Raw genomic sequence first — 72,089 nt, forward strand, 5'->3', positions numbered from 1 at the left:
GTTTTAAGTCAATTTTCTTCCTTAATGAATTCCCTAGGGAACAAATCTGCTACAGTATAGGGCACCAGTCCTATAAGACAATCACATAAGCATGACTTGAAAGGTATTGCTTTACAAGGTGTAAAAGGACTTTCCAAAGACTTTCCAAATTAAAACAAGACTTGTCAAAAGCTGCTGTTACTACTAGCAGAGCTCTATCCCTATTAAAGCAAAGATCTTTACGTGGATCCAGGTTGTTGGCAGACTGTTTTGAATAGAATATACAGAAACAAATGAGCTTGATCACAAACCATGCATGATGGTTTTACTCAATAAATTAACAAATAATCCTCAAATATATTTAACGCTACCCACTTCATATGACAATGTGGTGGCAATATAAACAAATTAAAAAAAATGACAAAAATAAATACACATTATTTTTGTCCAAAAAAAAACTTTGCCATCAGGGCATAACTATCGTATATCTAATTATATCAGTAAAGGCAGCATAGGGTAAATCACTCCTCTTGGCTTATAACAAATAATGGGACATTGGTATCTTTACAGCCTTCCCTCTATGGACTTTTGTCACAAACTTAAGGACAAAGAAGCTAAAATTTGACTCAGCTTGCACCACCGGGAGAACTAGTAAAGTACCGTGTATATATATATTCAAGTTTATCTCTCATATACACACATATTTGTTCCCTACAGTAATTACTTTGTATTATAAATTATAATCTTGCTCTCTTTTATATAGCATTAAATCTGACAGAGTAACAAGGATGCTTCAGTTTAAAACCATTTCTTCTTTTTGTCTGAGTGACGTGCTTCATACTGTACATTTAGTCGAATTTCGGGTATAAAACTTTAAGAGGGATTTTTAGAGTCCTGAGGCCCAGGTTTTTCTTGGCTTGTTTTCTTGAACAGCAGTCATGTAGCACGAGGATTCCAGATTACTCATGACAGGTTTAGGGTCATAACTTAAGAAGATCAGACTGAATATTTGATTTACAAAAAAAACAAAAACAGTTCTGTTCCCCCAGCGTCGACCAAACCAGGTGCTTGGAGATAAATGGAGCTGCCTTGTGTAGGTAGACATCCTTCACTACCATTTATTCATCCAAGAATGAAAATGCAATAAAGTGCTTTGTCTGGGAGAGTCAAATTAGTACCTTGTATAAAGTTCCAAACAATGTCCTCATCAAAAACTCAAAACTAAACCAAGTCTATTCAGCTCTCCCAGAAGGAAGGGGGTTATCGAGAGAATTGCACAGACCTCTCTTGTCATTCTGCTGTTTGAATAAAGTGCCATCACCTTTGGAAGTAAAGGAAAGCAGCAACGGAAGAGCTGAATCAAGGGAAGCCGTTAGTGATACTGGGCAAACGTGTGCCGCAAGAGTTCCTCTGTCGAGGGTCTCGATTTGGCTTCTACGAAAATCCTTTTGAGGAAATCCCGACAATATTCTGAAACATGTGCCGGCAGCTGTGGGTTGGTGGGCTGGGTGGCAATTTTAAAGATTGCAGCCATGGCTTCAAATTCGGCCCATGGTGGCTTCTCAGTCAACATTTCAACAACGGTGCATCCCACACTCCTAGCACAGAAGAATAAGAGTTGAAGGAGCAATAATACAGGACAAACAATAATGTGTACTATAATACACAGGACAAATCATGTTATTTACACATATTCTGTGAGGCACATACAGCAGTATAAAACTGTCTACAACTGCTAATATCTCAGAAACCATTAGAAAATGACTGCAAATTGCAAAATTACACAAAGAAGCAGTCTGGGTAAATCTGTATAAATTGTTTTGGGTTTAGAACCCCTTTAATTTTTCATATCTATGAACCTACCAAATATCTGCTTTCCGACCGTAACCTTCTCCGCTGATGACTTCTGGGCTCATCCAGTAAGGGGTCCCAGTGACTGATTTCATCCCAGTGCCAGAGAGACAGATAGTCTGCAGCCGCTTACTGGCACCAAAGTCTCCCAGCTTTACATTGCCCGAAGAGTTGCGAAGGATATTGGCTCCTGTTAGAGAAACATGTTTCATATGTCAAAGACTGATTTACTTCCACTCCTTTAGACTGCAAGCTCTGTAAGGATGGATTTGATACTTAAAACCCTATTATTCTTCAGCACTTGTGAAATATGTAGGTACTTTCTAAATGCTTGTTAATAAGAACAACACAAAGCAACATACACATGAATATCCCTCCAGATTTCCTGGCCGCAGGACCAACCTTTAATATCCCTGTGTACAATCATGTTACTGTGCAAATAATGAACACCCTCCAGGATCTGCCTTGTATATTTCCGTGTCACAGATTCGGTAAGTGCTCCATAAGCTTTAAGCTGGTCCTTTATAGATCCCTATTCACAACAGAAAGCGAGAGATAACAATTTACTTTAACATCATAGAGCAGTTTTATTATGCAGCTGTGATCATAGACAAACAAGAACACCACTATGTCCGTGTGCTTCCCACCTCAAACTAATAGATAGAATGATAGAACATTTGCTATTCTTATATTAAAACTCTAGGGGGCACATGAAGGAATAGAATAAAAAAACTTTGAATTTTGAATGTTTTTTTTGGCTACTTCGACCTTCGACTACGACTTTGAATCGAACGATTCAAACTAAAAATCGTTTGAATATTCGACCATTCGATAGTCGAAGAACTGTCTCTTTAAAAAAAACTTTGACCCCCTACTTCTCCACCTAAAACCTACCGAGGTGCAATGTTAGCCTATGGGGAAGGTCCCATAGGCTTTCTAACAATCGTTCGATCGATCGATTAAAATCCTTCAAATCAAACGATTTTAAGGTTCGATCGAACTATTAGCGGTAAATCCTTCGACTTCGATATTTGAAGTCGAAGGATTTACATTCGGCAGTCGAATATTGAGAGTTAATTATGTAAATCTGTTCAATTTAATAGTCTGCATTTAACCTTGGCTTCAAGTCACCTAAATATAGTAAGCAAACAGTATGAATGACTGCAGGCAGTAGTGGGTTGTATACGTAAATATAGTAAGCAAACAGTATGAATGACTGCAGGCAGTAGTGGGTTGTATACGTATGCTGATCTTACCCCTGGCATGTATTCCATGAATATGGACAGCGTCTTCTCCTGTGAATCTCTCAGACAACCATAATACTGTACAATTCTTTCATGCAAAAGGTTTTTTAGCAGTTGAATTTCGCACTCCAGTGCATTCACCTCCTGAAATTCAGGCAAACATATTTTTTTTTCTAACTGCAGGCTTTAAACATTAAGCAATTCAGCTATAACAACACAGACCGAGCTGAAAAGAAGAACAGTTCTGTGCAGGATAACCACTGCTAGCAATTATATTAAGGCAATTATTAAACTGGCAAATAAAGTTTGAAGGAGAAGGAAAGTCTCTCATACCGGATACCCTATGCCAGTACTCGTTAGTAGAAAACTGCATTGGCCCAGGGTCATTTTCAGCGAGCACCATAGAGCAATCCTCTTGATTTGCTTCTTCTTTCTTCAATAAATCTGGGGCAATGCATGTACAATAGAGTGAAATAGCTGGACTTTTAGTTAAAATTTGGCTTTTCTACTGTACATGCACACCCTTGCGAAGAAAGGGCTGGCCAGGGACATCAAAGTGATTACAATAACTGGGGGTGCCTACCATTCAGCACCCTCCAGAGATTTACTTTCCTTTTCCGTTACAGAATAATTTATTAAATGCAGTATTCAAACAGGACATCAATCTGGAATGTTATGGCAAGACAAGTACAGATAATGTTCATGGACAGTGGGACATCACCAAAACATTCTAACAATTAACACCAACAGCATGATGATTACAGACATTTGTTCAACACACACATACAAATTATTATATTATATTATTATAGCCAAAATAAGATAACATCAGTATTTGTATGGCATGGGCTTCAGCTGCCACCATGGGTCAGTCTGGAAAGCCAATTTGCATCTTAGGCTGTGCGATGTGCTATGACAAAAAATATAGGGCAGATTTATGAACAAAAGTTCAAAACTGCACAGCAATGTTTCCCATAGCAATCAATTATAGCTGTGTTTTCACTTGCTAATTTGTTGTAGACTGTTCAAAGTTAATAGCTGATTGGTTGCTAATTGTCAACTGCACTGCAATTTAGCATTTATGTTAGACAATGATTCCTTATGCCTAGTGCATAGTTCCCCACACATAATTGTTTACAGGTGCTGTCCCTTTAAAGTTATTCTTTACCTTACTCGTTTCTGGACTGTCAGGGTCAAACTGCACTTGTTTAACAGCCAGTTCTCGACCAGTGTCTGCATCATAGCACAGGTAAACTCTGCCAAAAGCACCCTGGCCCAGCAGCTTTCCAAGCCTCCAGTTCGATGGTGCACGGGGAGCTATAGAAATGGATTTTAAAATACTATAAAGGCAAAAACAAGAATGGGACAACATTTTGGATGCGAACTATAGGTTACAGTTTTTCGTATCTCATACTGCAATCAGTTTGCTAAACAAGACAAATGACTTAATTAACATGCTCGGTAAGCCCAAGTAATTTAGGTTGGTACAAGCAATTGCTCTTGCTGTCAGTTCAAAACGGACTGCATAAGTGACTACAAAATAAGGGGAAAATGCTGTGGGACATCACAAATAAATGATTTAATATCTTAATTAAAGACATGAATATAAAAATACCAGTCATTACTTACATCTACTGGGTGGACTGATATCCATAACAGACAGGGTTGGATTGTCTATGTCGCTTCCCCTTCTCCTCAGACGGTTGTCATCATATTCTGGGGTGAAGACACTGCTCCCGCTGCTAGTGCTAAGCGAGTGGTCAGTAGGGCTGAAACTGACAGGCGACCGTAAGCTGTTACCCTGAGTTCTTCTGGCCCTTGGAAAGGTTTTACGCCCTACGGCAAATTGACCACAAACAGGCTGCCATTAGAAAATCATATGAAAAGAAGCGTTAATTCAATATAACATATTTTACCTATCCTGTCACTTACCATCATTATAATCCTGATGATGATAAGACACATGGTACCTTCGTGGGTAGGTCCCTCCTTTCCCAAATTTTTCAAACACTGGAATGTCATATTCTAAAGAAAGAATTCTGTTCAGATATGGAAAGGGAAAAATAGTGTCCATGTTCTACCACCCTACAGCAGAATCTATTTATTACAAATTAACTAAAACAAATGAACTCTGCTTCCTCTGAAATAGACTGTGTTCCATAGAAATCTGACTTTGCAGAATATTAAAAAATGGAGCAGGCAGACATACAGTACCTAAAAACTCCTGGTGATTGTCGGGATAGCTCTGAGCTCTAGGCATGCGGGACTTTGAGTAGCTGTCTCTGTAATGGCAAAGTGTGGAAAATAAATGGAAGCCAAACAGCACAGTAATACATTACAAGATTTAGTTGCTAGTTTTTTTGTTTTTTTTAATAAGGACATGCATTAATATTTGTTGGCAAACAACTGATCACCAGACAACTTAATAGCATATGATTCTATACACCTTAGATACCTATAATCTCTTAACATTGCATATCTTTAGATTTCTTTATAGCAACACACCTCCACTGCTATTACATACATAGTGTAGCTTTATGCCCATATTCAAGACACACAGAAGTCTGATGTTAACCATTTGCAATAATAAATGTAGCTTCATACAACTCTTCACTTAGTACAGGGAAATACATATGCTGGTATAGTTATATGCTGTCACTCTTTAAAGGCTATGAGTAGAGTTAGGGTTGGTTCCTGCTGAATTGCACTTAGTACAGGGGAATACATATGCTGGTATAGTTATATGCTGTCGCTTTTTTAAAAGGCTATGAGTAAGTTAAGGGGTGGTTCCTGCTGAATTGCGCTTAGTACAGGGGAATATCTATTCTGGCATGAGCAAAAACAGGGGCTACAATAAAATGTCTAGAGAATTATAAAATAAGCATAGACATCCTATGAATTAAGTGAGAAATGAAAAGCTACAGAACACAAACCGTGATCAGGAAAAAATAAAATATATACGGTAATCTTTAGTGGTTTAGAGAAAGCCACTTTCCCATGGGACTTACCCATCTAAGGGACTATCAAGCGACGGGCAGCTTCCAGATCCTGAGTTTTCAGGGCTACTGAGGGACAAGGGGTCAAGCATCTATGGAATGAGAATATTAAGAATCAGTTGCAAATTATGGAGCCTTTTCCTGCATCAACAAGAAGAATACTGAAGATGCATAAAAAGTCCATCACCTTAAAGGAACAGTAACGTCAAAAAATAAGTGTTTTAAAGTAATGAAAATATAATGCAGTGTTGTCCTGCACTGGTAAAACTGCCGTATTTGCTTAAGAAACACTAATATTGTTTATATAACTTAAGCTGCTGTGTAGCAATAGGGGCAGACATTCAAAGGAGAAATGGCTCAGGTTACACAGCAGATAGCAAATAAGCTCTGTCTGTCTAATGGTGATATCCGTTATCCATTAGTTAACCTGTGCCATATAGCCGTTCTTTAATTTCCGCCATTGCTACTCAGCAGCTTGTTTATATGAACTATAGTAGTGTTTCTGACGCAAACAAGTCAGTTTTACCAGTGCAGGGCAACAGTATATGATATTTTCATTACTTTAAAACACTTCATTTTTTGGTGTTACTGTTCCTTTAATGTGCTTGCTTCTACAACGTATTTCGTTAATCAAAGGAATACATTGGAGCAAGTACTTGATCACATAAACATTACATATCCCATTAGTAAGTATACTACATGCCAATATTACACATTCTGATCAGTCCATCTGATCTGAATGCACTACTAACCAAACTCTCTGCCAGGTTGTGTAGCATTCTAGTGAAAGGAATCATCAGAACTCCCTGTCAACATGCACAGTGTGGGGGAACAGCAACCCCCTAAGACTAAAAAAAAAATCACTGGCACAACAGGTCATAGTGCAAGCAGGATTAACCTTTAACCATTATTCCACACCTTACTTTTGAGGGACACACTCCTGATAAACTTCACATTTGAAATAAACACACATGACATTATGACCTGTTGTGCCAGTGATTTTCTTCAAAGTATTCTAGTGAACCCCATAAGACAGCAGAGCAGTAGATGTCACAGAAAAAATAAATAAACAAATGCTTACTTGGTCCATGCTTTCAGGAATAAATTCACCTTCACTGTTGATACTTGTAAACGATCCATTGCGCACAACCTGATGCAAATCTTCTGGAATGTACCCTGGGGGTGGGGAACTACTGTCCCTGGTCTGAGAACCTTAATGGCAGACAAACAAATTCAAAATTGGACTTTTTCCCCTTACATCATTCGCTAGTATCATATTAGTGATAAAACAAGTTGAAAATATAGAAGCACCTACCAATACCTGATGTCTTATTTTTCTTGTCCAAGTTTGCAAATACTGAATTATCCAAATCTTCCAGTGAGGGCATGTGTTCCATATCACACGGGATGGGAATCTGCACAGGAAGAGGGGGGGAAACAATGTAATATTGCAGACAAGCAGGTCCATTGGGTTTAAGAAGTACTATAACATAACCATCACAATAAACCACTTTTGTGCGTAATACAAAAAATAAAATGGCTTAATACAGATTAGACACCAAAGCCTATGGACAGGATCAATGACCATAAGAAAAAATATCACTGCTGTGAAAACAATTTGCATGGAATTGCTGCTGCTTCCTTCTCAAAGTGCAATATAAGAATCTCCATAAGCATGATATATCTGACAAGCGTGCACATTTTTGGCAACTATCCTACAGGTGTAGCACATTTGTAGAGATTCCTCTTGTCCACAAAGGTATGCAATTTGTGACAGATACTTTTTATTTAGCATTTGCTTTTGGAGAAAGGATGCTTCATACAGACACGTGACACTGCCATAGGGTATAGGAAGGACAGTGCAAAATAATAGTGTACAAATGGGTGCAAAATGCTAACAACTATTACCTCTGTGTGACCATGCAGTACAAGCAGGATTTTAAGGCTCTTCAAGTGAACACTTCTGTCCAGCAACTCAACAGCCTTGTCCAAATCATCCTGTGTTTTCAGTGGAATGACCAGCTGCAAATGATGAAAATTACACATTATGTTACACGGAGTGAAAACAAGAAAATGGCAGATCTTGGTCAACCATACAGATGTACCCAACTCCTAGCAAGATTGTTTACTTAGTAAAACATTTTTCGTGACAGTTTTCATTAAACCGATGCTCCAAAAAGGAATAATATGCAATTCTCCTACTCAAAGATAACCATAAATACTTAAGCTACATAAGGCTCCAAGCGCAGGATAAACTAGTCTATATATACAGTTTAATAAATACTGATGAATATAGTTAATTAATCCCTATAATATATGTTATTACTTACTAACAATTGGGTTTACTTTGAGTTATTTAAAGAGAAAGCAAAGTATGAAGACAAACACTTAACATTATGCACATTTTCACCTATTACTAGATAAGGAAGCTGAATACTGCACCCGTATAGGCACAGACCAGACAATGCTCCCCTAAGCCACACAGCTTCAAACTGAAGCAAAGCAAGGGAGGTAGACTAATATATATATATTCTTTTCAAATGTTTAGATTTCAACAAAGATAACATTTTTAGCAAATCAAGTTTTCACAGCCAAAATAAAGTACTTGTTTGGCCTGCAGCTGTACTGGCTTACTGATGACTGAATCAAAACAGAAAAGAAAATGTGTGATTAGGAAAGCATTTGGATTTCAGCCAGTTTCCTTTAGGCTGTGTGACTACTACACTGCTGGAGCTCTACTCAGAATCTCCTGTTCTGGTAGTTGCATTGACAAATATGAGAACATATACAAGGCTGACTAATTTATATGACAAACAAATTGTCATTGAGGAGATGCAGTCCACAGGCTTCAGCTCTGCATTTGGCACTCCCGCTTTATTATTATCAAATTGTTGGCCTAGGGGCAGAAAGTTCATATCAGCTAAAATCTGTGCCACCAATCACTAACTTGGTGGCCTGGTAAAACACCTACTGCAGGAGAGCTGTTTGCATGACTTTAGAAAGTAGCTTAGCGTTGAATTTGTATTTGCTGCAATCAGGAATACCTCATTATTGCTGTAATGCAAATCCATGCACTGCCCAAATGCAACTTTGGCCTTAGCGTAAAGATCTTCCAGTAGGACTGGTCGGGAGAACTGAAGGATTCTAAGAAAAAAAAGATGACAGTCGAGTTTGTGATCAGCAGGAGAAACATCGTAAAATGTTATGGTGGACATGCATGTGCCAATAAAATATGCCAACTCTGCGGCTTACTGGCCTACAAATGGGGCCCTACTGACATATTGGGAGAGATTCACAAAAGTGGTTATATTGAGACAAAATAAAAGTGGAGATAAAATTGTCAGAGTTCCCTCCAAATTCACAAACCTCTCTCTCTCTCTCTGCTTCTGTTTGTCTTTTGATCAGAACAGTTTCCAGACTTTGCCTTTTGCATGTCATTTCATCTGTCATCAGGTGACTCTCAACTGTACATGTGCCTCATTCTAATGATTGTGCCCTTCAGAGAAGAGATTCCCTGACATTTTGAAAGCCCAATATGGCAGAACACAGGCTTTATCACAAACCCATTCCCATTATTTATCTCACCTAGGAACATGCCCAGTAGCCCAAGATCCCAGTTAAGCTTTCCGGTGTTTATAAATTGCTCACTGATTGGGAAGACAATGGGGGTGGGCTATGTACTGGTACAAAAACTAAAATTTGAATAAATAACTATCTAAAAGATATATATATTTACTCAAAATGCTAACATTGTCTCATTCATTTAGCAAATAATAGCAAAATAATGCTAAAAACATGTTTTTATCGCCTATTTTATGTTGGAAATAAACAACCTTTATAAATAAAAATAGTATATACTGTTTTTCTTGTTTAGAAACCTAGTTATTAATTTCTGATTACACAGAAAACAGAGCTTGTACCCTGCCAATAGGCTGCTAATCCACATGAATATTCCAAATATTCCTCCATACTACACCTAAAAGTGGGGTGAATGGAGACTCTGCAAAGCTCACACATGTGAAAGTGTTACACTGAGCTTTACTCCATTTTAAAAATGTCAGGAGAACATGTTGTTAAAAACTTTATTTTCTTCTCTGTTTTTGTCATTTTACCGAAATATTCACAAAAGTGTCTGTACACTGTTTTTTTCTTTCACCAGCATATGAAAAATGGCAGTTGAGTGGATATTTTGGCGTATTTCTATTTGTGAATACTGAGATTGTATTTAAGTTTTAACACCAGTTTTACACCAAAAATATGCTTCCTCCACGTTTGTGAATTCCCCCCCATAATGTTCTGCTTGTTTGGTGACCTTTACTTGGTGACGTTCAAAACAACAGAGGGGACAAAGGAGCACTGTAACATCTATATTGCAATAAAATTTCTAAATTCAATCAATAGTAACAGTAGAATCACTGTGGATCACCCACTTACCTCTTCTCCCCTCTGTGTTCAAATTTGACACGAACAGCATTCTGCTTTGAAAAGAAAAGGCATATTAGTTGGAATGAAACAATATGGAGTCTCATGATTAACCTAAAGGCCCTAAATAGAAATTACTTTTGCTACACTGTTTGAAGAGTCAGAAACGGATATGTGAAAGAGATGAAGGAATGTACAGGAATATTGCTTACAATAACATTTTCTTTCATAACGAAAAAAAATCTTTTTGGTTGGAGAGCTCTTTTAATGAGGTTGGAGGATGGGGAGGAACCTACTGCATGACAGCTCAAGCAAAATTACAATACACAGGAGCCCTAGGAGGTAGAAGGGTGATAATAGGAGTTGTAGTTCAATAAGGGCTGCTTACCTGTTTTTTTGGAGACTTTGAGCTGCCAGGTGCATGCAGGGAAAAGGCAGGCCTGCTGGCTTTGTGCAGAACAGCCAGATCCTGCATAATCGAGTTTAGAGCCTGCTGCTCATCTGTAACAGATAGAACAGGTCTGGGGTGAAGTGGGTCCAGAAATTGCACACATGTAGTACATTTAAGTTAGCTACAAGCACTAATACAGATGATAAACTCTGCTAATCTTATGTTGGTTGCTATGGGTTCCAGACCATTTGCAAAGTACACCAATTACAATGTAATATTAATCTTCTTCCAAACATCTACACTGTGCAGAAAACAGTGTGCATCAGTAATACTGTGACAATGCCCAGAAACTCAATGTATATGCACTTCAGCTTTACTGCCCACTAGTCTTTCTCCTGATTATAATGTCTAAATAATAATAATAATAATAATAATAATAATAATAATAAGCTTAACCTGTCAGCAGTGCCACAAATTATGCTTTCAGGTAAATATTGCCAATTTTCTTCTGAGATGCTCTGTACATGTATGGGACCTGTTATCCAGAATGCTAGGGACTTGGGGTTTTCCGGATAATGGATGTTTCTGTAATTTGGATCTTCATATCTTAAGTCTACTAGAAAATCATGTTAACATTAAATAAACCCAATAGGCTGGTTTTGCTTCCAATAAGGATTGATTATATCTTAGTTTGGATCAAGTACAAGGTACTGTTTTATTATTACAGAGAAAAAGAAAATAGTTTTTAAAAACTTGGAATATTTGGATAAAATGGAGAATATGGGAGACAACCTTTCTGTAATTCAGAGCTTTCCGGATAACTTGGAATATTTGGATAAAATGGAGAATATGAGAGACAACCTTTCTGTAATTCAGAGCTTTCCGGATAATGGATCCCATACCTGTACAGTGTGACGTTCAGTTCTACACATGCACTTCTGAGACTGGACAGAAGTATAAGCCAAAAGCGGCGCAAGTCTGTAAAAGGAACCCGGAAGTCGCAGGTGGGCGCGGGTGGAGGGAGAGCAGGTTAGAGTCAGGTAAAACTCGCACATCACTAATTTGTACATAGATCACGTGGTGCAATATCCTGCCCCTCCAGAAGAGGCTGAGCCATTATCTGCCAGCTACATATTATCCTGACCATGAATTAAGATATTTACTGTAAAGGGCTTCTATAGCCCTACAGCAAGATAAAATAACAGCGCGGGCATGAAGTTGTTTTGGAATAGAGAGACTTAATATTTGCTTTAATTACCGGTACCTCATCCTTTGTTTCTCATTGCAAGCAAAAGGAATCCAGGCTGTTCTGATAGTACAATGGCCAAACAGGTCAGACATGACTCATGTATTTGTACAATAAAATTGGAGCTTTATTTCTCTTGTTTAAACTATACTTGTCTGCAAGGTTTCATTCTGTGCCTTCAGTATCTATCCCCCGGAGCTGCCATGCACCTAGGGTTGCCACCTGGATGGTAATTTACTTGTCTGGCCGGTAAAAATGATGCTTAATGAGGAAAAAGTTAAAACTATAGGAAGGCTGGTATTTTTTACATTTTAGGAGTGCACCTAAGAAAAGGTTAGAACAGTGCACATGGAAGTAATCTAAGCAACTAACAACAGTGCCAATATAAAGCAGACATGAATGTTAATTAACGGTACACTAAAAACTTGAATTTATGTTCTTATAGTGCATCACCAGCACAAATCACACTGATCATAAAAATGACATTAAGGCTGCTTCAGACTACAGACTTTGATACAGTTTTTATTTTGGCTGTCTGGCGTGTTTTGATACAGCGCCTTTTGGTGCAGACACAGGAACCAGTAAAGGCTGACGGATCAGTTCATTCTTGCCCAGCAGTCTTACGGCTAAAAGCCATGCCATATGACTGATGCACTGTAACAACTGTTACAGAATGCTCTGTTATAAAGATAGCTAGAATCTCAGCCATAAAGCAGGGAACGACTGTTGCTTACAATGGGTATCAGATAGGATCTGTTCTACTGGGACAGAATGCTCTGTAATAAAGATAGCTAGAATCTCAGCCATAAAGCAAGACAGGACTGCTGCTTACAATGGGTACCAGATAGGATCTGTATCACTGTGACAAAATGCTCTGTTATACAGAGAGCTAGAATGTCAGCCATAAAGCAGCTCCTCACAATGGGTATCAGATATAGAATTTTGGCAAAGAGGACACAGATTCGATGTGAAGATCAGCATGGCTGTGGCAGCTTAGTACTCTCCCTTTGAAAGGAAGGCACTAAAGGTGGCCATACACGGGCAGATTAAAGCTGCTGATATCAGTCCTTTAGACCTATTCAGCAGATTGTCTGACCATGTGTGGGGGCTCCCGACAGGGTTCCCCAATCGATATCAGGCCAAAAATCAGCCAGAGATAGATCAGGCAGGTTTGACTTTTCGATCCAGGACCGCATCGGCTAGTGGATGTGATCCTGTGACCGTCGGAGCTCATTCGCAGCCTAGTAATCCGATCGTTTGGCCAGAGGACCGAACGTTCGGATTAACCAAATATCGCCCAGCCATTAGTTGGCATATTGGGTTAAGAGCCGCTTGTTCGGTGACCTCGCCAAACGAGTGGATTAATAGTGTATGGCCACCTTTAGACTTCAATTAATATATATCATTCACTTATTAAATGATCTGAAAATGTGAATTCTGCATTTATACCATTCTTGTAAATCATGGACAAGTTTTAAAGGAGAACTAAAGCACAACTAAAGATAATGTTGTACATTATGTTTTAGGCTTCTATACCACACCCCTTTAGCAGTAAAGATCTGTATCTCCAAATATACCCCAGTAGCTCCCCATCTTCTTTTCTGCTGATTCACTGCACATGCTCTGCGCTGTTGTCACTTACTGAGCTTAGGGACGATTTACAATATACAGTACACATTGAATATAAATTTCACAATATAAGGCTGATTAGTAATTAATACAGATAATTACTACATGGCAGCACAGAAAACAGTGCAAATACAGTAGCATCAGAAATTGATAACCAGCCTTATAGCATCAGCTTATATCACAGACAAATCTCATTTTCTGCTTGATAATTTGCGACAACCCCTAAGCTTAGCTTCTTAACAGCTGCTCAGAGCCCACTGAGCATGTGAGTGTTGCAGACACTTTCCAAGATGGTGACCCCCTGTGACAAGTTTGAAGTCCTGGATCATTGCTGCTATTGAGAAGCTGCAACTTAAGGCTGGTACAATACGTTAAGTGTATATACAATAAGGCATTTTTAACCATATTAATTTTTAGGGTTTAGTTCTCCTTTAAAAAAAATTCTGAAACAACATTCTCATTTTTGTGGTTTTAGAAGTTTTTGAAACCACGAAAAAACTCATTTTCTCTAAAACCACAAATGGCATGTCATTTATTAAAATATCCTAATATAAGAAGCACAAACAGAAAAAAAAAAAAAACAGAATTATTTGACAACTAAAACCGAATTATGTATTAAGAGTTTTTTTTGTGGTGTAGAAATCCCCCCACAATTATAATTAGGGATGCACCGAATCCACTATTTAGGATTCGGCCGAACCGAATCCAAATATGCATATGGAATTAGGGGCAGGAAAGGAAGAAGTGGAAAAAATTATTCTTTTGTGGCGAAAAGTCACGTGATTTCCCTACCCACCCCTAATTTACATATGCAAATTAGGATTCGGATTCGGTTCGGCCAGGCACAAGGATTCGGCCGAATCCTGGATTCAGTGCATCCCTAATTATAATAATATTGGTAAACAGCCCCCTAAAAGTTTTAAGCCAAAAATGCCTTCTAGGATTTACATTAACTTCAAATTAACTCTTGGAAAAAAATAGATTTTTGTACTTACCGTTAAATCCTTTTCTCTTGTCCTACATTGGGGGACACAGGCACCATGGGGATGAAGATCCTGTTGCTTGGAGAAAGGACACTAAAAGGTTAAAGTGGCTCCTCCTCCTCCTGCTCTGGGCTTCATCCCCGCCTACCTCCTCAATCCTCAGTTTTCTGACCGAAGAAGAGATGACGAGCCCTACCAATTGCCCATGTGAAGAGAAGGAGCACCTCCCCAATGCAAGCTAAGCACGGTATGAACCACCTGCTGTTTGAAATTGTTGGTATTTGAACAACAAAAATTATATAAGATATTACCTGATCAATATTAACATGAACTAATACAGGGAGGGAAGGCCTGTGTCCCCCAATGTAGGACAAGAGAAAAGGATTTAACGGTAAGTACAAAAATCTATTTTTCTCTTGCCTAGATTGGGGGACACAGGCACCATGGGGACGTCCCAAAGCTACCCATGAGGGCGGGATTTTGTACCCCTAGTGTTCAGGGAATAACCACCTGCAACACTTTCCTGCCGAAGCTCGCTTGGCTGAGGCGAATGTATGCACCTTGTAGAATTTGGAAAAGGTGTGTGTGGATGACCACACTGCAGCCCTACAGACCTGTTCTGCTGAAGCCTGGAGAGGAACCACCCAAGAAGTGCTGAGTGAAGAAGTAGAATGAGCTGAACCCGGAAGGGTGTGGCCTTACCTCGTACCTCATAGGCCTTCAAGATTGTTGACCTAATCCATCTTGCATTGGAGGCCTTAGATGCCTTAAGGCTTTTCCGTGGTCCTTCTGGTAAGACAAAGAGGTTGTCTAGCTTCCTTCTACTCTTGGTAGCCCTGGTGTATGTTCTGAGAGAACGAACCACATCTACGTATGTAACTGTTCCAAATTTGTCTTTTGTTCAGGACAAAATGAAGGAACCAGCAGGTCCTGGTTAAGATGGAACTCCTTAGGAAGAAATCCAAGGTAGGTCTCAACACCGCCTTGTCCTTGTAAAAAATCAAAAATGGTGGACGACAAGATAGAGCTGCTAGTTTTGAAACTAGTCTAGCCAAAGTGATGGCTAATAGAAAACTACCTGAAGAGTCAGCAGAGTTAATGGAATTGAGCCAATGGCTCGAACGGTTGCTCCTGCAATACAGAAGGTACCATATTGAGATCCCAGGGAGGGATTGTATGACGGTATGGAGGTATCATCCTCAATGCTCCCTGTAGGAAGGTCTTGATGTTGGGCAGCATTGCAAGCTGCTGCTGCTGAAAAAGGATAGAGAAGGCCGATACCTGAACATTCAGTGAGCTGAGTGCCAGCCCTTATTTCTAAACCCTCCTGAAGGAATAACAATAGGCTACTTTCGTCCCAGGACTGTGGGTCTTTGGCTTTAGATTTACACCAGGATATGAATGTCCTCCATACCCTGTGGTAGATGCGTGCGAAGACGGGCTTTCTGGCCCTTAGTAAGGTCGGTATGGCCTTTTTTGGAACTCCTGATCTGGCTAGGATTATGGCTGCAAGTGTCATGCCGTTAAATCCAGCCATGGTGAACTCAGGTGGAGGATCAGTCCCTGAGATAACAGATCCATTCTGTCTGGAAGGTGGAATGGTGCGTCCACTGATGAACTTATGAGCTCTTCGAACCAAGTGTGGTGTGGCCAGTAGGGTGCCACTACAACTGTTTCTACCCTTCTTGATTACCCTTGGCAGAAGTGCCAGTGGTGGGAAGACATAGCTAGGTGAAACTGCCACGGAACCACCAGTGTGTCCATGCTAGGGCCAGAGGGTCATTGCTTCTTGTGAAGAACCTCGTAAGCTTGTTGTTGTACCTGGATGCCATTAAGTCTACTTCCGGAGTGCCCCACCTTGCCAGAATCAGTTGAAAAAACCTCTGGGTGTAGGCTCCACTCTCCCTGATCTAAGGTCTCTCGGCTGAGAAAATCTGCTATCCAGTTGTCCACTCCAGGGATACTGCGGAGATAGCTGGTAGGGCAGCTTGACTCCTTGTGCCTCCTTGGTGGTTGATGAAAGCCAACGCTGTCACATTGCCTGACTGTATTCTTCCAGGTAGATCTTGAAGTCTGCCTGACCATTGGAGCAATGACAGGTAGATTGCTCTTAATTCCAGGATGTTGATGGGGAGTAGTTCTTTCTGTGACCAACGTCCCTGTACGGTTAGGTCTCCCAATACTTCTCCCCAACCTTGTAGACTGGCAACTGTTGTGATGACTGTCCACTGGTGATTGGGGAAGGGTTTTCCTGACGGAAGTGTTGTTGGTCAATGCCACCAACTGATAGAGGTTCAAACTAGATCTGATAGGGGAATCCTGCAGTTTAGGTTCGCTCAGTTCCTCCTCTGGTGTTGGAGTAAGGCTCTGCATGGCTCTGGTGTGGAGCTGCGCATATGGAATCGCAGGATGACACTATAGTCCCTAGCGCTCTCATGGCAACCTTAAAGGTACCTGATCCATTTTCTGCAGAGATGACAGGAGCCCCTGCATGGAGGTGATCTTGGATTGGGGAAGGAAGGCTCTTCCCAATGAAGAATCAAGCCCTAAATATTCTGTACTCTGGGAAGGTATGAATCGAGATTTTTGGAAGTTTATCTGCCAACCTAACAGCATTAGTGTCTGGAGATGAGTTGTGGCCAGTGCCATGGAACTGGCCTTACAAGTTGGTCGTCCAGGTATGGTATGACACTCACTCCCTGCAGTCGCAGGTCCTCTAGAGCCGCAGCCATGACCTTTGTGAATAGCCTTTGCACGGAGGATAGTCTGAAGGGGAGTGCCAGGGATTGCCAATGTTCTCCTGCCACTGAAAAGTGAAGGACCCAGTGGTGGTTGGGATGTATGGGGACATGCAGGTATGCATCTTTGATGTCGATCACCGCCCTGAAATCCTCTATGTCCAGGGACATTAGGACTGACTGGATGGATTCCATCTTGAAGTGGTGCTTCTTTACATGGTCGTTTAGTGCCTTTAGGTCTAGCACCAGGTGAAAAGATCCATAATTTTTGGGTACTATAAACAGGTTTAAGTAGAAACCGAAGCCCCTTTTACCCTTGAGGGAACGCCATTACTCCCGCGGAGGCAGTCAGGGTGTGTGGAACCACATGGAAAGCTGAGTGCCTGGGTTCTGTGGTAGGGAGCCTTGAGATGGAAAATCACCTCGGAGGTAGCTGAGCGAATTCTATGAGATAGAAATGATCTGTAGGACCCAGGGTTCCACTACTCTATGCCGTCACACCTCCCGAAAGTGACTTAAGCGTCCGCCAAAGGGTTTAGCTTTCAGGGGTGGGCACCTCCTCATGCGGAGGCTGTTTGTCCCGTGCGGGCTTAGGTGCTGCTCTGCTTCCTGACCAAGAAGTGCTCTGCCTTGACTGGAATCTGGGGCGGGTCGGAGCTTGTTGCTTTTCATGTTGGGACCTCTGGCTCTGTAGCTTGAGAATTTTCTTTCTCTGTTCAGCACCAAAAAGTTTTTTTTTTTTTTTCCGAGAATGGGAGACCAAGCAGAGACCAGGTAAGATCTGTTGACCAGTTTTTTAGCCAAAGGAAACGTCTGGCTGCAATGGATTATGCCGAAGCCCTTGTGACGAGCTTAGCCGCGTCCAGGACTGCTACGCAAATTTATGTATTTGTGTCCGCTATCGGAGCTAGAAAGAGGTATGTGGAGGGGTCTTCTGAGCCATGAGTTGGGCCACCTGTTCCACCCAAACTTCCATTGACCTGGATACCCATGGGGTGGCAATAATAGGTCGTAGAGTTCTGCCTGCTGCTGTAAAAATCGACTTGCAGAAACCCTCAAGACGTTTGTCGATAGGATCGTTAAAGGAAGCCGCATCGACTACTGGAATGGTGGTGGTCTTTGACAATTTAGAGACCGGTGGGTCCACTGCTGGGGGTGAAGACCAAGGTCTGTAAAGTAAAAGGATAAGTTTGAGTAAAGAGATGGAAAATTGGACTCTATGGTCTGGCGTTTTCCATTGTGCTTTAACAATGTCACCCAGCTGTTCATAGGCTGGAAAGACACAAGAAGACTTCTTTTGCCTCTTAAAAATGTTAGTGGTTCGCTCTGCTAAAGGTGGGGTGTGCCTGAATCAGGCTCTCGACCTCTCATTGTGATCTAGGGGTATCCTGATCCTATTCATCTGCGGATAGGATCTGTCCCTCTTCCCAATGCCTCTTCCTGTTCATCAGGCAAAACTGGTGGGGAAAGGGGAGGTCGCTTTGTGGCCGACTGCCGAGTGACCGGTCTGTGAGGCTCTGTAGATAGATGCTGTAGGACCTTATCTAGAGTCTCTGGAACTCTGGCTAGGTTTTGTAGACCCGCTAGAGATAGAGCGTACACCAATTCAGAATCCAAGCTCGTTTGATTAGCCGTAGCTGTCGCAGAGCTGGCTGGTAGGGCTGTGTGGGATTGTAATTGTGCAGTGACTGCTGCAGTCTTACAGGCTTCACATATTGGCTCAGCCAAAACACTAGCAAATTTAGGTCTGCAAGTAGCCCATGCCAAATACTAAATTGCATTGGTGGTACATGCAGTTGCCTGCTTGGGAAGGGACTGGTCATCTGCCCTGCCTGCATGGCTATACTATGTAGTGCAACCCAGTAAGTAAGATATTGGGGAATATTAGGAGAGTCCAGAGGAGTGAACCACTTCTCCCTTAGAGTGCGATCTGTGGAGACAGAGGGAAGTAGTGAAAAACCCCACAGTAGGTCCCATAGAGAGAGGGAAGTGTTAATCCCCTAGAGAAAGAGTAAGGGAAGTGTAACTACCTGTTCACCAAGGTAGGAAGGAATGGTGCCTTGTTCTTCTCTGTGAGAGACAGTGAGGCTGGAAACGCTCAGTACTGGAGAGAGAGATGCGGACCCAAAATGGCCGCCAGAGAGGTTTCCCGGGCTTTGGTATAGTACCTTAGTAAGATGGCGCCCGTGAGGCGCGTGTGCAGCGACTCGTGCACAATGAAATAGACGCAGCGCCAGATGGTGGCGCGAAAGGTTGCTGGGAATGGCACTGAGTTACCAATGCGGGGACTACTTTTAGTGCTGTTGTCCCATTATGATCTACATATATAAAAGCATTGTTAGAATTCTGTTCCATGGAAAATATTACTTAATATTGATTCATGAGAAAATGTATATTGTAACCTTAACATAAATATCAAATAAAAAGCATGAAACAGGAGGGTGATTTAGACAAACTGTGTGTTGACAGTGTCTTTATATCTTCTGATGACCAGCTAAAGGTCTACTGGTAGATCCCATCTACCTTTTGGACATCCCTGGCCTAGGGAAATCTTTGTCAGAGAATAGCAGTCTGTGAGAGAATAGCAGTGAAAGTGAAACTAAATGCCTAGGAAAATCTGTGTGAGAGAGTAGCAGTGAAAGTGAAACTAAATGCCTTTCTGCAGAGCTGACAGGCAGCATGTAATGGGGGGAGGGAGGAGGGAATTGACTTACCTCCTTGTGCCAGCCAGGAATGCTCAATAAAAGACATACCCTCCGTTGTGGCTACTGGTGCAGCCTCCGGAGAGCGGGAACCAGTGCCCAGGGTAGTGTGGGGGGGAGCTCCCCAGCCTGCAGCCTCCGTAGAGCGGGAAGGCTATAGAGCATCTTCAGATCAGAAGTCCTTGGCTGGAGGGGTTCTGGAAGAGAAACACTGACCCCTAGTAGTGGCATGATACTGAATAAATCTGTACCATTGCTCCCAGCCACGAAGTGTCCATCCTCCTTCTGAGGACACTAAAGAAAACTGAGGATTGAGGAGGTAGGCGGGGATGAAGCCCAGAGCAGGAGGAGGAGGAGCCACTTTAACCTTTTAGTGTCCTTTCTCCAAGCAACAGGATCTTCATCCCCATGGTGCCTGTGTCCCCCAATCTAGGCAAGAGAAAACATATTTCTTACCCATGATGCGCACCAGATTGTTGCTGTGCATTCAGGGAGACAATCCTCCCATGGGAATCCGTCGATTTTTCCTGAAAAAGAGGAAAGCATGATCAGAACATATTTAAATATGTAAGACTTTAAGGGTAGGGACACACTGGGCGATTTGGGGAGTTTTAGTCGCCTGGCGACTAATCGCCGCAACTTTTCTCCCCGAATGCCTCCCCTCGCTCTGCGCCTGGCTAAAATGAAAAATCGCAGGCGCTAATCACACGCGGCGATTCGTTTTCCGAAATCGTCCGAAGTTGCCTCACGAGGAAACTTCGGGCGACTTCGGAAAACGAATCGCCGCGTGTGATTAACGCAGGCGATTTTTCGAGGGGAGGCATTCGGGGAGAAAAGTCGCGGCGATTAGTCGCCAGGCGACTAAAACTCCCCAAATCGCCCAGTGTGTCCCTACCCTAAGATTTAGATACAGGTAGGGGATCTGTTATCTGGAAAACCATTATCCAGAAAGCTCCAAATTACATCATGGCCATCTCCCATACACTCCATTATAATCAGATAATCCACATTTTTCTTTTTCTCCGTAACAATAAAACAGTAGCTTGTACTTGATCCAAACTATTATATAATTCATCCTTATTGGCAGCAAAACCAGCCTGTTGGGTTTTATTTAACGTTTACATGATTTTCTAGTTGACTTAAGATAAGAAGTTCCAAATTACCGAAAGATCCATTATTAATAATAATAATAAATGAAGAAAGTAAATCCCTATTTCACTCTATAAACGCATACAATGTTTTTAGCTTTTAGTACCTACAAACAGCAGCCACCTTGGGTTCTCATCATATAAATATATTTTATGTAACAATTAAGTGCTTTGCCATGAGTGTTTCTCACAGCAGTTTAAAATAATTAAGGTAGATTGCCTGGTGCTGGAAAAGCAGCACGTTCTTGCTAAATAAACATATTTATCTGATGGAACTCTCAGTGGCCTGGACACTTGCTGTTTGCATTATGAACTTGATGATATGGTCAATCCCTGCCCAGGAATGCTCAATGTATTTATAAACACTGATGAGTGCATTGTCCTTTACTTAAAAAACACGCGCTGGCACAGAACAGAAGGTAGAATGGGAGGTTATCAGACTACATATGAACAATCATTATGAGAAAGAAAACTCTAGTTTGCAGTTATTCATCAGGCCAAATTCTGTGTGCTTGTATTACCCCCTTAACTCCACATTTTCAAGGGTAGTCCACATATTAAAGAACTTTGTGTGATGTAGACAGTGACATTTGAGACAATATGCAATTGGTTTTCATTTTTTTTTTTTATTATATGTGGTATTTGCTTTATTTAGCTAATGATTTAGCAGTTCTCCAGTTTGCAATCTCAGGCATCTGGTTGCTAGAGTCCAAATAGCCTTAGCAACCATGCACTGATTTGAATAGGCGACTGGAATATGCATAGGCGAGGGCCCGAATATAAACATGAGTCATAAAAAGAAGAAAATAACAATAAATCTGTAAGCTTGCAGAGCATTTGTTTTTGAGATGGGGCCAGTGACCCCTATTGGAAAGCTGTAAAGAGTTTCAAGGAGGCAATTAATTAAAAAACTATAAAAAATATTATATTAAGAAATGAAGGGCAATTAAAAAAGCGAACCACCCTTTTAAGGTCACTGCAGAATATATTAGGGTTTTATAAAGAATTGATGCACTGCAGAATATATTAGGGTTTTATAATATAGAAATGATAATAACCAAATAGAAAACCAAAAAGAGACCAAGGTAATTGGTTCTTATTGCCGACATTGGGCAAACTGTTAAATGCTCCAAAGCTTCTTATTCTGCCACTGTATAACAAACATGTATGTTTCCAACCAGTTAAAGGAGAACTTAACCCTAAAAATGAATATGGCTAAAATGCCATATTTTATATACTGAGCTTATTGCGTCAAACTAAAGTTTTAGCTTCTCAATAGCAGCAATGATCCAGGACTTCAAACTTCTCACATGGGGTCACCATCTTGGAAAGTGTCTGTGACACTTACATGCTCAGTGGGCTCTGAGCAGCTGTTAAGAAGCTAAATTTAGGGGTTGTCGCAAATTATCAAGCAGAAAATTAGATTTGTCTGTAATATAAATTGAAGATATAAGTCTGGTTATCAAATTCTGATGCTAGTTGCACTGTTTTTTTGTGCTGCCATGTAGTAATTATCTGTATTAATTACTTATCAGCCTTATACTGTGACATTTATATTCTAAGTGTACTATACATTTTGAGTGGGTCCCTAAGCTTAGTAAGTGACAGCAGCACAGAGCATGTGTAGTGAATCAGTAGAAAAGAAGATGGGGAGCTACTGGGGTATATTTGGAGACAAAGATCTTTACTGCTAAAGGGCTGTCGTTGCATTGAGCTGGTACAGAAGACCAAAACATAATGTACAATATTTCTAGCCTACTTCTTTAGTTAGCCTTTAGTTCTCCTTTAAGCAACTGAAATAAATAATCCACAAATTATAGCTGTGGTTTCCCAAGATGTTTTTGGGATACAGCCTAACAGTAAGTCCATCTTTCTCCACTATAAATTCCCAAATGTTATAAAGTGACACTAAGGGAACAGTTATGGGTAACTAGTAGTAGTAAAGTAGAAGTAGTAAAGATTACATTGTCTAGGAACTATAGCAACCAATGAAATGCTTGCTTTTATACAGGTGATTAGCACATTCTACCTTCCTACTAGATATTATAGACCTAGATCTGGGGTAAGCTTTTTGCCATGTATAACATTAACCCTAATTAAAAATCCTAATGTTAGCAACCCTGTTCTAAGCTAAACGTACATTGCTTCTGACCAGATGTTCTTGGACTACAACAACCAGCATCCCACTAGCATGGCAAAAACTCAAATTCTTTTAACTTCTCTTTTTCTTCTTAAAATGTCTTTTAAATAAAGAGGAAGATCTACTTTGCTGTATGAGAAAAGGGGACCTTTCAACACAGAGCACAATGACACAGACTGCAAAACTGTTGACACAATTAACTCTCCCACTCTGAACAATAACACCAGCCTGTAAAGACAACATATTGCCCTAAAAGAGACGTTTTCCACCACCATCTGTCTATAAGGTGTCTCTCCCAAAACAGGGAGAACTTTCAAGGGGTAGTTCACTTTTACGTTAACTTTTAGTATGTAATTAAACATATACTTTGCACGTTTTAAACTGGTCTTCATCTTCATTTTTTTGTATTTATTTTTTAATTATTTCCTTCTTCTTCTGCTTGTTTTCAGTTGTAAAATGAACTCAGCACCCAAAATACCACTGCCCTGTAAGGCTACAATTTAATTTTCAGACCCTCGCTTATTCATCTTCCAGTCTCTCATGCAAACCACTGCCTGGTTGCTAGGGTAAACTGGACCATTGTCTGCACCATACAAAGTAGTAAGTAAGTAGTACGTAGTGATGCTGCAGCAGGCATGTGTTTTAACCTCTGCATTACTGTGCGTGTCTGCCATTTTGGATATACTTTGCTTCCCACTGGAAAGACATGAAATAAGTGTGGCGATAGAACTTCAGTTGAAAATGCACCCCCCCCAAACACATTTCCTGAACTTTACTAATGTTATGCTAACAACTGAAGAATAAAACGGTAAATACAATTACATTGGTCAAAACTGCAGCACAAGGGAACATACCCAGGCTGATTTTAGCAGATAACTTCAGACCATTGACCAAAGCATGGGTCCAGAACAATTGTCCTTCCCGAATCCCAATCCATAAATGTTTGGATCTGTACAGGCACTAACTAGAGAAGCTGGAGAATCCGGTTGCCTAAAAACCACTTGAGCCAGTTTAGTGACTTACAGCACAGCCTCCTGCCATAGGGTCAAATGCTTGGGTCTACCTGATCTAGCCAAAACATCAACACTTATCCACCAATCTCCACATTTTACCTCTCTACTCCGACCAAAACAAGCAGTTTATAGACAGCGCCCTGCTGGATTACATGATTTGCTGGATCAGCTCCCAGGCATCTCGCACACCCCACAGAACGGGGAGAAATATGTACTTTCTGAGTAAAAAAAAGGCAACTGGACCCATCCCTGTCCAAACTACTATAGTCTTAGGGCTAAGCTGTATCATGTATAGTGCAACTACACACGGTATCACAAGATCTTGCAGATGCTACAAAATCTGACGAGACTATAAAATCTGCCAGTCAGTGTAATTCAGTGAGAAAGAAAAGCTAAATGTCCCCTTGCTGCAGTTGTGTTGGCCAGAAACACTCTCAGGTCATTTACAGATCAGATTTCAGACCAGATCACAAGATGTGTCAGTAACCGGGCGCCCAACAAACACAACTCTGCCACACTGAATAAAATGCCTCGGTATAACCAACACAGGCCTCATCCACTGGAGAACCAAAGTCCAATCTCCAATGCAGCGTCCAGTAAAGAGCCAGGAAATCCTCTCTTATTTCAATGAGCTCTCGAATACACATTTCACTCCTTATTCACACTGGTTTTAACATTATCTGCAAATGTAACTCGTATTGACAGATGGTATGTATCTCTGCACTGCTGGCTCTGACTCCTGAACAAATGTAGCAGAAGACAGCAACAGCCTCAATCACTTTGTTCCACTGTTGCACCCCCATATAGCTCTCACCATGTCGCCCACAGAGGCTCCACAACCCGCCTTGACACCCACAAAGTCATGCAGCTGCTCATATAACCCCCATACGCCTGCTCCCCCCATTGAAAGGAAAGTGTGGCCCATACCTGTCAGTGAGGCACTTCCCAGAAGCACAATCACAACCCCCTTCCCCCGCCCCCAACCTGTTCCTCCTGGGGGGGCGGGGGTCACAGGCCCGGGGGCAGCGGCAGTGTTACCCCAACCTGGTCTCGCTCTTCACAAAATGGCGGCCATCCCGGAACCTTCGGAACTTGCACGCTCTCCGTAGTTGCTCCGATTACAAACACGCAGCGTGAATCCGTGGCGTAAACCGATTAAGCAAGGAGCAACGGATCAGAACCGAGTGTGTGAACCTGGAACTACCAGACAGTACCGAGCGCGCGCACGTCAGAGGAGGCGGGGCTAGCGCCAGGCACAGAGGGGCACAGGAACGTCACGTGAGGGGAGGAGCACGGACTGTCAGCTCTGAGAAACAAATCTTGCAACTGATTGGCCACGGCCCCGTCTGTCATTTTTACAGGGGAAGGAATAAGTACTTTAGCAATCCTTATTGGCTGTGCGCGAACTGTCAACAAGGAAATTCTGGGAGTTGTAGTTGATAGAGATGCGGAAGCTTAGGTTATTGGTAGCGACTAGTTCCTATCCCTGGAAAGGACCGTCCCTCTAGTGTACGGAACGCATTTTAGGACATCCTGCAGCAAAATACCTGTCCTTCCTGTGATGTAGTATGCTTTTGGAATGGCGCATTGGTTATCGTCACTCATCGTCCAAATCTGCAATCACACCTCCATCCTCTACCCTTCCGTCTCAGCTGTCAGTCATACAAACTCAGCCCTCCATCCTCCTCCCTCAGTCCACTGCCTTCCGCCGTCAGTCCTCTTCCTTTTAGTTCTCTTCCTTCCTTCCTCCCTCCACCCTCTTTCCTCAGCACTGCCCCCTCCTATCTCTCTTTTCAGCTGACAGTCTTATCCATAAGTTTCTAAAGTGGTGAGGGAGGGCAGAAGGAAGAGGACAGTGGGCAGAAGGCAGATGACTGAGGGAGGAGGATGGAGGGTTGAGGGCAGAAGACTGAGGGCTGAGGGCTGAGAAGGAAGGGTAGAGGACGGAGGTGTGACTGCAGATTTGGACTATGAGTGACAGTAAAAGCAACCGATGCGCCATTCCGAAGGCATAGGACATCGCATGCAGCAGGCCCGGACTGGCATTCTGTGGGTTCTGCAAATGCCAGAGGGGCTGCTATAAGGTCCCATAGAAAGTCAGTATATAGTGGGCTGTGTTGGCCGCCTGTGTACCTGAAATGCCAGGGCCTATTTTAATTCTCAGTCCAGACCTGGCATGCAGGACGGGTATTTCGCTGCAGGATGTCCTAAAAGTCGATTCACGTAGCAGTGAGCTGGTTTCTATCCTCAGACAGGACCTAATGCCTCTAGCGGTGAGGTACCAGGAAAGGATAGGAATTAGTCCAGTCTATACTGACAAAGCTAAATGCCATCCAGTACAAGGACCTTCAAAGTAAGGTCCCAAATAAGGATATAATCTAGTCTGTTCTAATAGAGCTGACTATTTCCCATCCTTGTAAATGCCCTCACAATATATTAACCTTTTGGTATGTTAAATAGATAGAAACTCATTAAAGGACATATTTCTGCCATTTTTAGAGATAGTACTTAGTTATTCATATATAAGATGTGTGAAATCCATCATCCTGTGTTCAGTTGTTTTACCTCTACTTCATGTGAGGTCCAGTAATGAGATAGAAACTAGTCCGTTCATATATAAACAAGCTGATTCCTATCCTATCTAAGGACCCTCTCTAACAGTACAGGGACCATCTGTATTGGGCAAATACCTGACAAGTCCAGTACATGGATATAAACTAGTCAGTTTATATAACAACCAGCTAATTCCTATCCTGTCTAAACTGGCCATACACAGAGAGATCTGCTCGTTTGGCAATGTCACCAAACAAGTGGATCTCTCCCCGACATGCCCACTTTGAGGTGGGCGATATCGCTCTGATCCGATCGTGGGCCCTAGGGCCCAATGATCGGATCATAGTGCTGCCAAAACGGACAGTCGGATTGCTGGACCGCACCTACGAACAGATAGGGCCGTGATCCGATGGGATTTTTAAACCTGCCTGATCGACATGTCTTGCAAAGATGTATAACAATGTAACAAGATGGTGACCCCCTGCTGCCAACCTTGAAAACATAAATCATTTGTTTAATTAGGCTTCTGGTGCAGTAAGTGAAAGGGATTGCAAGGGGCTAATGTCTTTTCCTGCCTGAACACTTGATTGCACAAGTATGCTTCTTATCAAATACACACAAGTTGTAGACTGTGTAAACATACTATAGCCACTCAGGTGTTCAAACATTACCAAATATAGGGTAATCACATTGTGTATGACATCACAATGGAATCTCTTTGTTTACCATGCTATATAAGTTGTAGTACTACCCATAATAAATCGGAACTTGCTTTGTAACACACGAGCCTACTGTGTCGTTCTTTGCAAGACCCCTGCGCAGTGTATCTGGAGGGTGTAATCAGATGGTTTCTGCCGTGCCAAGACGAACCGGTTCGCATAGGGATAGCACAAAGATAGCACAGTGAAAGCCTGGGATTCCTCCTGTTCCTTTCAGCTGGTGTTAGAAGTGGGATCGGTTGGATATCCGGAGGTAAGTAGAATTGCTGTCTGAACTGACGGTTTTTTCTCTTACCTTTGGCTCTTTCCAATAACCGATTTCTTGATATATAAAAAAAAAGGGAAAAAATATAACAACGGAAAAAAAAAAAATTGGTTCACCTCGTGTATGGTCGAGGCTAATTTGGTTCACCTCGTGTATGGTCGAGGCTAATTTGGTTCACCTCGTGTATGGTCGAGGCTAATTTGGTTCACCTCGTGTATGGTCGAGGCTTATTTGGTTCACCTCGTGTATGGTCGAGGACAGTAACATAGGGATATTTAGGTTGCACGCAGAAACCTTTTCTTACTGACTGATTCACCTCTCCATATACAATATTGTCTCGTTTTGTCTTTGTACGTATATGTATCCCCCATGTCTGTATAGAGATTAAGGTATATACGTCACATTATATTCAATTTTCTTGACGTGTAACTTCTTACTTAAAAAAAATCTATCATTCTTTCGCCGTGCGTGTGTGTATATGCCATCCAGGGACACATAATTGTTTGTTTGTATATTGATAACTGTTACTAATACATCTTGTTGGTGTTGCTGCTATTTGTAAGTTGTACTAATCATATATATATATATGGTGATGGAAATTGCTACGTGAAGGCAGTGATTCTGTCAACAGAATTTCCCAAAGCCGGCAGGTAAGCCACTTGTTGCTTACCAACAGGGAACTTCTGTTGGTAGTGTTCACAAGTCACACACTTTGTTATAAGTGATTACAAGCTATATATATATATGTAAGGCATGTATGCATATGTTTTGTTGTTTTGCCGTCTAAGTGTTGGGTATTGTATGTTGGTATAGTTGTGTTACCAATTAATTCTACTGCTAACTGTCTGTGACCACATTTGTGGATTGCCTCCTATCTTTATACTGTCACTTTTATTCCTTTTACTTTTGTTCTTACTAGAGAAATAAACTCTGGATATGATCCAGAGGCAGGCTGTCTTTTCTAAATCAGATTTATGAATCCAGGAAATAGGTAATTAGTCTGGGACAGGGAGTAATAGGGTCTAGAAAACACATAAGCAGTATTCGCTAGGAAGAACTGCAAGTGTCATCCAACACTACACTACTTGAAAAGATAGAAAGCTGCTATCCTAATATTTCTCTTCTATATTTTCCTCTAATGAAGAGTAACAAATAATGTATGTTTCAGTAAAGATTGTTTGGGAATGTGTACAAGATAAGAGAAAGTGAAATAAGGAACAATATTAATGTAAAGCGACAGCATGGAGCAAGGCTCCGGCAGGTAGGAAGTTGGAAATTGTTTACCATATGTGCCCTAGAAAGTCAGGATTACTAAATGATCCTCAAAGTAACCTCAGCATACATAGTCTTGCCTGGAAGCATAAGAAGTAAGAAAAGATAATTGCCATTGCCACAAGTTGAGAACTCCTGTCTTAAGCCCCAGCAGGTGTTACTAGGTCAGCAATAATTTAACAACTTCCAGGATAATTCCCAAAACTCCAGAAACAATAACTAACAGACAGCAGTACAGGTCAGATAACCGTAACAAAAAGACAGTCATTTGCGTTAATTGTAATAATCAAGGGCATCATGCATATAAGTGCATGTCCCCAAAGACAGCCCTTTCCCCTGCAGGAGATGCAGCCCCTTCGCATTCCAATGCATCGCTCATAAATCCTGATTGAAGGTGCGAGGCAGCACCGGTACCAGTATTTCCAAACACTTCTAATCACCATCCGGACCGCCTAATTGAAGTGTTTATACCCTCCCTTGTTCAGTGAATACTGGTGCTGCCCACTCAGTTTTGAAGACTCACTCCAAGTGATTTGTGGTCTTTATCACCAACAGATGTTGGGTTAATGTCATTCATCCATCCCACCCGTGTCCATACGAGTAGACCTAAGGGCCCCCAACCCAAAATCTCACAGTACCCACTGTCCAGGGCAAAGGTATAGGGGATTTGCCCAGTCATTCAAGGGTTACTTGACAAGGGAGTGTTAATTCATAGGATTAGCCCTGTAAATATGCTCATCTTGCCAATTAAAAAGCCCTGCAAGAATGAGTTGCGTTTTGTTCAGGATTTCAGAGCAGTTGTTATTGCAGCCCATTAGGTAGCGCCAAATCCGACTACCAAAGCAGGTTACAGTCATTAAGTACTAAGCCAACACTGGGTCCTCTGACCGTGTAACACAAGATAATGCCTATGTTGATGTAGCTGCAAAGCAGGCAGCGTTGTATAATAAAATGTTTACAGCATGTGTTGTAAAAGAACTAACTCTACCTGTTCCCTCTAGTGCTGTTTTTATCAGCCCTTCAGGACCAAATGGAACCTGAGGAGAAGGAACATTGGCTTAAAGCCAGATGTACACATACTCCGGATGTTGATGTTTTTTGTTTGGCATTTAGGTGATCGCCCTGTTGCACCAAATATGTATAATTATGTTTTGTTTGTGTGCAATATAATCTAGGTAAGACTATTAGAACATACTTTTACACAGTTAGGGACTGGAGCGCTCTAACCACCCGCCGTATCGTTAAGATTAAATATTGGAACGTTCTTCTACTTTGCGGTCTGCTAATACATTTAATCCAATTTTGCTCACCGCTGTTTGAAATTGGCTCGGGTGCATATGCCCCGAGCCCTCCGCTTTAAATATCCCAATAAAGTAAATTTGTGGGTCACTCACCGCTCCTGTTCGGTGGTCCGGGTGCTGCGCCCCGAACCCTCAGCATAGGGGAGACATCAAGGTACAAATCAACACTTTGGCACGCACTCCACAGGACTCCAGGTAACGGTAAAAAGGATTTTTCTTTATTACACAAACAAATATCCACCTGGTGGATATTTGTTTGTGTAATAAAGAAAAATCCTCAAGACTATTAGAACACCTATCAAACACCGGCCTAAAGCAATGTATCCATTTCAGATATTGCAGATAGATTCCATACAGTTAACTAAATGTTGTACCTATGAATACGTATTTGTTTGTGTTGACTAATTCTCTGGTTGGCCAGAAGCCTGGCCCATTGTAAAAGCTTCAGACAAAGCTATAGCTAAAGAGCTAATTGCAGAGATTGTCTGCAGTTATACACTGCTTGAGGTATTATCCTCTGATCAAAGTACACATTTCACTGGACAGGTAATGCAATTAATCTGCAAAGACATTGGGATTCATCAAATGTTACACACCATATCATCCCCAAGCTAGTGGGAAAGTGGAAAGTCAGCAGGCTAATTAAAGTATGTGCAGAGACTAAACTTGCGTGGCCAGATGCCCTTGATATAGTGCTTATATCTGTCACGCACACTCCCCAAAGGCTAACTAAACTCTCCCCATATGAAATATTGTTTGGGAGACAAGCACGCATGGCTCAGTACTTTCCTTCTACTCATCTTCTTTGCATGAACTATGGAAGAATGATTGAATATGTCACTAAGTTACCTAAGGAACTGACCAAATTGTGCTCTTGAGTTTTATTCTTCATTACCAGATCCAGCGGATGTTCTGGAACCACATGTTCTCATTCCAGAAGATTGGGTCCTCATAAAGAGACGCAGTGCCAAAGATATTCAACCTCGCTGCAAAAGACCATTCCAGGTACTCCTCGTCACAGAAACAGCTGTAAAGGTTGAAGGGAAACCGAATCGGATCCACGCGTCTCACAGTAAGAATCCTTAAACTTCCACCTGTTGTGTAAGTGGGGGGAATTGTAGGACATAATAACGCCTCTTTCCTTCCACCACCTAAGTCCCAGGGACCATAACATCCAACGCTAAAGATGTAGGTCCCCATCGGGTGAAGATCTCCAGCAGAATCATGTCTTTGTGGGCCAGATGTTTGGTCCGAATCTGTGTCTCCCTGCTGTACATACGTATCTTCATTGCTGTGCTGATTATAGCACTTATAAAGCCTGATGTTAATGACAGGTCCCAAGTCAACACAACAACAGCCTCACTAGCATCTGAGGTTAATGTTTCATCACCAGATCAGGTTAAATTTGTTCATAGAGACTTATATGCATAACTGTTTGAGCCTAATGATAATGCTCTTGTTAAAATGCTTGTTATAGCAGCATCAACACTATTACTGATTGTTGGATATGTACACATTCTCCTTTGTCAGCTCACAGTATGACATACATAGTAGAATCTCTATCCTGTCAGGACATAGTTAACAGTCCTCGAGGTAATTCTCCAGTATAACACTACACTTATTCCAATGGTCATCTCAGGATTCTGTAAAGCACCAGTAGTGTATTTTCATAAAACGGTGTCGCCCAAGGATATTGGTAAGTTGGTACACTTATGTTCCGATGGCCTTTGTATCAACAGTTCAGCTAATCATCATTTGTTGCTGTTGTTCTTGCTGTACCTCCTTATTTTCTCACTCTTTTCTAAAGGCAAATTCTTCTAGGCCTGTTCTGTTCTATCCTAAGTACGCTAAAAGTCTGAAATGACTTCAATGAACCACCACAGTGTATGAACATTATATACCAGATGTATTCTCATATAGGTTGTATGCATAGCATTTATAAGGTATGCTATATTTAATTGTTTGTTTTGTATTATTGTTGCCAGACATACTGACGAAAAGGAGGAGTGTTGTAGAGGAAAAGTCTTGCAGGCCCTGCTTGGCCCCCTTAATGGAGTGAACAGTTTCTAAGTGCCCATGAGGCCCTTCTAGAAACTGTTCAAGTTTATGTGTAACATCTGTCGAGAAGGTTCTTATCACTATTCTGTTTTATTTTGTATTCCTGTAACAATGTGTTCTGATCTTGAAGCACACACACACAATGGTACTCCCTATTTCCTGGTGATTGGGTGTTAGTCAAAGAATTTCTACCAAAACACTCCCTGGAACCAACTTTTAAAATAGAGTAGCACTTGGCATGATACTGGCTGAAAAGGGAGGTGTCTGTAAAATGCTTGCCAACACAAGCACCTGTTGCACATGTATCCCCGATAATACTGGTCCAAACAGCTAAATTATTGATCTGTTCATTAAGTTAAAGACAAATTCTGGAATCACACCTCCTTGGGATGAATATTTTGGATGGATGACAGGTCGGTAAACGGTCTTAGCCCAGATCAGTGTTACCTTATTGATTGTTTTGATTTTTATTTCACTTATTATTTTCTGCTGTATAATTCCCTATATCAGGAAATTAACTTCATCTTTAATTACTTCTTCTGAGGGCTTGCAATTTAAGCTTATTCATGCTGCTCGCGTATAGTCACTTATGTGACTAAAAGGGGGATTGAAAGGGATTGCAAGGGGCTAATGTCTTTTCCTGCCTGAACACTTGATTGCACAAGTATGCTTCTTATCAAATACACACAAGTTGTAGACTGTGTAAACATACTATAGCCACTCAGGTGTTCAAACATTACCAAATATAGGGTAATCACATTGTGTATGACATCACAATGGAATCTCTTTGTTTACCATGCTATATAAGTTGTAGTACTACCCATAATAAATCGGAACTTGCTTTGTAACACACGAGCCTACTGTGTCGTTCTTTGCAAGACCCCTGCGCAATGTATCTGGAGGGTGTAATCAGATGGTTTCTGCCGTGCCAAGACGAACCGGTTCGCATAGGGATAGCACAAATATAGCACAGTGAAAGCCTGGGATTCCTCCTGTTCCTTTCACTAAGTTCCTGTTTATGTTTAGTATACAAAATACAGCATTTTTTTAGCATTATTCTATTTTAGACTTTAGTTCCCCTTTAATGCACCTAGCTTTACAGGTGGATCCCAGATTAATAAAAAGGCATCAGGAGAAGATTTCACAGCCTGGTTATGTTGCTAGCAGCAAGGTCTTTATTCCCTCAGAATCTTTTACTCTTCAATCCCCTGAGGATCCCATACAGTTTGGGACCGCTGAGCTGTCACTTGCCTAACGATTTTGCAGACGTTCCCAGGGCATCTGCAAGTACTGTGGTACTAAAGGCCATTTTGTCTATACCTGCCCAGTAAAATTGGGAAAACCCCTGAGCCTGTATGAGGTTGGGGAGATTCATTTGGGCTGTATTTCTGCTCCCTGTAACACTAGTTCTAGGATTTGTGTTCCTGTTACTCTGTCCTGGAATAACACACCTGTTTCTGTTTTCATTGATTAAAGGGCTGCTGGGAATTTTGTTGACGCAACTTTTGCTGGTAAAATGTCTGTCCCTTCCATTCCTCTCCTGTCAATAGATGAAAATCCCCTTGGCAATGTCTTAGGTACATCAGTAACCCCTAAACTTGAGGTGTGTGTGGGAGGCACATGTTCTGAATACATTGATTTCCACCTTATCCACTGTGCATCCACTCCTGTGCTGTTAGGCCTGCCCTGATTAATGCAACATAACCCACACATTGATTGGAGTACTGGGGAGATTTTGCAATCGGGTCTTGACTGCGTCAGTCTGCATTAAATGCCCATTACAGCTGCCTGCCACAGTCCTTGAGAGTCTACTTGAATGTATTGGGAATTTTCAGTGACACCAACATCCCAGGATAGGTAGTTATCCTCTCTTATAAAATTGAAATCCACCAATCCAATATATTAGGAGCCCTGGGAGAGATTATTGACTCCAATGGAAAGGACACGGAGGCGTAAATGTTAACTATTTTATTTATTCAGTTCTATAAAGGTCTTGCTCATATCTGAATCTGCACAACTTGCAGCGAAGCGAAGTATAAACTTCCTGCAGTTGGTCTGTGTGATAAGAATTAAAGATGAGCATTATACATTTTACCTTAGTTGTAACCCCAATTTCCTAGTGACTCAGTCAGACGTGCTCTCCAATGGTTTGGGATTGGCTAAAGGGATTTATATTATCCCTTTAATATAACATCGCCTCTTACTATGGAGCCTACTACAGGGCTCCACTCACAGAGTGCTCATCGGAGCTCTTGGAAGTAAGAAATGGTTTACTGTATCGTGTTCATTCCTCTTGTGCCAAAGCAATCTCCACTGGAAGTGATAGAATACATGACCTTAAATAATTTCTATATATTGCAGATTGTTCTCGAGTACTGTGGTGGAGGCTCTCTCTACAACCTCATCAGCAAGACCAATGGGCAATCCCTGAAGGAGACCTGGATTGGCTATGTCTGCGAGGAGGTTTTAAAGGTAAGGCCAGATTTTCCCCTTAAGGACTCTTCTTTAGTTGCATAAATTAAATATACAATCTCTTTATTGGGAATGTTTAGTCTTATGTCTGTTATAGTCTAATAACCTACATCTCAATCTCCCCAGGGGCTGCACCACATCGACAAGAACCGGGCCGTTCATAGAGACATCAAGAGCCTGAACATCATGCTCACAGAGACGGCCAAAGTAAAGATCCGTGAGTAAAACTTACAGTTATAAGAGTAATGGATAGTGGGGAGCTTCTGTGAATATGGAGTTAGGGGGTTTCATAATTTAGGTTTCTATCTTATTGTGGTTAAACAAGTTATTTTCCATTAATAGATTCTATCTGTCATTTCAGTCGACTTTGGAAACAGCTGGGACCTGGACCCGCAGACTGGATTGTGCCACGAGGCGGACGGGACTCCACATTGGATGGCACACGAGGCCATAAGGCAGAAGGGCCAGCGCCTGGCGTACGACACCAAAGTATGTTCTACTTACTTATCCGTGTTAATGGAACATAGAAGCAGTCATTTTCTCATTGAGAGAAAGGAGTTTTTCCGAAATGTTGGGTTTCTTAACTTTTTGCACAATGTGTCTGCTTTAATATATTTGCTCTAATATATTTGCTCATTTGCACTGTGATGCTGGTGTTATGTATTGTAACTGCTATTGTTTGTAATAGAGATATATTGCTGTATACACGTTTATATATAATAAAGCATTTTTTCACTTTTACATATACCATGATGTGTTAATTTACTAGGGTGTGCATCGGGCTATTTTAGAAGTTGTATTCTGTTCTGTTTTAGCCATAATTGAGCTAAGGAGAATGGAGTGTACTTTTGCACCCATGATAATATATGTATATGTTTCTAAAAGAGAATTGTAATTGTATGAGAAATATAGCCTTTTTACTTCGATTTCATGAAACACCCACTAACCCAATTTTCTCCTTCTAATGCTCTTTGATGTGTCTTTTGCAGTGTGACATCTGGTCACTGGGGATAACCACCATCGAAATGGCCGAGGGAAAACAATTGTGGCTACTTTATTTTATACATTGAGCAGCAGAGGTTCTATATCAGAATGGGAGGAATTTGGGGTGATTTGCTATTTCCAGCAAAAAATAACTTTTTCTATAGATTAAATAAATAACTTCTAGACATGTTTGATGGGCCTGATATATATGTTTTTCACTTTTAGCATACGCAGATCAATACCCGGCGGAGCACCTGATAAGAGTAGCCCAACCAGCTTCAATCAAACAGATGGTGAGTCGGTCCCAGCTTGTGTCATTGTACATTGTACCTGTGCTTGCAGACATGGAACTCCCCACACTTGGGACATTTGGCAACTCCTATATCCACTTAGCCGCTTCCATAGTCTGCCCTCACATGCCCCTTGTCTGTACAAATTTGGGAAAATGGGGAGATTTCAGTCTCAGCTCAGGGGGATGTGTATTTTGTTTAAAGGGATACTGTCATGGGAAAAAAAATTTGTTTCAAAATGAATCAGTTAATAGTGCTGCTCCAGCAGAATTCTGCACTGAAATCCATTTCTCAAAAGAGCAAACAGATTCTTTAATATTCAATTTTGAAATCTGACATGGGGCTAGACATATTGTCAATTTCCCAGCTGCCCCAAGTCATGTGAGATTACAGGCCATGTGCACTATGGTGCAGTCAGGAGAGGGTGTAGGAAAATCACAGGACCTTACCTTGTCCCTCATAACCTTATACATATCTAGATTTGCCACTGATATCCTTTGTTATACCCTTGTTGACCAGTTTGGGATAGTGGTGGGGAATCGGGTTGGGGACACTTGTATGTATGTATAACTTTATTTGTAAAGCACTGTTAAGGAGCCACATCGACATACAGTGCATAATATATATAAAAGTATCCATGTGATATATTTATCACATAATAAATATATACAGAATCATAGGACAAAGAGCTAAAGTGGTATGTTGTAAGATACATAGTGGGAAGGAGGTTCCTGCCCCTTAGAGCTTACAGTCTAAGTGGATGGGAGGCTAACATACAGGTACAAATTGGAAATGAAAAAGTGTACACAGTAAGGCATAGTCAGTAGGGACAAGACTTTGGGAGAAGATTTCTATAATGTGTAATGCTGTTATACTATTGGTCTCACTTCTCTCTAAAGAGATCAAATCAAAATAGATATATAAATAGAGGGATAGATAGATGGATAGATAGATAATTAGATATATTGATAGATACAGGGATAGATAGATAGATAGATAGATAGATAGATAGATAGATAGATAGATAGATAGATAGATAGATAGATAGATAGATAGATAGATAGATAGATAGATAGATGGACAGATAGATGATAGATAGATTAGATGGATAGATAGATTAGATAGATAGATAGATAGATAGATAGATAGATAGATAGATAGATAGATAGTAGATAGAGGGATAGATAGATAGATAGATAGATAGATAGATAGATAGATTCTAGAATCTGGAAAAAACGATCTGGGGATTTTTTTTTTTGCCAGCTAAAGCTAAAATATCTTTTTTCCAGGTCACAACATTTTGTGTCCTTCTTGGAGTCCTGTCTGAAGAAGGATCCTTCGGAGAGAGGGAACTCCTGCAGCACCCATTCGTCACCCAACTGCCATCTAAGAAGATCGTCAGGGCTGAGATTGAAGAACATCTCCTGACTCTGCAGAACCTGCCGGGCCAAGAAAGGTGAGGGAATCCATTATATGTGATACAGCTGCACCATCACACAGTGTAACTCAACAGCTGCAAGAGTTGGTTTTATTATAATGGCACTGGGAATAATAAACATGGTTTAAGGGGCACTTTAGCTTAATTTTATATTTAAGTATAATGGTAGCAATGGTGTTCTAAGACAATTTGCATTTGGTCTTCAGTCTTTATTTTTTTGTTTATGAATCATATACTGTACAAGCTCTAATTAGTATTCATGAATCACAAATATGATTTTTCCCTAAACAGGACTGAAGAGAGTAGCTCTGTTATTGATCTTGTGGCCAATAACATCAACAGCCCAGAATGAGTTTCCTAAATCACAGTCGAGGAAAAAGAAACATCCACAGGGTAAGGTCCCATCTCCATTCAGTATCCCTGTACAATGGTTCTCAGCTGGTAGACAAATAGCAATTTGATCCCCTGCTGCCTGGTGTGTGTCTACATTGGTAGGACCCGAATCGTCACTGTGCACAAGAGGTGGGTTTCGGCTAGAAGATGCTCAAGTTTGCATTTCTTGGTCACAGTCCTCCCCCTGTGTGAAGCAAATAAACACACCGGACAGTAAGGGCTGAATGAAGGTTTTCTGTGCTGATGGACATTAGCTTCATTGCAGCAGCTGCACAATAGGGTAGAATGCAACTGAGAATGCTCAGGCATTATTTCCTATTCCCATAGCCATTGCCTTTATTTCTAAAAGGAGCATCAGCCTGGGAGAAAAACTCCCTAACATTTGGAACCCCTAATGAATAAAGCATAAATGCCATGCCTCTGAATGAGAATTAATAAAGATCTATTACTGACTGATATTTTTTTCTCATACAGATACAGTGGCGTCTGCAGCTCCACCAGCAACATCTCCTTCCATGCTGATGCAGTTCAGCAAGTGGTAACTTCAAGATTCCTGCAACTACACCAGCAGGGACTTTATCTCCTTCTTAGAAGAAATAATGCTGTTACCTTCAAACCAGTAGCAAAACAGTAGTTAGCTGGATTCCATGTGGTGCACCTCCGCCGTGTGTGTTGCAGTATTATCCAAGAAAGTAAAGTTCACAAGGATCGACCAAGATGCAAGATTAACTGCTCAAACTTCAGTGTTTATTGTTTAACACAACATGTTTCGAGTCTTGTGAGACAAAGAGTCTCACAAGACTCGAAACATGTTGTGTTAAACAATACATTTGAGCAGTTAATCTTGCATCTTGGTCGATCCTTGTGAACTTTACTTTCTTGGACTTTATCTCCTTCTGTAGCTCCATGTTCATATTCTTTTCAGACTACCACATCTCCACCAGTGGTGTCTTTGCTTCAGTTTTACATCACTCCACCCACACACGTCTCCACCTCACTTTCCAACTGCCATAGTTCCATCCATCTTCCTTTTTTTGCAGACTACTACAACTCCAACATCTTGTCTTAAGCATCTACATTTCACAGAACCATAGCTCCAACATTCATATCCACCTCTACAGCTCCACAAGAAGCATTCACATTTTCAAACACCATAGCTCCACTATTAGGACCTTAGTTTTCATTAGTATCCAATTAGCACATCTCCACCCAAGGACTTTTCATTTAACTTTAGCTCCACCACCAGCCCTTATCCCATATAAGCAAGCTCTGTCCTTGTGCTAACACACCTCCACCAATATCTTCTTTTATTTACATGTCATCAAGAGTTTCTCCTCTTTAAAATATCTTTTAATCCTTGTCCTTCTTCCTGCACCTCCATTGGTTCATCCATTCCACAAATACCAAGGCATTTAGTCACCACCACACACTAAAATGATGTCCCCTAAACAGAGGCTTCTCTTCTCCACTTTTTTCTTTTGCCTCCCCCCCTGCAATCTCCTAACACCAATTCCTCAGTGGTTTCTCCTGTTCAAATTCTTTGCCTTCTAAATTCTATCCTTTCAAGCCTTCCACTCAACAACCAGTCACATCTCCTACTCTTAACCCTGACATAAACTCTTAGTACTGATAAGACATAAACTCATAATACAAGTTGATCCAGGGACTTGTCCGATTGCCCTTTGGGAGTCAGGAAGGGATTTTCCCCTTCTGAGGCAAATTGGCTCTGGCTTCAGATGGGGTTTTTTTGCCTTCCTCTGGATCAACTGCTAAATAGGAAGATCACTTTTACACTAAAACTTAAACCTAATAGATGCGAGTCCTTCCCAACTTAAATTAGTATGAATTAATCTAAAATGCATAAATATAACATCCAATTTATAAATACATATGTTAATACACATTTCATTGGTGTTCTTGCATTTTTATAGTTTCTATAGTATTGCCAGGGAACATTACAGAGGAGGGAGGCCTCTAGTGCAAGGGTCACTGAAAAGTGAAGGTGGAATCAAGAGGCAAAGGTAGGAGAAATTGGTGAAAGGAGATGCTAAGGATGAAGAAATATTAGAAGGGGATAAGCCATGTCTGGACCCAGTCCTACTGATCTGCACTGATGTCAGAGGTTTGGTCAATCAATCACATACAAATGACATATAGTGAATATAAACATATCACTGGGATTAGTACATTATGAGACTGGGTTCAGAAGGTGCTGACTTATTAATATGTTATTTTGTGCCTAGCAGGGACTTGGATATACACGGCACTGCCATTAGTATCCTTTGGGCCAAGAAGAAACTGACTCATTGGGTCTAGAAAGAGCTGACCCATAAACATACCACTGTCATTAGAAGACTTTTGTCCCATGATAAAGTTGCCTTTGGTATTATTTGGGCAGAGGAAGGGCAGGTCTGTGTGATGTTTCATTGGTGGGATATTAATGGCCACTGGAAGTCCGTCCAGAGCCACCAGGAAGGTTTGTTCTGCTGAAGTGGGGGGATGTAACTTTACCAATGACACGGCTGAGAGACAGTACAGCAGCCCCCCTGCCCTGATATTAATCCATGCAGTTTATGTTTAGTTCTGGATTTACTTGCTCTTTAAGAGACAGGGTGGTGGGGTAGACAGAGCAAGGGTTAAGTTTATGTAATTGCAGTGTACAGCCGTATCAAGCTTCTCAGTTCTGTTGGGCCCAGGCCTTTAAGGAACACATGTTGATTTTGCTGCCTCCCTGCTGGATGGTGTTGCCCCCATGCTTTAGAATGAAGTAGTAAAATACCCATGCCCACTGACATACATGAGTAGGGGAAATAGGAGACACTGCTAGTGGGAGTAGGCGCCACCAACAGGTTTTCACAGTCCATTGCACTGATTTAGGCTTGGTGCCAGCACAGTCCGGTCAGCTCCAAAGAGTTATTATACTGGGATTGTGCTGTGCCAGGGACATTATCATACAAGGCCCTCAGAATGTCCTGCATGACCAATATCTAGGGTTGTCACCATTTTGGAAAAAAAATCTGGCTGTACAGAAAGGGGAGGGACAATGAGGGGGTGGTTTGGTAGAAAATATGGGAGTGGGGGATTATAGGAAGAAGGGAAAGAAGCAAAGCTGGAGGCAGAGATTGGGGAGGGACAGGACTGGGGTGATACATCAGGGAATTATAAATTTATGAGCAAATACATTGCTGGTTAAATGTGTAACACTGGTCCCAGTCTCGGCTGCTATTTTACTGGTTAGGCTGGTGATATGCCAACCCCATTGAAACTCAGCCATATGTATCTGGGCAGGTTTGAAATGCACCCTTGACTGAAGTAGCCACTGATCAGCTCCCTGCCCTTGTACAGTCCATTGGCCAGACTAGTCCACCTCTCAAAGAATGAGCCAGGGAGCATATTTCGGGTATCAGATCTAAGCAGGAAAAAGAATCAAACAGCAAATCCAAACAGTGTATAGATCTATATATTCAGTAGGACATGTGGCAGGGGGTTGGGATCTGATAATGAAACATCCCACAAATGAACACACATAGAAACATACGAAATAGTTTATTTTTTTTTTTTAACAAAACAAAATGAATGACATTATTATGAATTCAACGCTGAATTATAAACACGGGGACCTGGTTTCCATCTGTATATAACTGAGCAGCTGTACGCCCGTAGCGGCTTCTGCACTGACTTTTTGTAGTCGGTGGCTTTCTTCAGCTTCTCAAAATATTCATCCAGCTTCCTCTGGAGTTTGCCCAGAATCTGCAGAAATGAACAAAAGAGAGAGATAGAACGGTTAAGTATCAGTCAATGAACCCCTTTTACTCACATCCGTGTGCAGAATAAATACCTAGAACTGTTTTTATTAGAGGCAGTTCATTGGATATAAATGGGATGACTCTACAGGGGATCAGTGACAATTGGGGGCCCCCACCAACTTGGCACTACCCAGTGATTTTACATTTTCTCTTCTTTAAAGAAAAGTTGAATATAAAAATGCTAGAACTGTTTGAAGACTGAACAGAAGTGATTAAAGTGGTGGTTCACCTTTAAGATCACTTTTAGCATGTTATAGAATGGCAACAACTTTTCAATTGGTCATCTACATTTATTTCTCATAATTTTCAAGTTATTTGCCTTTTACTTCTGACTCTTTCTAGTTTTCAAACAGGGGTCACTGACCCCATCCAAAAATGAATGCTCTGTAAGGCTACAAATGTATTTTTATTATTAAGGTCTTCTCCTATTCATATTCCAGTCTCTTATTCAATTCAATGCATGGTTGCTAGGGTAATTTGCACCAGATGGCTGAAACTGCAAACTGGAGAGCTGTTGAATAAAAAGCTAAATAACTCAAAAACCACAAATAATAAAAAGTGAAAACTAATTGCAAATTGTCTCAGAATATCACTCTCTACATCATACTAAAAGTTAATTGCAGAGAACTCACAGCCTGATTGTGCCGGTTACTTTCATTCTCGCCCAGAGCATGCCGGAGATGGTCAATAGCTGAATAAGGGAACCAGACCAACTGAGAGGTTGCAGAGAGAGGAGCCTGGAGGGAAAGAAACATCATTATTATCCTTTATACAGCTCGTGGCTTCTCCAGTAGAACTGATTTTCCTATCACAGTGGCACAAGCACAGTTGGTTCAGTTCAGGAGGCAATAAAGTTATCAGTAAGTTTGCAGAGGGAAACACACTCCATATGGAGAGTGCCTTAAAGGAGAAGGAAAGGCTACAATTAAGTAAGCTTTATCAGAATGGTTTATATAAATATACCAGTAAACCCTCAAAGTAATGCTGCAGAGTCGTCTGTAAAAAGAAACACAGCATTTCTTTCCTTCTATTGTGTACACATGGGCTTCTGTATCAGACTTCCTGTTTTCAGCATAAATCTCCAGGGCTAGGGCTTGAGCATGCTCCGTTTGCTCCTCTCCCTTCCCCCTCTCTCTCCTCCCCTCCCTGCTGTAATCTGAGCTCAGAGCTATGAGTGAGCATGGAGAGACGCAGGAAGTGATGTCACACCAAGCTAATATGGCAGCTGTTATCCTAAACAGAGAGAGCTGTTTACTCAGGTATGGTAAAGCATTCTGCAGAATAAATATAGTGTTATAGCTTGCACTATTGTGGCTAATCAATTGGCAATAAACAGCATTGGTAGCTTTACTTCTCCATTAAATGAAATGAGTATACGTGTTTGGGGTTCATCTAAGAAGTCATACCCAGTACCCCACAAAAATTCAGAGGCACACTGACTCCTCTCGTACCCTACAGAAATTCAGAGGCACAGTGACCCCCTCCGCCTGGATGAACACAGCAGCCGGATGAGCTCTGATGCAGTCCGCATCAACATTCAGAGGTACAGTGACTCCCCCTGTACCCCACAGAAACTCAGAGGCACAGTGACTCCCCCTTACCCCACAGAAATTCAGAGGCACAGTGACCCTCCCCCTGTACCCCACTGAAATTCAGAGGCACAGTGACCCTTCCCTGTACCCCACAGAAACTCAGAGGCACAGTTACTCCCCCTTAACCCAACAGAAATTCACAGGCACAGTGACTCCCCTTGTACCTCACAGAAATTCAGAGGCACAGTGACTCCTCCTGTACCCCACAGAAATTCAGAGGCACAGTGACTCCCCCCGTACCCCACAGAAAGTCAGAGGCACAGTGAACCCCCCCGTACCCCACAGAAATTCAGAGGCACAGTGACTCCCCCCATACCTCACAGAAATTCAGAGGCACACTGACTCCCCCCCGTACCCCACTGCAATTCAGAGGCAGACTGACTCCCCCTTACCCCACAGAAATTCAGAGGCACAATGACCCCCCCCTGTACCCCACAGAAATTCAGAGGCACAGTGACTCCCCCCATACCCTACAGAAATTCAGAGGCACAATGACCCCCCCTGTACCCCACAGAAATTCAGAGGCACACTGACTCCCCACAGTACCCTACAGAAATTCAGAGGCACAGTGACTCCCCCCGTATACCACAGAAATTCAGAGGCACACTGACTCCCCACAGTACCCTACAGAAATTCAGAGGCACACTGACTCCCCCCGTATACCACAGAAATTCAGAGGCACACTGACTCCCCCTTACCCCACAGAAATTCAGAGGTACATTGACCCCCCCCGTACCCCACTGATATTCAGAGGCACAGTGACCCTCCCCTGTACTCCACAGAAACTCAGAGGCACAGTGACTCCCCCTTAACCCAACAGAAATTCACAGGCACAGTGACTCCCCTCGTACCTCACAGAAATTCAGAGGCACAGTGACTCCCCCTGTACCCCACAGAAATTCAGAGGCACACTGACTCCCCCCCCGTACCCCACTGCAATTCAGAGGCACACTGACTCCCCCTTACCCCACAGAAATTCAGAGGCACAGTGACTCCCCCCATACCCTACAGAAATTCAGAGGCACAATGACCCCCCCTGTACCCCACAGAAATTCAGAGGCACACTGACTCCCCCCGTACCCCACAGAAATTCAGAGGCACACTGACTCCCCCCTGTACCCCACAGAATTCAGAGGCACTCTGGGGCTCATTTATCAACACTGGGCAAATTTGCCCATGGGGTGTTACTTATAGCAACCAATCAGATTGCTGCATTCATTGTTCTACTTGCAGCTGGCTTTAAAAAGCTAATCACTGATTGGTTGCTATAGGTAGCAGCCTCATGGGCAAATTTGCCCAGTGTTGATAAATGAGCCCCACCGACTCCCCCCCGTATCCCACAGAAATTCAGAGGCACAGTGACCCTCCTAACCCGAACTCAAGAAGCTACATGCTCCCCCCATAGGCCCCCACAGAAATTCAGAGGCACACTGACTCCCCCTGTATCCCCCCCCTGTATCCCACAAAAATTCAGAGGCACACTGACTCCCCCTGTACCCCACAGAAATTCAGAGGCACAATGACCCCCCCTGTACCCCAGAGGCACACTGACTCCCCCCTGTACCCCACAGAATTCAGAGGCACTCTGGGGCTCATTTATCAACACTGGGCAAATTTGCCAATGGGGTGTTACTTATAGCAATCTATCAGATTGCTGCATTCATTGTTCTTCTTGCAGCTGGCTTTAAAAAGCTAATCACTGATTGGTTGCTATAGGTAGCAGCCCATGGGCAAATTTGCCCAGTGTTGATAAATGAGCCCCACTGACTCCCCCCCTTAACCCAACAGAAATTCAGAGGCACAGTGACTCCCCCCGTACCCCACAGAAATTCAGAGGCACAGTGAACCCCCCAGTACCCTACAGAAATTCAGAGGCACAGTGACTCCCCCCCCCGTACCCCACTGCAATTCAGAGGCACACTGACTCCCCCTTACCCCACAGAAATTCAGAGGCACAATGACCCCCCCCGTACCCCACAGAAATTCAGAGGCACAGTGACTCCCCACCGTACCCTACAGAAATTCAGAGGCACAATGACCCCCCCCTGTACCCCACAGAAATTCAGAGGCACACTGGCTCCCCCCATACCCCACAGAAATTCAGAGGCACACTGACTCCCCCCTGTACCCCACAGAAATTCAGAGGCACACTGACTCCCCCCCGTATCCCACAGAAATTCGGAGGCACAATGACCCCCCCTGTACCCCACAGAAATTCAGAGGCACAGTAATCCCTTCACCCCCTACAAACATCCAGCGACACAATGAACTGCCGAAAACCTAAGGTAGAGGTAACTTGTACCAAACCTACAATACAAGTTGGCAACCCCGGGGTTTAAGTTACAGGTCGAGTCAAGAGTCTGCAGCCGCCACTAGAACCCATTACCACTTTCCCATGTATGAATTTGCTGCTCACTAATGGGTCATCCGCAGTGGAGCGGTCACATGGTAGGATCACATGACTGTGACGTCAGGTCCTTTCTGAGGATAGGAACTAGCCGCTACCTTAGGTTATAAGGTTTTAAACCTAAAGTTTATCCTATAACAATTTTATACAAGACAATAATATAAATTATTATATTTTATATAGTCCCTGAGGAGTTCTGTGATCATATAAAGGCACAAAGCTGCAGGCTGAGAGTATCACTCGTGTATTATAAGGGATAATGTACCCCCTACTGTAAATTATAAGGATATTAGAAGTCACTGAGGAGTTGTGTGACCATATTAAGGCACAAAGTTGACTTATAAAGGGGAATTTGAGAATAACTTGTTAGGGGATAATGTACCCCCCTACTGTAAATTATAAGGATATTAGAAGTCACTGAAGGATTCTGTTTACCATATAAAGGCACAAGGAAATCTGAGTATCACTCATGTATTATAAGGGATAATGTACCCCCTACTGTAAATTATAAGGATAATAGGAGTTCATTTACTATTTTGATTTTTTCCACAAAGCACAAAAAAATTCATGGTCTTCCGGGTTTTCCAAAAAGCCCTAAAAATTCTAGATTTATCAAGACAAAAAAATGAAAAAGCCTTTTGTGCCAAACTTCGCAAAGCAAAAGTTGTTAAAGGGATACTGTCATGGGAAAAAAATTTTTTTTCAAAATGAATCAGTTAATAGTGCTGCTCCAGCAGAATTCTGCACTGAAATCCATTTCTCAAAAGAGCAAATAGGTTTTTTTATATGCAATTTTGAAATCTGACATGGGGCTAGACATTTTGTCAATTTCCCAGCTGCCCCATGTCATGTGACTTGTACTCTGATATAGGAGTCGATGGGAGGAGCACTGATCCCATTAGACCATTTTTTAAACCAATCAGAATGTTAAAGCTTTTTCGATTTTTTTTGGGTACAAATTTTTTTCAGATAGTTGAGATGCATTTTTTCCTTTGTACATTTTATATTCGGTCCTTTTAATAGATTTAATGACAGTCGTAGTTTAAAAAACCTCTAAAACAACTAAAATCCAACCTTTAATAAATAAGCCTCTAGACCTCACAGAGGGGTTGTGTGACCATATAAAGGCACAAGACTTTCTTTAATTATGCAAAGATAGGGTGGAGTTTCCAGTTTAGATTGGCAGGTTAATCTAAACCTAAAGTTTATTACTAGTACATATAAAATATTTTTATTGATCTATCCTGAGGTCTGACACAATCAATATGAAAACATCACAATCTCTCTGACATAGAGCATGTGGCTGTTTGGTACAGACCAACAGTGGAGTTCAAAGTCCTCAGAACTCTCCCTTTCAGGCTAATCCCCGAAACATTATATTGTTGAATTATTATCGAAGTCCTTGAACAAAAGTCATGTCAGGCATATAAATCACCTATAATAAGTGTTAAAGGGCATCACTTTTACTATGTAGCAGAGTGGAATTCCAAGATAATTTCCAGCTTTTTTCTGTGTGTGTATATATATGGTGTGTGTGTATATATATATATATGGTGTGTGTGTATATATATATATGGTGTGTGTGTGTATATATATATATGGTGTGTGTGTGTGTGTGTGTGTATATATATATGGTGTGTGTGTGTGTATATATATATATATGGTGTGTGTGTGTGTATATATATATATGGTGTGTGTGTGTGTGTATATATATATATGGTGTGTGTGTGTATATATATATATATATATATGGTGTGTGTGTGTATATATATATGGTGCGTGTGTGTGTGTGTGTGTGTGTGTATATATATATGGTGTGTGTGTGTATATATTTATATATATATATGGTGTGTGTGTGTATATATATATATATGGTGCGTGTGTGTGTTTTCCAGCAGAGTCGCACTCCAATTTGTTAAAACGTAACATTTATTGTCCCATCATAAAAGCATGACAAATTCAAATATACTCATCTACACGGAGACATCACGCAACGTTTCGGGGGTCCCCTGCCCCCTTTCTCACACGTGTCCCTGGTGTATATCGCATAGAGTCAGTAAGAGACCCGGTTGTCTATCGTCACCATTGAAGTAGCGGAACCAGAGTGACCGGTCACTCTGACGCAACGACGCCACCAGCGTCAATGCGTCACAGAAGCGAGCACACGTGTGTCCACCCACTGAAGTGAAAAACGCCATTTTGGTTATTGGCTATACATGATCTACAGTACCTGGGGATTTGTGTATACAGTAAACATTCATTAGTTATATACAGGGTGCATAATATTATTATCAATACAGTATACATATCAGCCAGCTTGGCAGCAATATATTCAGTTGCACATTTGTTATTATCGCTAAATAAACAGGTCAGTCAATGCCTATATCAAATGAACAGGTGTAAGTCAAAAGCCTTATTAAACCCATTCGGACTCAGTGACTTTAATCGGTGAATCCATTGTACCTCTGACCTTTTCAACAACATTATTCTGTCGCCCCCTCTCCTATATATGTGTTCAAATATTGTGGCGGCTTATTTTGATGTTAAATTATACATATATATATATATATATATAGACAAATACAAGATTCCTCTGCACTCAACCCATTATCAATATATTTAAGACAGCGACATTTTGTGCATACTGCTACTGAAAAATGCCTTCATTAAGAATTCTATGGTTTAATTATACATTTTATAAAAGGGACGAATACGTTTTACCTGCAACTTACTAGCTGCTTTCAAAGTAAAACTCCCAAACTTGGCTGCCCTTTTATTAGACACCAGTGGGATCACCTGACTATAGTTGGAGGGGGTGGGAGCTACAACATGGAGCTGGTCACTGCTCCTGTATTACTATAACAAACAAGGGAAAGCTAGTAAGTTGCAGGTAAAACATATTCGTCCCTTTTATAAAATGTATAATTAAACCATAGAATTCTTAATGAATCAGATGAAAATTGAGCATAGGACTGGCCAGATATGGGATGACTTTGACGTAGTTGGCCAGCTTAAATATATTGCAATATATGGACAAACAATCCCTGTTTTGTTTAAAGGGTAAGGCATTTTTCAGTAGCAGTATGCACAAAATGTCTCTGTCTTAAATATATTGATAATGGGTTGACTGCAGAGGACTCTTGTATTTGTTTATATGTTTTTTGTGGTCACACCCTCATTGCACCCCCGCCTAATGATTTTAAAAACTAGTGGTGAGCACAACTTTCCCTTGTTTATACACACACACACACACACACACACACGGTCAGAATAATAGCAGTGTGTTTAAAAAAAGGTGAATAAAGTTTAAAATCCTTATAATAGCTTTTATTTCCATATATGCAAATGCATTGGGAACACTGCACATTGAACTAGTAAACTGGATGAGCTACTATCTTTCAAATAAAACACATGGAGACCAGCACTAGGTGGATAACAATGGCCACAGCTTGTCTATTATTATCTCTATCAAATACCATACATTACAATACTGTAACTAAACCTGGCCAGTCAGAATAACCAATCCTCCAGTCGCTTTGAATATGTTAACTCTCTCGGCTCTGCCTTATTGCCTTATGTTCATTTGTATCACATCTCATTTAAAATTAAAGGAGATCTAAACCCCCGAATGTTAAAAGCCCCTTCCACTACCCTCCATAGTGCCCCCTCCCTTCTTCTTCACTGCATAGTGCATTAGTGAAAAATGTGCCCATAATTGTGCAACTCATGTAGCTGTAAAGAATTGCGCAGGGGAGCTCAAGGACACCATCTTCCGCATCTTCAGTTCCTTCCCTTCGGCCATTTACAGAGTTTTCACAAACACTGGGCTGGCTCCAACTGTGCATGCGCCAAATATCTCTCAACATTCCCTTCCAGAAATTTTCTATTGGATTAGGGTCCTGGGATTATGCAAATTAGGATTCGGTTCAGCCATGCGCAAGGATTCAGATGAATCCAAATACCTCTGAAAAAGTCTGAATCCTGTATTCGGTGCATCCCTACTGGAAACCAAGTTGTTGCTCATTTACTGGTGTGTTTGGAGTTGTTGTCTTGTTGAAACACCCATTTAAAGGGCATTTCCTCTTTCGGCATACGGCAACACAACCGCTTTCAAACCTTTCGGTTCTTTGTCAAGTGTGATTGTGACACTTGACAAAGAAACGAAAGGTTTGAAACATGTTGTGCCTACAATAAACACTTTTGAGTATTCAATCTGCCTCCTGGCCATTCCTTATACCCTGCAACTTTAAACTTCTGTTGGAGACTGCCTTTCCGTAATTCAGAGCTATCTGGATAACGGGTTTCCGATTAAAGGATTGCATACCTGTACTAATAAAAGCGTATAGGTTTTTTATGAACATGGTAGGATATTTTTATAGAGACCAACATTGTTTGGGGGTATCGTTTTCCTTTAAGAAATACTGCATTCAATTGCAAGTATACAAAAAGAAAACTTAAATTCCTTGTGGGGTGCATATTTCCTACCACAGGCACTTCTCTTCTCAACAAAATGCACCAACTCAGCATAATTGGGATTAGAGCACTTTTAATCACCCACTATAGATCAGTGAGTGCACTGTATGCAATTTTTCCTGACATTACTGTATTGCACATGCATTTAGCGGGAGATGCCTGGGAGAAAGATGATGGCAGATGATCGATGATGGCAGTGCCCTGATAGAAAGTATTCCAGGCTGGTGCATTTGTAAGAGAAGATGAGGATTGTCTTTAAGTAAAAAGTAATTATAACAATGTGGAGTGCCTAACAGTTTGAATTTTTCTACTTGAGGGGACATGGTCAATGCTGATTCCTGGTTATTCTGCTTTGACTCTTGTACTACTTTTTTTTGGGTGCCATTAACCCTCAACCATAAAGCAGACTAATATCCCTGATGATCAGTAAGAATCAAGCAGAAGGTACAGACTGCAAACAACGAGCCAAAAGATGGCAGTGTTACCCCGCAGATCATAATCACAATTCCCAGGAAAGAGATCACCGAGTACAAGTCATTTGCTTTTTAATTTCTGTTAAATATCACAAGAGCTCACAGTTAGTTCACTTGTTCCTTGAAATACAGGCTTATTTGCAAAGAGAACAATGTGTTACTTTCTTTTTTGAAATATCTATTATTGTGGCATTACAGAACCCAATCAGAACTTTCAGAAGGTACCCGACAACAAATTTCGGGCAGTGCCCAAGAATTCTGCAAAACCTTGCAAAAAAGACCAAGTGCAAGCGGAATATGTAAGCGGATAATTAGCTGCTTGTAGCTGAATGCTCGGCATAAAAAATGTCCCTTTACTGAACCCAATCAGATCTTTCATGTGGTGTCCAATACCTCGTTTAATGCAGTGCCTCAGAATTCTGCAAAACCTTGCCAAAATGACTGTGTTTCAGACCAAGTGCAAGCGGAATATTGGATTTGATGACTTCCCTTATTCCAAGCATCAGAGAATTAGCTGCTGCGAGTTCATCTTTGTGTCTGCAACTTAGTTTATAACAAATGCACTATTTCCCATTTCCAGTGTATATCTAGATTTACTGCTTTAGCAGTTTATTTCTACATTTCAGCTCCAAAATCCCTTGACTCTGATCTGAAGTCACTCCTTTCAGTAACATTTATATTAGTGGTGCTTTACATTCACATTGAGGCCACTTGTTGCAATTAATATATTGATATAGCACAACTATGCCATTGGAAAGGCAATTATGCCCCAAACTGAATCTGATTTGAATTAACACTTTATTGCAGGATCCAGCCATCATTAGAGCTTGGGCATGGGGATGTTCGAAAGAATTATTTTCAGAGCGTTGGCATTTTCTCCTTCAGGGGCATCCGGCCACTTCTTATGATCTAAACAAGAACAAGGGAGTATTATTACAGACTCCAAGGCACACAGAGGCTTATTTTACTTCCACGCCAATAGCAATTGCTTATCTTATTTAAACTACCACACTTTCCTTGAAGTTTCAGCTTTACTTAGTAAGGCCTAAGGACCAATGATTGGCAGTGCAGTACACGTCTGTCAACAGACAGCATTGTTGGCCCCAGAGATTGCATCACTCCATTTTGTTAGTGATGTACAGGCTGGTGCAAAACTCATCAGATCTGTGGATTTGGGTTGTCAAATTTTAATAGATCAGAATACAAATGTCTAATCTTTCATGTCTAAAATTCTTTGAACAATGAACCGAATTTGATTTTTCACAGCACATAAGCTTAGCTTCTCAGCAACAGCCTTGAGCCCACTGAGCATGTGCAGTGCCACTGACACACAAAATATTCAAGACAGGGAGCTGGGGACAACGTTAAAGGTCTGCATCATTACTGTTATAGGGCTGATGAATCTCTGGGGTGGTACAGTAAGTTAAATATATAAAATACCCATTTTTAGTCATAATCTTGTTTAGTATTTAATTCTCCTTTAATAAGTCTATTTAGATTGTTGAGCAGGTCCCTCTGTACCTTTTAGTAATAATAATAACAACAACAACTTATTGGCTACTTTGTATAAATATCTATGTTCATTGTATATCCCCATTTATTGTAGAGCACAGTAGAATATATTTGCACTACAAAAATATGTGAAAATTCCCCAGCTTTAATTATTACCTGGCACTTCCCAGGGGGACTGGTACAAGCTTTGCCCTGCATCAATCTTTACAGTCTCTCCAGAGATGAAGGAAGCTGCAGGCGAGAGCAAAAAGCAGACTGTAGGCGATACCTGTATGAACGAGAATTGGAGGAATTTGTTAGTGTGACATTTTAGCGGCCTACAGTGATTAGCCTACGGCTAAAGATTCCAGCCACAGCTGATGCCAATAAAAAAATGTATTTCTTCTTTACCTCTTCTGGCAGCCCGAGCCGCTTAGCTGGTATTTTTGGGATATAGCTGCTAAATAGCTGGGGACCCACTTCTTTATAATTTTCCACAGCAGTCTGAGAAAAGATTGTACCCTGAACAGAAAAAGGAACATGTGGAATCTGAATAACATAATGCTGGACTTTGGATATATTGAGATATTCTCATGCATAATTCATTTAACTGCCATAAAATAGACCGAGAACCTAATGGTGCCCCACTAAGATCTGTCTGTAAACGATGGCATGTTTTTTTAGAAAATCCAGCACAGGAATACATTAATTTGCTGAAGGCAAAATAAAATCAGGCAGCATCCATCAACATATATAAATATAACTACATTGAGGATAATGGTTTTGTGTAAAAGGTTTGGTGAAAGGAAAGGTACTACAAATATCGTTACCTACAGGAGCAACAGAGTTAATCCTGACACCACTGTGCGCCCATTCGATAGCCAGGCTTTTGGTCAGGTTATCCACCGCCGCTCTCGCTGCCCCAGTATGCCTGTTACAAAGACACATATAGGAATTAAGTTGCTAATTTCAGTTTCTTATTAAATTAAAACAGGTTATGAATAAGTGAATGGACTGTATGAAGGACGTCACAACATACAAAGCATATCAGCTACAAGCTGCACAGCCAATCATCTCACTCTCCTTATAACCTCAGACACTGGTGACCAATCAGAGAACTGCAAATATATGAATACTGGGCAATTTCACGCATTTTGTGACTATATTTTGCATTAATCAGACTTTATCCTATCAGTGGATGGAGTTGGATAGCAAAGTGATAGGCCAAATCATAGCCCATTGAAAAGCAGAGCCAACAAGTACAATGGGACCCCATTGGGAAAAAAAAACATGCCCCTAACCTCTTTCGCAGGTCTGTCCCCTGAAAGCAGTAGGGAAACTTAAAGGGGCCTTGTATACTTAGGATAAAATATATGCATTGTGTCTATGGGATGTACTGGAAACAGAGAAGGACTGTATTATAAATTACATATGAAATCCTTACGCCATGCCAGGGAAGCCTTTCCACATATCTGCTATGATGTTCACAATGGCACCTCCATGTTCCTTCATCCAGGCATTGTACACTAAAGCAAGAGCAAAATGTATTACTGACCCAAGCTTTTAGTTATGTATTTATTAAAAAAAAAAGATCCAATAACATTTCTGCGTGTAACCCCCTTGTGCATCAATAACTCATTGCAGTAACTTGATCAGTCCTGCACATCAACTTGGAGGAATTTTAGCCCATTCCTCTATACAGAACAGCTTCAGCTCTTGAATGTTCATGGGTTTCCTCACATGAACCTTCCACTTAAGGCCTTTCCACATTTCAATTGGATTAAAGGAACAGTAACTACAAGAAATGAAAGCGTTTGAAATTAATGAAAATATAATGTACTGTTGCACTGCATTGGTGTTTTTGCTTCAGAAACTCTTCTATAGTTTATATTAATGGGCTGCTGTGAAGCCATGGGGGCAGCCATTCAAAGAAAAAAAGGGAGAAAAGGCACATGACACACAGCAGATAACAGATAAGTGCTGTAGCATACAATGGGATTCTTCAGAACTTATCTGTGATCTACTGTGTAGCATGTGCTTGTATGGCTGCCCCCATGGCTACACAGCAGCTTCTTTATATGAACTTTAGTAGAGTTTCTGAAGCAAACACGTCAGTTTTACCAGTGCAGGGCAACACTACATTACATTGTCATTCCTCTAAACATTTTCATTTCTTGGTGTTATTGTTCCTTTAAGGACATGCTTAGCCATTCCAGAAATTTCACTTTATTCTTCATTAACTCTGCCTGCCCTACTGGGACACACAGGGAGCATACGGCAGTAAGAGTATGGCACACACAGGGAGCATAAGGCAAGCAGAGTATGGCACACACATAGGGAGCATAGGGAAGGCAGAGTATGACACACACGGGGAGCATAGGGAAGGCAGAGTATGACACACACGGGGAGCATAGGGCAGGCAAACTATGGCGCACACACAGGGAGCATAGGACAGCCAGTGTATGGCACACAAAGGGAGCATAGGGCAGGCAGAGGATGGCACATACACGGAGCATAGGGCAGGCAGAATTGAGCAGGAGACAGGGAAACCTATGAGGACTCTAAGATGGACAGTTCATACTTTGTTACATACAGTGACACAATGCTGGTGCCCCTCAAGCAGTTTATGAAGTGTGAACAGGTAAAAATTGTGGGAACTTTCAGTCTGGGCCTGAGGTGTGAACATTATAGGGCTTTAAGGGTGTGCACAATAGAGGTGATACAGGTGTGAACAATGCAGAGGGGATTACAGTCTGAATTTGAAATGTAAACAGTACAGGGGCCAGTTAATCTCAGTACTGATACCTTTAAAGTTTACACAAGGTAAGGAATCACTTTCATGTCCACACAAGGGAAGGGGTCGCGAGCCGCCATCCCTGAAATAGACTAACCTGCCAGCACCAACAACATCATGGCAGCAGATTGCACATGCAGAGACCAGTTCCATGGTTGGTGGATGATACATGGTTACAGAAACACACAGCTTTTATAACTGGTACCTACCTGCTTTACAGCAGTAGAATGTCCCGGTAAGGTTGGTCTCTATGACAGCATTCCACCCTTTGCCACTTATTGCTTCACTGGGACTTGGGAACTGGCCTCCCCCATTGTTAACCAGGAAATCGATCCTTCCATAGAGGTTCAAGGTAGATTTTACCAATGTTTCCACCTACAGATCATACAAGCCAAGGGAAAGACATAAGCACACATAGGAAGCTAAAATAAACTTATTATTACTTCCCTCAGTGTTTAGTGGTCTGGTGGCAGATTCATAGCCCATGTGGGAAATTAACGTTATATGTACAAAGAAGGCCAGGATGCCTGTTCCTCAGTGAGCCAAAGAAGCACTGTGATTGGCTGACACATTTACCTCTTCCTCTTTGCGGATGTTGCACTGTATCGGGGTTAGCGGGGTGGGACTTGAAGCAGGGATTCTACTGGACAGGTCTTTGGCCGCCTCATTCAGCCGCTCAAGCTTACGAGAGGCAATGACTACATTACAACCTGTACGGGAGCAAAAGATACACATTTGTTGTCTTATTTGTTAAACAACCACAGCCACACGCAAGGACCGTCTCAACAATATGCATATAGGGCAACAATACTCAATATATGGGTGGACGCTGCTGTGATGCTGCCAAAGAATGAGACAAACAGTATGGAGCATTTTAGATTTCTTGCAAAACACAGTGTCTCGAGTGAAATTGGAAGACAAATAAGAATTTAACTGATTCAGTTGGTTGCAATGGGAATTTGTGCCCTGGAAATGTGAAGGTTCAGTGGCCAATAAGAAAATACAAGGACTTTAAAGGAATTGTTCAGTACAAAATTAAAAACTGGGTAAAAAGATATAGTTAGTTAGCCAAAAATGTAATGTATAAATGCTGGAGTGACTAGGTGTCAAACATAATAGCCAGAACACAACTTCCTGCTTTGCACCTCTCTTGGTTTCCACTGATTGGTTACCAGGCAGTAACCAATCAGTGACTTGAGGGCGGCACAGGGGTCATAACTGCTAGCTTTTGAATCTGAGCTGCATGCTAAAGGGGAACTATTGAGAAAATTAAAATTGAATATAAGCTTCAGCATACTGAACTAAGAAACATTCTAATTATAATCATTTAAAATCTCTGTACTGTACTGAAATAATCAAGTTCATGTTCACTATTCCTCTCTCAGCATCTGTTTCTCTTCATTCTGTCTTCATGCAGGAGTTGGGTGTCAGATAATCACGGACAGTTAGATCCAATATATCTTATAGGGGGGCTCCTTTTGCCTAGAATATGTATTAGAACTCACTTTATTAAAATCACCAGACATCATGTCTCTCTACATGCAGAATTTGTGCAAAGGGCAGTTATTTTGTATTTGAGTGAGCTCTAATACATCTGCTAGGAAAGGAAGCCCCCCCTATAAGATATATTGGATCTAACTGTCAATGAATAGCTGACACCCAACTGCTGCATCAAGAGAGAATGAAGAGAAACAGATGCTGAGAGAGGGAAAGTGAAGATAAACTTGGTTATTTTAGAAACGTCCCTTATCGGATGCATTATGATCCGATCGTTGGACATTAGGACCCACGGTCGGATCAGCCTATCGGCCACTTCAATGTGGGCATATCAGGGAGAGATCCGCTTGTTTTACAACATCACTCCACTCCAGCCTTTATATATTACATTTTTGGCTAACTAACTGTATTAGAAACATTATTTATTTTGCACGACCTATTTACCCAGTTTTTATTTTTACACTGAACTGTTGCTTTAAGCATACCGGAGCTATTCAGTCCCCTTTCTTATTCCTCTTCTAGTCTCTCATTCATAGCACTGCCTGGTTGCTCAGGTAAATGGGACCCTGGCAACCGGGCAGCTTCTGGATTTCCAAATTGAGGAACTGCTAAGCAAAAAAAGCTAAATCATTCAGAAACCACAAACAAATGTAAACAATTCAGACCAATTGTCCGAAGTCTCAGTGTGAGCACAAAGCACCTTGAATTGCTTTGGGATTCTTATCACTTGCCAAGAATATATCTCAGCTATTCCTGAGGACTAGGATGCAACTCCCTGCTGAAGCTACTCCTGTAACCCTGCTGCAAGTTATTGCTAAACAATCACAGTTGAGGATTCCCATAACCTTATATCAGGGATCATACAGCCCCCAGCTCCTCCTTTAGTCCTTTTGCCTGGGAATTGCAGTTCTGCAGCAGTGCTACTAATGTCTCATACAGGAGCAACGGATACAACGACGATCAAGCAAAACACAATACAATAATGGCTCTCCAGCTGTAGTCTCACTGCAACTCCCATTAGGCCATATAACCTTAAGTAGGAGCCGAGAGCTGTAGCTCCACAACAACAACACAATTGGGACCCAGTCCAGCACTTCGTATCTTAGAGAGAAGGAGACGCTCCTGACCTAATCCGAGCAGCTCTGCCGCTATCGCCTTGCCAATGCCGGTGCCGCCTCCTGTGACAATCGCCACTTTGTTCCGAAACAACCCCGGACTAAACACACTGATGGCCGCCATATTGCTGACGTCAATGCTACCTGTGGCGCTCGGGACGGTGACAGGACGAGTGGAGGACTCTGATACGGCTCTTACCATTTGCTGTCCGCTAGGGGCGCACTTTTAAAAACAGTTGTGCAGCTCAAAACGCTGTGAGGAAAGGTTATAGAGCTTGTATGTAGGGAAGGGAAACTGGGAGAAAGGTTGCCGTTCTGTTTTTTCAATGACAAGTTTATGACTTTTTTTTTCTACTGTGAAATATCATATTCTTTGTGGTTGTGAGGCCCCCTTAGGTCCCTGGTCGGGGTGATTAAGAACTGTTGCTCCTTAGGGCCCAGGTCACGGGTAATTAAAGGGGGTGCGGTGTTCACCTTTAAATTAACTTTTAGTATGATATAGAGAGTGATATTCTGAGACAATTTGCAATTGGTTTTTATTTTTTTATCATTTGTGGTTTTCGAGTTATTTAGCTTTTTATTCAGCAACCTTTCAGTTTGCAGTTTTAGTTTGAGTCCTGCAGCGGGTTGGGTACAAGCGGTAGGGTTGCCACCGGGGCCGGTATTACAAATTTACCGGCAATGTAGCAGACAAAATGTAGACAAAAGCTCATGGCCTACCCCCCAGTCTGGTGAAAACTCACCTTTTTTCCGGCTTCTTGCGACTCGTGCACTGTGGCTCCGCCCCTTTTTATGTCACGGCCCACCCTTTTGTCCCCTCCACCGGCCGATGGAATTTTTTTTAAAAGGTGGCAACCCTAACCAGCGGGATACCAACAAAAACCTGCGGAACCCTGCGGGTTGTGGGTAGAAGTTCCGGCTGCAGGTATAGACGCCGGTCAGCAGTTCTGCGGGCTTGCAGGTAGGGCCCGTTTCAATAGAGATTTTTACTCCTGATCACTCCTACTTCCGATTATGTCACTTCCGGTTTACAATGACAGCACATCCTGATTCTTTTTTTTTTGTAACTTATATTTTTATTGAAATTTTTCATCAGAAAATGAAAAAAGCACTCAAGAACATAAAGAAGAAAATGAGTGGGTTTTGCAGTACATGAAAAACATATGAAAAGACATATGAAATACATACATACGCGTGCCAGCCGATGTTTATTCATGGGGTACAAGAAAATGGCTAACATAATGAGTAAACGGACCAAATTGGATAAGTAAACCAGTCAGGAAAATGCACTTAACAGGACTGGATATATAGATCAGGACTCCCTCGCCTGGTTTGGTTATCATTAGGCATGTATTGACATTACAGCTAGTCAATATTCTGCAGTTCCCATAGAGACCATATTTCCAGGAATTGTGCCATAGTGTTCCGAATGTAAGCAATCCTAGATTCAAAGTTCCTATTAGATTCCACTCTAGTAAGCACTTCAGCCAGGGTAGGTGGATGAAACATCTTCCATTTTGCTGCAATTGCCTGATGAGCTGCCGTCAGTATGTGGTTAACTAATTTTTGAACTTTCCTTCGTATGTTGGGGAGCGGCTTGCCGAGTATAAAGGTAGAAATGTCTTTTGTAACTGGTTGGCCCAATAGCCGTGCTCAAAAGCTTCATTACCTCTTCCCAGAATTGCTGTATTATAGGACATGACCAGAAAATATGTTGGAGCGAGCCTACTTCCCCACATCCTCTCCAGCAAATATCCGGATGATCTGGGAAGAATTTGTTTAGTTGTTGCGGGGTATGGTACCAGAACATCAATATCTTGTAGATATTCTCCTTTTGCTTGACACATGTTACCATACTTTTAGCATTTTGCCAGATAGCGAACCATTCTGCCTCAGTCAATGGTTGAGGTAATATATTGTCCCATCTCAGCATATAAGAGTGGCAAGTCGGAGTTGCCTGTAGCATTTTATATATCTTGGATATCAAGCCCTTTTGTGGAAGGCCGGCTCTAGCCACTTTCTCAAATTCAGTCGGAGTGGTATGTTGTGCACCAGTACTATATGTGGCGACAAAATGTCTGATCTGGAAATATTCAAATAAATGCAGGCGAATGTGGAGAGCTCTCCTGGTAAGATCATCCAAGGGTAGAATCAATTTCGTTTTTGAGTCCAATAAATCATTGACAGTATGTATTTGAGTTTCAGACCATCTAGAGCAGAAGTCCAGTGATTGGCTGGGTGGAAAAAAGGCATTTTTAAGATATATCTTACCTAGGGGCCTATCGGAGAAGAGTTTAAATTTCCATCTGAGTCTTTCCCATATCTGCAAAGTTAGCTTTGTAGAGGAAAGGAAGTCCTGCATTGATGGGGTAGACCTAGTTGGGTTCCATATAAATGCGTTTAGGTGTCCTTTCAGTGGCGGAACTACCGGGGTAGCAGAAGGTGCAGCGGCACCAGGGCCCGTGCCCATACACCCCCGATGGGGCCCGTGACCGTGTCCTTTTGGAGAATTAACTTTTATCCAAGTGCACCGTTTTCAGTAGAGCATGACGTGTGACGTCACCGACGGCAGCCAGCAGGACGCGCTGAAAGTTTCGGCAGCAGATCTACAAGGAGCTGTGCCACTGCACACCGTGTTACAACGCGCCATTATTGTAGGGAACTCTGCTGAACCCTTGTACTTGCGTGCCAGCCTCTCCTGGCGCTGCGTCGACCATCATCTTTTTCCCTTTACCGGTGGACCCTACTACCTGTTTACCCCGGTGGGTCCTCGCCCAATGTCTGTGTGTGTGTGGGGGGGGTTATTGCCTTGGCTATGGGGGAGCAGGAGCTACAATGGGCACCACAAGAAGGAGATGGGGGTCGGGTCCTTAACTAGGGGAGTGGGGGGGTCTGTCAGTAGGTAGTGGGAGCTTGTGTAATGGCGGCTATGGTTCCTTATAGGCAGTGGCTGTAGCTAGGGAGGTGGGGGACGCACTGCACTAGGTATTAAAAAGCTGCCTGGGAGGGGAGGGTGCGGCGAATATACATTAAATGAAAGGGAAGAAGTGTAAGAGTTTGTCTCATGTCACATTAGCAGCAGCACAACACACGTCACTGAAGTAATTCAAGGAAAGGTGTTTTTACAGGTTGTTCAAATGCTCCTTCTTATGTTGCCTGTGTAGCCTTGCACATACTCCCCCCCCCCCCATAGTGTAACATTAAAGGGGTTCTTCTCCTTCAGGTCAACTTTTAGTTTGTTCAACTTTTCAATCGGTCTTCATTTTTTTCTTTTAATAGTTTTTGAGTTATTTCAGTCTTTCCAGCTGGGGGTCACTGGCCCATGTAAACAACAAATGCCTTGTTAAGCCACACATTTATTCTTATTGCTACTTTTTATTTTCTATTCAGGCCTCTCTGCAATTCATATCCCAGTCTTTCAAATGAGTTCATGGTTGCTATGGTAATGTGGACACTAGCAACCAGATTGCTGGTAACTGGAGAGTTACTGAATAAAAAGTTAAATAACTCAAACCGCAAATAAAACAAATGAAAAAACCCAATTGCAAAGTTTCTAAGAATATCCCTCTCTGCACCACATTAAAGTTAATGTAAATTACCCCTTTAATGCTGCAACCCAATGTGTGTGTGTGTGTGGGGGGGTGGTAGGGGGCCCAGTTGTAAATTTCCATACCAGGGCCCTTAGGGGTCTACTTACGCCACTGTGTCCTTTATCATACCATTGGTTTTCTATTTGCCCCCAGGTGGTATAGGGTACCCAATGTGACCATGCCAAGATTTGCCTTAGTTGCGACGCCTCATAGTATTTGGCAAAAGATGGAACTCCCAGGCCTCCCCTATCTTTATAATGGGGAGTTATCTTTGTCCCCAAGTATGTTATGGAGGATGTCTTCCAATTGAAATGAAAATCTGCCTTCAGAGTATTTAAGCTGTCTGGTGGGATGTTTAAGGGCAAAGCCTCAGTTTTACTCATATTTAATTTATGACCCGAGAGCGCCCCATACTTCTCCAGTATTGTGTATGAATTTGGAAGGGAAATAATGGGCCGAGTCAGAGTTAGTAATACATCATCAGCGAATAACGCAATTTTATAGTTACTGTTTTTGACAAAAATTCCCAAAATATCCGGACTGTTTCTAATATAGCTGGCCAAAGGTTCAATGCTGATTGCATAGAGCAGGGGGGACAAAGGGCAGCCCTGCCGGGTCCCATTTTTGATCGATATTGGTTTGTCAGTTTGACCCGGAAATTTCAGATAGGTCGTTGGGAAGCTATATAGGGTTTTAAGAGCCGTCAGAAAGGCACCGGATAAATTAAGATACTGCAACAAGGAGAAAAGATAAGGCCAACTCAGTCGATCAAACACTTTCTCGGCATCTAAACTTAAGACAACCATTTGATCTTCACATTTATTGGCCATTTCAATAAGGTCAACTGTCCTTCTAATGTTATCTCCCGCCTGCCGACCTTGTAAGAAGCCCACTTGGCCATTATGTATAATTCTAGGGAGGATTGGGGCCAATCGGTTTGCCAATAATTTTAAGAAAAGCTTCAAAAGCACATCCTGATTCTTGATCCGGGTTGCGGATAAGGTACTTGAGGGTCGGGTAGCGGGTCCAAGCAGGTAAGAATGCAGGTTGCGAGACCAGGCTGCGGATTGCAGGTTACGGGTACAGGTTCCAAAAAATGGACCCGCGCAGGACTCTAGTTTCAGCAATCTGGTTGCTAGGGTCCAAATTACCTTAGCAACCATGCATTGATTTGAATAAGAGACTGGAATGTGAATAGGGGAGGCCTGAATAGAAAGATGAGTAGTTAAAAGTAGCAATAACAATACACTAGATGTGGCCAGAGACCGCCATTTTAAAGCTGGAAAGAAACAGAAGAAGAAGGCAAATAATTCAAAAACTGTCAAAAATAAATATTGAAGAACAATTGAGTAAGTTGCTTAGTATTGGCCATTCCATAACATACTAAAAGTTAACCTGAAGGTGAACCACCCCTTTAGGAACCTGTTGTGCTGCCAGTACAGAAGTTGGTGCCACCTGCTTAAAACCTAAACCAAAATCCTGCCTCCAGCCAGGCAGCCGTCACTGAACCACAACTCCCAGCATTAGTGTAATAGCTGAAAGGAGAAATCTTGTGCGATACACAGGAATGTGCCAGTTCATTATACATTTTTTTTCCTTTTAAAGGAACAGTAACATGTAAAAGTGCTTTAGAGTAATGAAAATATAATGTAAAACTGGTAAAACTGGTGTGCTTACTTCAGAAACACTACTATAGTAAACAAGCTGCAGTGTAGCCATGGGGACAGCCATTCAGTCTGAAAAAAGGAGAAAGGACACAAGTTACATATTAGATAACAGAAAATGTCTGTAGGATCCCATTGTATTCTACAGTGTTTATCTGTCAACTGCTGTGTATCCTGTGCCTTTCCTCCTGTTGAATAGAGATTGAATAGCTCTCCCCATGGCTACGCAACAATTTATATAAACTATAGTATTCTTTCTGAAGTAAGCACGCAGTTACCAGTTCAGGGCAACAGTACATTCTTTTTTCATTACTTTAAAAAACTTTCATTTTTTTGTATTACTTTTCCTTTAAATATAGAAGGAATGTGCTTTTAAATGTAGTGTTTCAGGCAAAAACCTTGCTAGTGTTTCTACCAAAGTCATACTAGTCCCGCCCATCTGTTCCACTTCCTGCTGCCTCCTTTCCCAGGCTGTACAGGGGAGTCAGTGGCACTTAGCGCACTGCATTGTAGGAACCAATCAATGGCTACAGGATTTAATTCTGTATCCAATCAAGGATACAGAATTCAATTTTATGTAACACAATATTTTCACAAAGAACATTGTTTCACAAGTGCCAAAACTGGTGCAAGGAAGGGTGAGCACAGCCATCCACGACTGCACACGTACACCTGACCATGACCACCAACGATTAACAGAGTGGGGTGTGCCAGAGAGTAAGGAGGGGAGAGTGAAAGAGGGGAGGGAGGGGAGAGCGACCGAGGGGAATGAGGGGAGAGTGACCGAGGGGAGGGAGGGGAGAGGGTAAACGGGAAGAGTGACAGAGGGGAGAATGACAGAGGGTAAGGAGGGGAGAGTGACAGAGGGTAAGGAGGGGAAAGTGACAAAGGGGAGGGAGGGGAGAGCGACAGAGGGTTAAGGTGGTCATAGACGCAAAGATCCACTCATTTGACAACATCGCCAAACGAGCGTATCTTTCCCCGATATGCCATTAACAGGCATGGCTTTATCGGGGGTAATCTGATTGTACGGCCATATGGCCGAACGATCTGATTACGATGTGCAATGGGCTCCGGCGGGATCGGTCGGGTCAAAATCAACCCTGACCGATCGACCAAACGACCAATCTCCGCCAGACGAAAGATGTCGGCACACGCCACACACGATCCGAAAATCGTACGAATTCTCGATTCGTACGATAGGATCTGTGTGTCTATGGCCACCTTAAGGAGGGGAGAGTGACAGAGGGGAGGGAGGGGAGAGCGACAGAGGGTAAGGAGGGGATTGCTTGGGTTTTTGCCCAACAGTTGCTGATCAGGAATGGCCAGGGAAAAGAGTACTTTCTAGGTTATGTTTTACAATGATGCTCCTTCCCTAGTTATCACTCTGGTCAGCATTTCCACCCTAACCTTTTCTGGCCATCCCCTGGTCAGAGGAATTGACTGGAGGGGCTGTATAGATTGCTATGGACACATCTTTGCACAGGAGGGGAACACCAGAAATGAGTGGTATGAAAGGAATTCCTTTTTTCATTATGCAAAAAAAAAAAACAGTTATAGGGTGGAGGAGCCATTGAAGAAATTCCAGATGGGTAGTGGATGACATGGAGTTTCACAAGAGTGGCTACAGTAACTGCCCCGTATTTATGGTGTGCCAACATCGCAGTTCTGTTGCAGATAACTACGGAAGCTCATTGTCTAGTTCCCTGCACCCACAGGATGGCACAACAAGTTGTTATCAGCTACATTCCATGGCACACTTATAGCCAGCAGCAGAACTAGACCCCAGAAAACAAGCTGCCACATTTTCTGAAATTTTTTTTTTTTAAAAAAAACATGACTGGACCATTATATCTGTCATATGTTTCCCCTGTAAATAATGTGAAGTATTATCTTATCGGGCACATGTAACCCTCTCTTCTGCCCTTAATCCTAGTAAGCTCCCATTGTTCTGGCTGCACCTTATGTCTATCCTTGATCCACTCTGTTATGCTAATCATTGCTTTTTCTGAGCCCAGGAGAAACCAGTTGAGGAACAGTTGATGGGGTACAGGTAGGGCTAGGGTTGCCATCTGTTTGGTTTTGACCAGAACAGTTTGGTTTTTCTAAAGCCTGTTCGGGTCTCCAGTTTCTGTTCGGTTTTCAACCTTGTGAAAACCGAGCGCTAATCTGGCCAATAAATTATCAAGTGAGGTTAATGTCTTGTTACAGAAACAACATATAAAGAGCAAATCAATCAAAAATAAACTGTTTTTCTAATAACTGATTTCTGTATAATATATGAGATCCCATATCTGTAATTAAAGGATTGGGTTTACTCATCAGGAATAAAAATGTAGATAAGAGATTACAAAATGTAGATAAGAGATACAACATTGAGAAAACTGGATGTCGCCAAACGAGCTGATCTCTCCCCAATATGCCCACATTGAGGTGGGTGATATCGGTCTGATCCGATTGTAGGCCCTAGGGCTCAATGATGAGATCAGAATGGAGGCAATACCTTTTGGCCAGATATTGATTGGGGATGCCCGTCAGATGGCCCCACACACTGGTAGGATTGCGACCTTTTCTGGAAAAAAATACCGGCTTTCCTGTTTATTTATATTTTTCCCTATTATTAACAGTGGGGTCAACCATAATTTTTACTGGCCAGACCAGTAAAATACCGGCCAGGTAGGGCTGCCACCTTTTCCGGAAAGAAATACCAGCCTTCCTTTATATTTATCTTTTTTCCTTTTTAATAACATTGGGATCAACCATCATTTTTACCAGCCAGGCCGGTAAAATACTGACCAGGTGGCAACCATAGGCACAGAGTGGACACGTTTTACATGGTTAACAAGGGGATTGTGGGAGTTGATTAGCAGCAGTGTAATGTTGGCCATATCTCAGTTTTTCTTACTGTACATCCTTCCTCCATAATGAGGACTTCCCTATTATGCATAGGAAAAATTGCACTTTGAATTATTTGCTATGATTTCATACAAGCCAAACGGATTCTGAATCTGGCAGAGATGATAATGATCACACGCCTAGCCTTGAGACTGGCTGACGAAGAGTTAACATTTTAGGCAGAACAGCAACAATGGCCGCACTCAGCTGTGCGTGTCAATGACGTAATGTGAAAGGGCCCTATCTCCTCCCAGGGATGTTCCTGGTGGGTGTGGCTTGTCCTGGACAGTGGCTGCTACTGTGTCTTTTGTGCAGGGAGCGGTGATCAGGACTCAGCTGCGAAGATGGAACCTTACCCTCTATCCTGAATCGTGGAAAAGGAGCAGAGCCCTGATGGGTTTTCCTGCAAGGTAAGATATCTATGGTTTTCCATACACCGTTAATACACATATATATCCATTATCCACTCAATTCTCTGGGTTTGATGTGGAACGTGAATGATACAATGTATCTTGGGTTTATGCCTCCAGGCTGTATTATTTCAGATATGTTGAATTAATCCTCAAGTGCCCTGCAGTATCTGGATATTAATAAATAAATGCCCAGCTGAGAGTGTATGCTGGGCAGAATACAGGTTGTAGAATGTATTAGGGTAATTAAAGGCTGGATAACTGGGGCTATTCAATTACTAAATGGTGGTGGGGGGTTAGACAGTGCTGATTAGAGAGGAAACGCATTAGGACAGCTGTGGGATATATATGTTTATCCTCTTCCCTTGTTCCACTCTCCAGCTGAGGTTTCACTGCAGTAAGTCTGAGAATTTGCTATGCCCCCCCCCCCAGCCTATTCTTAGATATATTTTTCTAGCATTTTAAACTTGCAAATTCTTCCTGACTCTGCAGATGGAGAGAGGCAGCTTCCAGGAAGGGATGTGCTAAATGCATTCAAGGAAATGGGTCAGTTGGGGAGGGGATTCTAATAGGATGCAAAATCCAAACTTGTAAGCAAGAAGGGCAAAATCCTGTGCAAGCAGCACATCTGACTGACTCTCCCTGCAGCTGCTGATGAACTACAGCATCCCCTAATGATCCAAAGCATTCTGGGAGTTGTAGTTGTACATCTACTAAAAGAAGCGTGTCCCCTAGGGACACATACATGTATGAGCTCTTGATAAAAAATTCATACCCTTCATACATTTTCTGCTTCTATTTTTGGATGCATTAACATAGAACTTTACTGATGCATACTAAATCAGATTCTGTTAGAAGTGGACTCTTTAGGCTAAAGCTGGATTTAGAAATCGTTGGCAAACATAAAGCTCCTTGCCGTAGGAGTAGTAAATCCACAATAAACAGCACTTGTGTAGTCTTTTTTATTTATTTATTTTTGCACCTTTTTGAAGGTTGCTGGACACCAAATGTCTTTTACGCACACCAAGTGTAGCACATGTGGAGGGTTGACTAAGTAAATACTGAATTAACATAGGTAGTAAATGCCCTAACAAAGCTTTCTGTGCCGCAAAACAATTTGTGTGTGTTGGGGCTATAATGCATTAACTATGCTGATATCATAATTTGTTGAGCACAAGAATGCACTGCTAAGTGTGACTGTTGCTTCACAAATGGGCAATCGGCACTAAAGACTTTTTACTAATTAAGAATTCAAGGTGGTGCCAACTGTAATATAATGGTTTCCCACGCAAGAAGAAGAACCCTAGCTAAAGGTACTCCACCCATTGCCATTGGGATATATTGTGTTATAGTGTTGTATAGAGTAGTGTTAGGGAGTAATATATTTGACACGGTTCCCATGACTTTAAGGGACTGAATGCTGGATCAACTCCTGTCTGTTTTTCTAAATTCCACTTTTTCAGGGTAACAAATCTGCTTCAAAAGGATTTTAAGAGCATCCCTTTTCATGCTCTGCCATTGTTTCCCATGTCACCGTCTGCTGTCATATTCACAAGGCAGTTGCCTGATAACCAAGTCATTCTGTTTCTGGGCTATCTCCCCATACAATTCCCAAATTCAATTGGGACCCCATGCCTGATGCAGTAGGAATGAAAGGGAATTGCGGCCAGGAGCTTGCCTGCCTTTTTTATATATGGGTAGGATGTGCCATACTGTATTCCTTATTGTGTGACCAGAACATTCCATCTCTGCATATTTGTATATTTTTATGGGTGCTGCAATATTGTTTGACTCAGTCTAGGCATTCTCCATAAATATAACAGTGCAGTCTATTTTGGCCCTGTGGAAGATGCTGAGATCTGTGGAGTAACTGTCAGCTGGGAGGCAGTCAATCAAGTGGTAGTGCTGCATAATGTCCCCTTTTGTATTATGCCTTGTGTGTTACAATAGGGGCAGCTGACAGCAACTTGAGGAGGCTTCATACTAATTTGCAATTTGAATGTATGTTTTCAGAACAGATGCCTGTGATGTAGTGAAAATCTACATTTTATTTTTTCACTCTTACACTTGGAGTAAATCTGTTGGGCTCCTTTAATTTCTTACATAACTGACAGTTCCATGGGCCCCCTCATCTCTTACCGAGTAGAGCTCACGAAAGGAAAGATTCTGATGGCTCCCAGACCTAGAAGCTAATAAAAGCCTTACATTAAAAACCTCAGTGGTGCAGCGGCTGCCAGAAACCGTAAAAGCATTCACTCAGTGTGTGTCTATTCCTCTGGCTCTAGGCAAGATCTTGCTTTCTTTCATTAATGCTCCTTGTTCCTAACAAAGATGTTATGGTCAAGAATTGAAGCATTTAAAGGGGAAGTTAGCCTTAAAATGAACGTTTAGTGTAAGGTAGTTTGCAGTAAGTGTGTGTGCACTGCAGTCCCACTGACACTCAAAAAGGAACAAGAAAGAAGGATAATTACAACAGCAAAACAAGCATATAATCTAAATCCTAAAGGTAGAACTGCCACATAGCATAGCTTTAGCTGTCCTTAAAGTGCAGATTACAAACATCTGCATTAGGCTAATTACTCTTAACACCCACTGAATTAAATTGTATTTCTTGGCCACACTCCTCAATCTTGCCCAGTCAAGCACTGTTACGTCCAAACACACGCTTTATCCTCCCAAACCCTGCCCGCTCTAAGCTAACTCCTCTATTTTGCAACCCTAAAATCAGACCTACATATCTCTATAAGCCCTGCCACTGAGCTCCTGTCTGGACTTCCCTCCCCTAAGTGATGGTGTGTTTTGATCATGACTGCATCCAATGGAAAACAGTGGAAAACACTTCTGTCCAATTTTCTCCACTATTAAATCACTTATCGGCAAGATGACGGTGATCCAATAATTTGGTGCCAAGGCTAACTGTTGAATCAAAATGTAGGCCTATGCAGGCTCGTCAGAAGAGGACCACAAAAGCGCGATAATGCGGTCCTTGCCTGTTGGGAGGAAGTCTGTGAAGGTCCAGATTGGTAGCATAAATCTGCCTGTGTATGGCAAGCTTAAGGCTACTGGCACATGTTTTACTTACTGGCATGTGATGTGACAGTAGTTTTATTTTATTGAATGAGAAGCATTGCTTGTCCATCTTGTTCTGGTGTTCCCAAGATGCTCCACTATACCAGCTTTACAAACATGCTTCACTATATCTACTGTCCCATGCCTTTCCTACTGTTGCTGCTTTCCAGGTTCAAATGCCTGTTGCTTATTTTGTAATATGTAACCAGTTAGTAAGGCTGACAGAACTCTGCATTTAGAGAAAGCTTTGCAGTTGGTGACAATTCTCGCTTATCCCCATAGGTAACACATAGCATGCGGCGTCAGCGTTAAGCTTCATGGAGAGCGAAAGTGTCTTGCACATTTCCTAAACAATGTTGGCTGAGGATATTCAGAGTGATGTCAGGGTCGAGGAACAACCCCATAAGGAAAATAAAAGCGCCCCCCAGAGCCCCCTGAGAGGAACTCTGCGCAGAGCTGCTGCAGCAGTGTCATTTGAGGGGGTAACCGGAGAGACCACTGTAGAGAGGAAAAGGAAAAAGAAGAAGGAGCCTCGTCCAGAGTCCATCATTGTCTATCGTTCTGACAGCGAGAAGGTGCTGGAAGATGAGCAGGCTGATGATGAAGGAGGAGACCGGAAAGCAGAGGAAGGTTCCAGATTTCTGGGAACTCCAATGGCTGATGGTAAGTACTTTTCATTTGCAATACCGGGTCACCAAGTTTGAAGAAGATTCTTCACTTGGAAGTCCAGCCTGTGGTTTGTTCTCTCCTTAGCACATAACAAGGTTACTGTTCACGTTGTTATAGTCCCAGGGGGAAATATACACTTATCACAAATCTCACCCTAATTGACCTTTAAAGGAACAGTAACACCAAAAAATGTATATATTTTTAAGAAATGAAAATATAATGTAGTGTAGCCATGCTCTGGTAAAACTGGTGTGTTTGCTTCGTAAAGACTACTATAGTTATATAAACAAGCTGCTGTGTAGCCATGGGGACAGCCATTCAAGCTAGAAAAAAGGAGAAAAGGCACAGGACGCTCAGCAGATAACAAATACGCTCTGTAGTGTACAATGGGATTCTTCAGAACTTATCTGTTATCTACTGTGTCTCTCAGTGCTTGAATGGCTGCCCCATGGCTACACAGACACTTGTTTATATAAATCATAGTTGTGTTTCTAAAGCAAACACATCAATTTTACCAGTGCAGAGCAACAGTAAATTATATTGTCATTCCTTTGTCACTTTAATTTTTTGGTGTTATTGTTCCTATAAACTAAGTATCAGTTGTATCTAAAAGCTCAAATAGAAATCTTGCCATAACTAGCCTTCAGGCTGAATGTGCTAGTCGACTTAAGAGAATGGACACTATAACCAATGTGTATTGGCCCACAAGTGCTACAGTGAAGTTGGGATGTGGGGTTTTGACTATATTGATTAACAGCATCTCTCTGTCCCTATAGGAGGATGGAATATGCCACCTGACAGCCGCTATGTTACCTTAACTGGAACAATTACTCGAGGTAAGAAGAAGGGCCAGATGGTGGACATTCATGTCACACTTACTGAAAAAGAACTTCAAGAGCTTGCCAAATCCAAAGAGCCTTTGCCTCCAGAGCCAGAGGAAGGCAAGAAGAGATATTCCACAGGCTGGGATAGGGGTCCACACATTGTTCTTTGGAGTCTACTTTGCCTTCCAGTTGTGTTTGTCCTCTCCTTTGTACTGTCCTTCTATTATGGAACTATCACCTGGTACAACATCTTCTTGGTGTACAACGAGGAGAGGACTTTCTGGCACAAAATCACTGTTTGCCCCTTCCTAATCATTTTCTACCCCATCATTATTATGGTTGTGTCCCTGTCCTTAGCCCTCTACACAGCAGTGACACAAATCTCCTGGTCTTTTGAAGAGTGGTGGCAAGCGGTGAGGGACATGGAGAAAGGATTCTGTGGCTGGATCTGCAGCAAATTAGGCCTTGAGGATTGTTCCCCGTACAGTATTGTGGAGCTTCTGGACTCAGACAACATCTCTGGAAGTCTGTCGGCAAAAGGCTCCACGCAAGGGGTAGAAACATCAGCTGTTTGATGTTTTGTTGCCTTCCAATTTTGTTCCTTTAAATATTTATCACATTGGAATTAGAATTCTCTTGTGCCAATGTGCATTCAAGACCAGACTTGCCATGATCAGATGGGTGCTGAAAATATTATTCACTAAACATTATTATCTCATTGTTCTTTTTGGTTTTTTCAACAATGTTTTTTTTTCACAAAAAATTGTCTTTATGCAGTCACAATTAATGTGAATTCTCACTAAGCCAGGGAACTTTCTGTAACACTTGTACAATAATGCTCCAGTGCTTCTGGATCTGCCTTTTATTATCACAGCAGTAACAAGTTCACTGCTCGCCATAAATCACAAATATGTGTCTAGCTTGCAATATTTGTACATGGCCAGGCCCAACAGCACTTGTTACTGGGACTCTGCTCTAAAGGTGGCCATAGACGCAAAGATCCGCTCGTTTGGCAACATCGCCAAACGAGTGGATCTTTCCCTGATATGCCATTAACAGGCATGGCTATATCGGGGGTAATCTGATTGTTTGG

The 72,089-nt window shown here is 41.8% G+C and overlaps 3 protein-coding genes and 3 long non-coding RNA genes across 9 annotated transcripts in view; 3 read left to right on the top strand and 3 right to left on the bottom strand.

The window, feature by feature from the left end:
* Window positions 1-278: 278 nt before the first annotated feature.
* Window positions 279-26,050, bottom strand: map3k2.S (mitogen-activated protein kinase kinase kinase 2 S homeolog). Of its 4 annotated transcripts, none has more exons than XM_041578049.1 (17): window positions 26,030-26,050; window positions 20,638-20,708; window positions 10,881-10,993; window positions 10,505-10,548; window positions 9,115-9,214; window positions 7,979-8,092; window positions 7,386-7,485; window positions 7,152-7,282; window positions 6,083-6,162; window positions 5,289-5,356; window positions 5,007-5,099; window positions 4,704-4,910; window positions 4,243-4,391; window positions 3,087-3,218; window positions 2,233-2,362; window positions 1,843-2,020; window positions 279-1,577 (listed from the first exon to the last, which is right to left on the bottom strand). In XM_041578049.1, exons 2-17 carry the CDS (start codon window positions 20,666-20,668, stop codon window positions 1,352-1,354), a joined length of 1,896 nt encoding a protein of 631 aa, XP_041433983.1. In that variant the 5' UTR covers window positions 20,669-20,708; window positions 26,030-26,050; the 3' UTR covers window positions 279-1,351. The 4 variants fall into 4 exon arrangements, with proteins under 4 accessions (XP_041433983.1, XP_041433985.1, XP_041433984.1 ...); XM_041578051.1 differs by lacking the exon at window positions 26,030-26,050 and adding an exon at window positions 25,410-25,739 and having other exon boundaries at window positions 7,392-7,485; XM_041578050.1 differs by lacking the exon at window positions 26,030-26,050 and adding an exon at window positions 25,410-25,738 and having other exon boundaries at window positions 10,505-10,545.
* A 4,752-nt stretch (window positions 26,051-30,802) lies between these two features.
* Window positions 30,803-33,498, top strand: LOC121398865. Its single transcript, XR_005964555.1, has 2 exons — window positions 30,803-32,535; window positions 32,610-33,498. It is a non-coding gene; the product is annotated as an uncharacterized LOC121398865 (long non-coding RNA).
* Window positions 33,499-35,030: 1,532 nt separating this feature from the next.
* Window positions 35,031-35,674, top strand: LOC121398866. The gene is made up of 3 exons (XR_005964556.1): window positions 35,031-35,122; window positions 35,249-35,339; window positions 35,484-35,674. It is a non-coding gene; the product is annotated as an uncharacterized LOC121398866 (long non-coding RNA).
* Window positions 35,675-41,758: 6,084 nt separating this feature from the next.
* Window positions 41,759-42,877, bottom strand: LOC108702903. Its single transcript, XR_001933392.2, has 2 exons — window positions 42,666-42,877; window positions 41,759-41,977 (listed from the first exon to the last, which is right to left on the bottom strand). It is a non-coding gene; the product is annotated as an uncharacterized LOC108702903 (long non-coding RNA).
* An 8,674-nt stretch (window positions 42,878-51,551) lies between these two features.
* Window positions 51,552-58,035, bottom strand: pecr.S (peroxisomal trans-2-enoyl-CoA reductase S homeolog). Its single transcript, NM_001093370.1, is given in 8 exon segments — window positions 51,552-51,887; window positions 52,647-52,758; window positions 52,881-52,991; window positions 53,304-53,400; window positions 53,914-53,995; window positions 55,473-55,638; window positions 55,840-55,973; window positions 57,888-58,035. Coding segments are annotated over 8 exon segments (903 nt in total). The 5' UTR covers window positions 58,000-58,035; the 3' UTR covers window positions 51,552-51,798.
* Window positions 58,036-66,279: 8,244 nt separating this feature from the next.
* tmem169.S (transmembrane protein 169 S homeolog) overlaps window positions 66,280-72,089 on the top strand; it is a 6,160-nt gene continuing 350 nt past the window's right edge. The window contains exons 1-3 of the mRNA XM_018238680.2: window positions 66,280-66,434; window positions 69,786-70,166; window positions 70,949-72,089. The exon at window positions 70,949-72,089 is cut by the window's right edge and continues 350 nt beyond it. Of these exons, the coding sequence (XP_018094169.1) occupies window positions 69,857-70,166; window positions 70,949-71,571 (933 nt within the window). The 5' untranslated portion in view covers window positions 66,280-66,434; window positions 69,786-69,856 and the 3' untranslated portion in view covers window positions 71,572-72,089. The remainder of the gene's footprint in view (window positions 66,435-69,785; window positions 70,167-70,948) is intronic.

The sequence above is a fragment of the Xenopus laevis genome, chromosome 9_10S (genome assembly GCF_017654675.1).
Source record: "Xenopus laevis strain J_2021 chromosome 9_10S, Xenopus_laevis_v10.1, whole genome shotgun sequence".
In the NCBI taxonomy this organism is placed as follows: Eukaryota; Metazoa; Chordata; class Amphibia; order Anura; family Pipidae; genus Xenopus; species Xenopus laevis.

Excerpts from the sequence above, each read along its gene's own strand:
- map3k2.S (XM_041578049.1), bottom strand. The coding sequence starts at position 20,668 with ATGCACAGCAACAATCTGGTGCGCATCATGG. Across the intron at positions 7,486-7,978 it reads TACTGCATGGTCACACAGAG|ATTCCCATCCCGTGTGATAT; the intron begins GTAATAGTTGTT and ends CTTCCTGTGCAG. Across the intron at positions 2,363-3,086 it reads TCATGGAATACATGCCAGGG|GGATCTATAAAGGACCAGCT; the intron begins GTAAGATCAGCA and ends TGTTGTGAATAG.